The sequence below is a fragment of the Rhinoderma darwinii genome, unplaced genomic scaffold (genome assembly GCF_050947455.1).
Source record: "Rhinoderma darwinii isolate aRhiDar2 unplaced genomic scaffold, aRhiDar2.hap1 Scaffold_1994, whole genome shotgun sequence".
NCBI lineage: Eukaryota > Metazoa > Chordata > Amphibia > Anura > Rhinodermatidae > Rhinoderma > Rhinoderma darwinii.
Genome location: NW_027462353.1, coordinates 1 through 58450, shown reverse-complemented (window position 1 = coordinate 58450; position 58450 = coordinate 1). Strand labels below are relative to the sequence as shown.

Here is a 58450-nt window from a genome sequence, read left to right as displayed (position 1 = left end):
CAAGGAGAAGTTGTCTGTAAAGTTGGTGGATGCCTATTTTCCATTTTGCAGTCCCTTGTCTCCCTCTTGTGGCCTCCTGGAGGCAACTAGCTGTGCAAAAAAAAGACAGCCTGGCGGCCGGCTGTTGCAGTGTTGCCCTCTCAGGCAACACTGAGTGACTGACTGAGCCTCACCGTCTTATATAAAGTTCAGACGGAACTTTGCACGTGTCATAGTGGAGCCCTCAGGATTCCAGAGCCAGCTTTCTGACATCATAATGGGGCCTCAGAGATAAAAGCCTGGGCCCAGGCAGTGTTGGTCAGTGCTGCTCAGCAGGCAGCACTGGACTGGACTGGATTACAGCTGATACAAGGTGTGAAGGAACAAGGGGTGGCTGTGGGCATGCACTTGCTGCCGCTGCCAGTGTTTATCTGCATGGCAGCAGGGCATTTGGGCGTTGCCAGGAAGGCGTTTTTATGTAGATTCCTCCTCTTTCAGCACTGCATTGTGGTGCAAGCAAAAGAAGCAAATCCTGTCTGGCTTCCTCTCTGGCCTTTATTCACCTCCCGTGTAGCTGTGAGTGTGTGAGCCTGCAGGGCCCCATGGAATTGCCTAGAAGTAGGCTGAATCGCTGCAAGGGCTGAACAGCAGTATCGGGCAGGCTCGGGCAACGCGCGGCCCGTTCGGGTTATCGCTTCTCGGCCTTTTGGCTAAGATCAAGTGTAGTAACTGTTCTTATCAGTTTAATATCTGATACGTCCCCTATCTGGGGACCATATATTAAATGGATTTTTAGAACAGGGAGATGGAAATAGAGCTTGCTCTGTCCACTCCACGCATTGACCTGGTATTGCAGTATTTCCAGGACCGGTGCACCCTTTCCTTATGTGTTGACTAAAAGCAGATTCCAAAAGTGTTTTTTGTCTTTGCTATTGTTTCTGTCTTTCTGAAGGGATCTCCCCTTTTAATCCCATTATTTCAACACCTGTTGGACAATGCATGAGTGATAATGAGCTCATTGATTAAATGCAATTAATGAATAGATTGCCACCTCTTGTTGTGTGTCGTCTGTGTTTCTGTGTTTCCGGCATTTCACATTGGAACACCTCATTCACCTTCCTTGTCTTCTCTCCGCCCTCCCTTTTAGGTAAGTTAAAGAGCTGCACCTGAGCCAGCCACTGATTGATTGATTGATTGATTGATTGATTGATTGATTGATTGATTGATTGATGCAGCACAACAGTCAAATAGTGGAGTGGAGTAGGGGAACAGCAAACAGCCAATAAAGCAGCCCGCCCGCTCGCCTGCCCGCCACAATGGACCTACCTGTGTACACTAGATGGATGTGATGGAATGTACTGTCGTCCCTACATTTCAAGAAGAAGTAAGAATTGCAGTTGCAACAAAGCCTTGCTTGCCTACAAAGAGAGCAGCAATTTGGATTTGTTACTATGTTACCTAGAAGAATAACAAACTGTGCAAGGATGGAGGTTGTAGGAGCAAGGAGAAGTTGTCTGTAAAGTTGGTGGATGCCTATTTTCCATTTTGCAGTCCCTTGTCTCCCTCTTGTGGCCTCCTGGAGGCAACTAGCTGTGCAAAAAAAAGACAGCCTGGCGGCCGGCTGTTGCAGTGTTGCCCTCTCAGGCAACACTGAGTGACTGACTGAGCCTCACCGTCTTATATAAAGTTCAGACGGAACTTTGCACGTGTCATAGTGGAGCCCTCAGGATTCCAGAGCCAGCTTTCTGACATCATAATGGGGCCTCAGAGATAAAAGCCTGGGCCCAGGCAGTGTTGGTCAGTGCTGCTCAGCAGGCAGCACTGGACTGGACTGGATTACAGCTGATACAAGGTGTGAAGGAACAAGGGGTGGCTGTGGGCATGCACTTGCTGCCGCTGCCAGTGTTTATCTGCATGGCAGCAGGGCATTTGGGCGTTGCCAGGAAGGCGTTTTTATGTAGATTCCTCCTCTTTCAGCACTGCATTGTGGTGCAAGCAAAAGAAGCAAATCCTGTCTGGCTTCCTCTCCGGCCTTTATTCACCTCCCGTGTAGCTGTGAGTGTGTGAGCCTGCAGGGCCCCATGGAATTGCCTAGAAGTAGGCTGAATCGCTGCAAGGGCTGAACAGCAGTATCGGGCAGGCTCGGGCAACGCGCGGCCCGTTCGGGTTATCGCTTCTCAGCCTTTTGGCTAAGATCAAGTGTAGTATCTGTTCTTATCAGTTTAATATCTGATACGTCCCCTATCTGGGGACCATATATTAAATGGATTTTTAGAACAGGGAGATGGAAATAGAGCTTGCTCTGTCCACTCCACGCATTGACCTGGTATTGCAGTATTTCCAGGACCGGTGCACCCTTTCCTTATGTGTTGACTAAAAGCAGATTCCAAAAGTGTTTTTTGTCTTTGCTATTGTTTCTGTCTTTCTGAAGGGATCTCCCCTTTTAATCCCATTATTTCAACACCTGTTGGACAATGCATGAGTGATAATGAGCTCATTGATTAAATGCAATTAATGAATAGATTGCCACCTCTTGTTGTGTGTCGTCTGTGTTTCTGTGTTTCCGGCATTTCACATTGGAACACCTCATTCACCTTCCTTGTCTTCTCTCCGCCCTCCCTTTTAGGTAAGTTAAAGAGCTGCACCTGAGCCAGCCACTGATTGATTGATTGATTGATTGATTGATTGATTGATTGATTGATTGATTGATTGATTGATTGATGCAGCACAACAGTCAAATAGTGGAGTGGAGTAGGGGAACAGCAAACAGCCAATAAAGCAGCCCGCCCGCTCGCCTGCCCGCCACAATGGACCTACCTGTGTACACTAGATGGATGTGATGGAATGTACTGTCGTCCCTACATTTCAAGAAGAAGTAAGAATTGCAGTTGCAACAAAGCCTTGCTTGCCTACAAAGAGAGCAGCAATTTGGATTTGTTACTATGTTACCTAGAAGAATAACAAACTGTGCAAGGATGGAGGTTGTAGGAGCAAGGAGAAGTTGTCTGTAAAGTTGGTGGATGCCTATTTTCCATTTTGCAGTCCCTTGTCTCCCTCTTGTGGCCTCCTGGAGGCAACTAGCTGTGCAAAAAAAAGACAGCCTGGCGGCCGGCTGTTGCAGTGTTGCCCTCTCAGGCAACACTGAGTGACTGACTGAGCCTCACCGTCTTATATAAAGTTCAGACGGAACTTTGCACGTGTCATAGTGGAGCCCTCAGGATTCCAGAGCCAGCTTTCTGACATCATAATGGGGCCTCAGAGATAAAAGCCTGGGCCCAGGCAGTGTTGGTCAGTGCTGCTCAGCAGGCAGCACTGGACTGGACTGGATTACAGCTGATACAAGGTGTGAAGGAACAAGGGGTGGCTGTGGGCATGCACTTGCTGCCGCTGCCAGTGTTTATCTGCATGGCAGCAGGGCATTTGGGCGTTGCCAGGAAGGCGTTTTTATGTAGATTCCTCCTCTTTCAGCACTGCATTGTGGTGCAAGCAAAAGAAGCAAATCCTGTCTGGCTTCCTCTCCGGCCTTTATTCACCTCCCGTGTAGCTGTGAGTGTGTGAGCCTGCAGGGCCCCATGGAATTGCCTAGAAGTAGGCTGAATCGCTGCAAGGGCTGAACAGCAGTATCGGGCAGGCTCGGGCAACGCGCGGCCCGTTCGGGTTATCGCTTCTCGGCCTTTTGGCTAAGATCAAGTGTAGTATCTGTTCTTATCAGTTTAATATCTGATACGTCCCCTATCTGGGGACCATATATTAAATGGATTTTTAGAACAGGGAGATGGAAATAGAGCTTGCTCTGTCCACTCCACGCATTGACCTGGTATTGCAGTATTTCCAGGACCGGTGCACCCTTTCCTTATGTGTTGACTAAAAGCAGATTCCAAAAGTGTTTTTTGTCTTTGCTATTGTTTCTGTCTTTCTGAAGGGATCTCCCCTTTTAATCCCATTATTTCAACACCTGTTGGACAATGCATGAGTGATAATGAGCTCATTGATTAAATGCAATTAATGAATAGATTGCCACCTCTTGTTGTGTGTCGTCTGTGTTTCTGTGTTTCCGGCATTTCACATTGGAACACCTCATTCACCTTCCTTGTCTTCTCTCCGCCCTCCCTTTTAGGTAAGTTAAAGAGCTGCACCTGAGCCAGCCACTGATTGATTGATTGATTGATTGATTGATTGATTGATTGATTGATTGATGCAGCACAACAGTCAAATAGTGGAGTGGAGTAGGGGAACAGCAAACAGCCAATAAAGCAGCCCGCCCGCTCGCCTGCCCGCCACAATGGACCTACCTGTGTACACTAGATGGATGTGATGGAATGTACTGTCGTCCCTACATTTCAAGAAGAAGTAAGAATTGCAGTTGCAACAAAGCCTTGCTTGCCTACAAAGAGAGCAGCAATTTGGATTTGTTACTATGTTACCTAGAAGAATAACAAACTGTGCAAGGATGGAGGTTGTAGGAGCAAGGAGAAGTTGTCTGTAAAGTTGGTGGATGCCTATTTTCCATTTTGCAGTCCCTTGTCTCCCTCTTGTGGCCTCCTGGAGGCAACTAGCTGTGCAAAAAAAAGACAGCCTGGCGGCCGGCTGTTGCAGTGTTGCCCTCTCAGGCAACACTGAGTGACTGACTGAGCCTCACCGTCTTATATAAAGTTCAGACGGAACTTTGCACGTGTCATAGTGGAGCCCTCAGGATTCCAGAGCCAGCTTTCTGACATCATAATGGGGCCTCAGAGATAAAAGCCTGGGCCCAGGCAGTGTTGGTCAGTGCTGCTCAGCAGGCAGCACTGGACTGGACTGGATTACAGCTGATACAAGGTGTGAAGGAACAAGGGGTGGCTGTGGGCATGCACTTGCTGCCGCTGCCAGTGTTTATCTGCATGGCAGCAGGGCATTTGGGCGTTGCCAGGAAGGCGTTTTTATGTAGATTCCTCCTCTTTCAGCACTGCATTGTGGTGCAAGCAAAAGAAGCAAATCCTGTCTGGCTTCCTCTCTGGCCTTTATTCACCTCCCGTGTAGCTGTGAGTGTGTGAGCCTGCAGGGCCCCATGGAATTGCCTAGAAGTAGGCTGAATCGCTGCAAGGGCTGAACAGCAGTATCGGGCAGGCTCGGGCAACGCGCGGCCCGTTCGGGTTATCGCTTCTCGGCCTTTTGGCTAAGATCAAGTGTAGTAACTGTTCTTATCAGTTTAATATCTGATACGTCCCCTATCTGGGGACCATATATTAAATGGATTTTTAGAACAGGGAGATGGAAATAGAGCTTGCTCTGTCCACTCCACGCATTGACCTGGTATTGCAGTATTTCCAGGACCGGTGCACCCTTTCCTTATGTGTTGACTAAAAGCAGATTCCAAAAGTGTTTTTTGTCTTTGCTATTGTTTCTGTCTTTCTGAAGGGATCTCCCCTTTTAATCCCATTATTTCAACACCTGTTGGACAATGCATGAGTGATAATGAGCTCATTGATTAAATGCAATTAATGAATAGATTGCCACCTCTTGTTGTGTGTCGTCTGTGTTTCTGTGTTTCCGGCATTTCACATTGGAACACCTCATTCACCTTCCTTGTCTTCTCTCCGCCCTCCCTTTTAGGTAAGTTAAAGAGCTGCACCTGAGCCAGCCACTGATTGATTGATTGATTGATTGATTGATTGATTGATTGATTGATGCAGCACAACAGTCAAATAGTGGAGTGGAGTAGGGGAACAGCAAACAGCCAATAAAGCAGCCCGCCCGCTCGCCTGCCCGCCACAATGGACCTACCTGTGTACACTAGATGGATGTGATGGAATGTACTGTCGTCCCTACATTTCAAGAAGAAGTAAGAATTGCAGTTGCAACAAAGCCTTGCTTGCCTACAAAGAGAGCAGCAATTTGGATTTGTTACTATGTTACCTAGAAGAATAACAAACTGTGCAAGGATGGAGGTTGTAGGAGCAAGGAGAAGTTGTCTGTAAAGTTGGTGGATGCCTATTTTCCATTTTGCAGTCCCTTGTCTCCCTCTTGTGGCCTCCTGGAGGCAACTAGCTGTGCAAAAAAAAGACAGCCTGGCGGCCGGCTGTTGCAGTGTTGCCCTCTCAGGCAACACTGAGTGACTGACTGAGCCTCACCGTCTTATATAAAGTTCAGACGGAACTTTGCACGTGTCATAGTGGAGCCCTCAGGATTCCAGAGCCAGCTTTCTGACATCATAATGGGGCCTCAGAGATAAAAGCCTGGGCCCAGGCAGTGTTGGTCAGTGCTGCTCAGCAGGCAGCACTGGACTGGACTGGATTACAGCTGATACAAGGTGTGAAGGAACAAGGGGTGGCTGTGGGCATGCACTTGCTGCCGCTGCCAGTGTTTATCTGCATGGCAGCAGGGCATTTGGGCGTTGCCAGGAAGGCGTTTTTATGTAGATTCCTCCTCTTTCAGCACTGCATTGTGGTGCAAGCAAAAGAAGCAAATCCTGTCTGGCTTCCTCTCCGGCCTTTATTCACCTCCCGTGTAGCTGTGAGTGTGTGAGCCTGCAGGGCCCCATGGAATTGCCTAGAAGTAGGCTGAATCGCTGCAAGGGCTGAACAGCAGTATCGGGCAGGCTCGGGCAACGCGCGGCCCGTTCGGGTTATCGCTTCTCGGCCTTTTGGCTAAGATCAAGTGTAGTATCTGTTCTTATCAGTTTAATATCTGATACGTCCCCTATCTGGGGACCATATATTAAATGGATTTTTAGAACAGGGAGATGGAAATAGAGCTTGCTCTGTCCACTCCACGCATTGACCTGGTATTGCAGTATTTCCAGGACCGGTGCACCCTTTCCTTATGTGTTGACTAAAAGCAGATTCCAAAAGTGTTTTTTGTCTTTGCTATTGTTTCTGTCTTTCTGAAGGGATCTCCCCTTTTAATCCCATTATTTCAACACCTGTTGGACAATGCATGAGTGATAATGAGCTCATTGATTAAATGCAATTAATGAATAGATTGCCACCTCTTGTTGTGTGTCGTCTGTGTTTCTGTGTTTCCGGCATTTCACATTGGAACACCTCATTCACCTTCCTTGTCTTCTCTCCGCCCTCCCTTTTAGGTAAGTTAAAGAGCTGCACCTGAGCCAGCCACTGATTGATTGATTGATTGATTGATTGATTGATTGATTGATTGATTGATTGATTGATTGATTGATGCAGCACAACAGTCAAATAGTGGAGTGGAGTAGGGGAACAGCAAACAGCCAATAAAGCAGCCCGCCCGCTCGCCTGCCCGCCACAATGGACCTACCTGTGTACACTAGATGGATGTGATGGAATGTACTGTCGTCCCTACATTTCAAGAAGAAGTAAGAATTGCAGTTGCAACAAAGCCTTGCTTGCCTACAAAGAGAGCAGCAATTTGGATTTGTTACTATGTTACCTAGAAGAATAACAAACTGTGCAAGGATGGAGGTTGTAGGAGCAAGGAGAAGTTGTCTGTAAAGTTGGTGGATGCCTATTTTCCATTTTGCAGTCCCTTGTCTCCCTCTTGTGGCCTCCTGGAGGCAACTAGCTGTGCAAAAAAAAGACAGCCTGGCGGCCGGCTGTTGCAGTGTTGCCCTCTCAGGCAACACTGAGTGACTGACTGAGCCTCACCGTCTTATATAAAGTTCAGACGGAACTTTGCACGTGTCATAGTGGAGCCCTCAGGATTCCAGAGCCAGCTTTCTGACATCATAATGGGGCCTCAGAGATAAAAGCCTGGGCCCAGGCAGTGTTGGTCAGTGCTGCTCAGCAGGCAGCACTGGACTGGACTGGATTACAGCTGATACAAGGTGTGAAGGAACAAGGGGTGGCTGTGGGCATGCACTTGCTGCCGCTGCCAGTGTTTATCTGCATGGCAGCAGGGCATTTGGGCGTTGCCAGGAAGGCGTTTTTATGTAGATTCCTCCTCTTTCAGCACTGCATTGTGGTGCAAGCAAAAGAAGCAAATCCTGTCTGGCTTCCTCTCTGGCCTTTATTCACCTCCCGTGTAGCTGTGAGTGTGTGAGCCTGCAGGGCCCCATGGAATTGCCTAGAAGTAGGCTGAATCGCTGCAAGGGCTGAACAGCAGTATCGGGCAGGCTCGGGCAACGCGCGGCCCGTTCGGGTTATCGCTTCTCGGCCTTTTGGCTAAGATCAAGTGTAGTAACTGTTCTTATCAGTTTAATATCTGATACGTCCCCTATCTGGGGACCATATATTAAATGGATTTTTAGAACAGGGAGATGGAAATAGAGCTTGCTCTGTCCACTCCACGCATTGACCTGGTATTGCAGTATTTCCAGGACCGGTGCACCCTTTCCTTATGTGTTGACTAAAAGCAGATTCCAAAAGTGTTTTTTGTCTTTGCTATTGTTTCTGTCTTTCTGAAGGGATCTCCCCTTTTAATCCCATTATTTCAACACCTGTTGGACAATGCATGAGTGATAATGAGCTCATTGATTAAATGCAATTAATGAATAGATTGCCACCTCTTGTTGTGTGTCGTCTGTGTTTCTGTGTTTCCGGCATTTCACATTGGAACACCTCATTCACCTTCCTTGTCTTCTCTCCGCCCTCCCTTTTAGGTAAGTTAAAGAGCTGCACCTGAGCCAGCCACTGATTGATTGATTGATTGATTGATTGATTGATTGATTGATTGATTGATTGATTGATTGATTGATGCAGCACAACAGTCAAATAGTGGAGTGGAGTAGGGGAACAGCAAACAGCCAATAAAGCAGCCCGCCCGCTCGCCTGCCCGCCACAATGGACCTACCTGTGTACACTAGATGGATGTGATGGAATGTACTGTCGTCCCTACATTTCAAGAAGAAGTAAGAATTGCAGTTGCAACAAAGCCTTGCTTGCCTACAAAGAGAGCAGCAATTTGGATTTGTTACTATGTTACCTAGAAGAATAACAAACTGTGCAAGGATGGAGGTTGTAGGAGCAAGGAGAAGTTGTCTGTAAAGTTGGTGGATGCCTATTTTCCATTTTGCAGTCCCTTGTCTCCCTCTTGTGGCCTCCTGGAGGCAACTAGCTGTGCAAAAAAAAGACAGCCTGGCGGCCGGCTGTTGCAGTGTTGCCCTCTCAGGCAACACTGAGTGACTGACTGAGCCTCACCGTCTTATATAAAGTTCAGACGGAACTTTGCACGTGTCATAGTGGAGCCCTCAGGATTCCAGAGCCAGCTTTCTGACATCATAATGGGGCCTCAGAGATAAAAGCCTGGGCCCAGGCAGTGTTGGTCAGTGCTGCTCAGCAGGCAGCACTGGACTGGACTGGATTACAGCTGATACAAGGTGTGAAGGAACAAGGGGTGGCTGTGGGCATGCACTTGCTGCCGCTGCCAGTGTTTATCTGCATGGCAGCAGGGCATTTGGGCGTTGCCAGGAAGGCGTTTTTATGTAGATTCCTCCTCTTTCAGCACTGCATTGTGGTGCAAGCAAAAGAAGCAAATCCTGTCTGGCTTCCTCTCCGGCCTTTATTCACCTCCCGTGTAGCTGTGAGTGTGTGAGCCTGCAGGGCCCCATGGAATTGCCTAGAAGTAGGCTGAATCGCTGCAAGGGCTGAACAGCAGTATCGGGCAGGCTCGGGCAACGCGCGGCCCGTTCGGGTTATCGCTTCTCGGCCTTTTGGCTAAGATCAAGTGTAGTATCTGTTCTTATCAGTTTAATATCTGATACGTCCCCTATCTGGGGACCATATATTAAATGGATTTTTAGAACAGGGAGATGGAAATAGAGCTTGCTCTGTCCACTCCACGCATTGACCTGGTATTGCAGTATTTCCAGGACCGGTGCACCCTTTCCTTATGTGTTGACTAAAAGCAGATTCCAAAAGTGTTTTTTGTCTTTGCTATTGTTTCTGTCTTTCTGAAGGGATCTCCCCTTTTAATCCCATTATTTCAACACCTGTTGGACAATGCATGAGTGATAATGAGCTCATTGATTAAATGCAATTAATGAATAGATTGCCACCTCTTGTTGTGTGTCGTCTGTGTTTCTGTGTTTCCGGCATTTCACATTGGAACACCTCATTCACCTTCCTTGTCTTCTCTCCGCCCTCCCTTTTAGGTAAGTTAAAGAGCTGCACCTGAGCCAGCCACTGATTGATTGATTGATTGATTGATTGATTGATTGATTGATTGATTGATTGATTGATGCAGCACAACAGTCAAATAGTGGAGTGGAGTAGGGGAACAGCAAACAGCCAATAAAGCAGCCCGCCCGCTCGCCTGCCCGCCACAATGGACCTACCTGTGTACACTAGATGGATGTGATGGAATGTACTGTCGTCCCTACATTTCAAGAAGAAGTAAGAATTGCAGTTGCAACAAAGCCTTGCTTGCCTACAAAGAGAGCAGCAATTTGGATTTGTTACTATGTTACCTAGAAGAATAACAAACTGTGCAAGGATGGAGGTTGTAGGAGCAAGGAGAAGTTGTCTGTAAAGTTGGTGGATGCCTATTTTCCATTTTGCAGTCCCTTGTCTCCCTCTTGTGGCCTCCTGGAGGCAACTAGCTGTGCAAAAAAAAGACAGCCTGGCGGCCGGCTGTTGCAGTGTTGCCCTCTCAGGCAACACTGAGTGACTGACTGAGCCTCACCGTCTTATATAAAGTTCAGACGGAACTTTGCACGTGTCATAGTGGAGCCCTCAGGATTCCAGAGCCAGCTTTCTGACATCATAATGGGGCCTCAGAGATAAAAGCCTGGGCCCAGGCAGTGTTGGTCAGTGCTGCTCAGCAGGCAGCACTGGACTGGACTGGATTACAGCTGATACAAGGTGTGAAGGAACAAGGGGTGGCTGTGGGCATGCACTTGCTGCCGCTGCCAGTGTTTATCTGCATGGCAGCAGGGCATTTGGGCGTTGCCATGAAGGCGTTTTTATGTAGATTCCTCCTCTTTCAGCACTGCATTGTGGTGCAAGCAAAAGAAGCAAATCCTGTCTGGCTTCCTCTCCGGCCTTTATTCACCTCCCGTGTAGCTGTGAGTGTGTGAGCCTGCAGGGCCCCATGGAATTGCCTAGAAGTAGGCTGAATCGCTGCAAGGGCTGAACAGCAGTATCGGGCAGGCTCGGGCAACGCGCGGCCCGTTCGGGTTATCGCTTCTCGGCCTTTTGGCTAAGATCAAGTGTAGTATCTGTTCTTATCAGTTTAATATCTGATACGTCCCCTATCTGGGGACCATATATTAAATGGATTTTTAGAACAGGGAGATGGAAATAGAGCTTGCTCTGTCCACTCCACGCATTGACCTGGTATTGCAGTATTTCCAGGACCGGTGCACCCTTTCCTTATGTGTTGACTAAAAGCAGATTCCAAAAGTGTTTTTTGTCTTTGCTATTGTTTCTGTCTTTCTGAAGGGATCTCCCCTTTTAATCCCATTATTTCAACACCTGTTGGACAATGCATGAGTGATAATGAGCTCATTGATTAAATGCAATTAATGAATAGATTGCCACCTCTTGTTGTGTGTCGTCTGTGTTTCTGTGTTTCCGGCATTTCACATTGGAACACCTCATTCACCTTGCTTGTCTTCTCTCCGCCCTCCCTTTTAGGTAAGTTAAAGAGCTGCACCTGAGCCAGCCACTGATTGATTGATTGATTGATTGATTGATTGATTGATTGATTGATTGATTGATTGATTGATGCAGCACAACAGTCAAATAGTGGAGTGGAGTAGGGGAACAGCAAACAGCCAATAAAGCAGCCCGCCCGCTCGCCTGCCCGCCACAATGGACCTACCTGTGTACACTAGATGGATGTGATGGAATGTACTGTCGTCCCTACATTTCAAGAAGAAGTAAGAATTGCAGTTGCAACAAAGCCTTGCTTGCCTACAAAGAGAGCAGCAATTTGGATTTGTTACTATGTTACCTAGAAGAATAACAAACTGTGCAAGGATGGAGGTTGTAGGAGCAAGGAGAAGTTGTCTGTAAAGTTGGTGGATGCCTATTTTCCATTTTGCAGTCCCTTGTCTCCCTCTTGTGGCCTCCTGGAGGCAACTAGCTGTGCAAAAAAAAGACAGCCTGGCGGCCGGCTGTTGCAGTGTTGCCCTCTCAGGCAACACTGAGTGACTGACTGAGCCTCACCGTCTTATATAAAGTTCAGACGGAACTTTGCACGTGTCATAGTGGAGCCCTCAGGATTCCAGAGCCAGCTTTCTGACATCATAATGGGGCCTCAGAGATAAAAGCCTGGGCCCAGGCAGTGTTGGTCAGTGCTGCTCAGCAGGCAGCACTGGACTGGACTGGATTACAGCTGATACAAGGTGTGAAGGAACAAGGGGTGGCTGTGGGCATGCACTTGCTGCCGCTGCCAGTGTTTATCTGCATGGCAGCAGGGCATTTGGGCGTTGCCAGGAAGGCGTTTTTATGTAGATTCCTCCTCTTTCAGCACTGCATTGTGGTGCAAGCAAAAGAAGCAAATCCTGTCTGGCTTCCTCTCCGGCCTTTATTCACCTCCCGTGTAGCTGTGAGTGTGTGAGCCTGCAGGGCCCCATGGAATTGCCTAGAAGTAGGCTGAATCGCTGCAAGGGCTGAACAGCAGTATCGGGCAGGCTCGGGCAACGCGCGGCCCGTTCGGGTTATCGCTTCTCGGCCTTTTGGCTAAGCTCAAGTGGCTTGTCAGAGGGTCTCCTAGCCTGTCATACCCTTGGCCTTAGAGCATTGGCAGTTTACTGTCTGAAGCTCTATGCTGCTATAAGGGGAAGACCACGGAGAACAAGAAGGCGATCGACTGAGTTCCCAGACAGGGATACAGATAATATGGCTTCTTATGGCCGAATCCGATTCCTGGAGCGTGGACAAAATTTTGTGAAGAACGGCATCCGAATTGATATTGGAGAAAATTATCGTGAGGAGTTCGGATTGAAACATCTGGCTACAGAGATCCTGTTTGGACTTCTTCTGGTGGAAAAGAATGACATTCTCTGCCTACAACATCCGGCAAAAGACTATTACATCCTGGTCTTGGAGACAACAGCTGCCTGCCAGAACTTCTACCAGACTCTGAAATTGAAAGAGGGGAGTCCAGAGCTGGAGGGACTTAAATTCACGTTGCTCTACTCCTATGGTGAAGCGTATGTGACTGTCTTCATGTACAATCAGTATGTCACCATGGACAATATTGCTCGGTTCCTGCTGCGGTATTGTACGGACATTAAAAATGGGCAGAAGGTGATGGACGAAGTTGGCCTATGGACAGGCAAATACAAATTTTTGGTGAAGTTTGGAGCAGACCCAGATGGGATTGGGGGAGTTCACCACCCGCCTTCCAATTTCACCATTGGCCGTGACAGAGGCTATCTGTTCTACAACAATATGCCCTCCTATTGTAGGAAATGTAGGAAGTTTGGGCACAAGCCAGATGGATGTAAAGCAGAGGCGGCTGACACACGCTTCTGCAGTCACTGTGGGAAGCTTGGCCACAATAGAGACGAGTGTCAGGAGGAGATCACATGTAATCTGTGTGGTGGGAAGAGACACACATTCAAAGATTGCCCAGATAGGGTAAAGACTTGGGCGCAGGTTGCAGCGAAAGCTCAACAACAACCTGGACTGACTATTCTATCCAAGGAGCCTGCTGCTGGGCCATCTGTTGCTGGCCTCATACGGAAGGTGGCCCCAGTATCAGAGGGAAAAAAGAACCTATCCATTATCCTGAGTCCTTCCGTAATGGTGGCCGGTCCTGTAGCAGTTACAGAGTCCGATGTCCCATCCGAGGCCGAGGGTCTGCCATCTAGCGGTTCTCGTGTGACTGATGTCCGCTCTCCCAGTCTTCCTGATGGCCAAGAGGATGACTGGGGTGAAGTGATGGAGCTGGAGGAGAAAAGAAAAAGGAAAAAGGTTGAGTCGGCTGAGTCTAGTAGTGTCAAGTCGAAAAAGGCTATGAAGGCAAAATTAAAAGACGTACAGCCAGTGCTGGCAATGGAGACACCGCAGCCAGTATCGGCAATTGAAATGTCCCAACCTATCCAGCCCACCATGGATATCCAGGAGTTCGCAACTCCAAGCCTGGGGGATATACTTCCTGAACTTTCTGATTCTGATGGGTCATCATGAAGTCTGAATGATGTCCTGTCTGAAGTTGCTCTCGCTGAATGTGAGGAGTGTGAGGAGCTCTGCCAGAAGGGCTGCCTTTTTTTTCGTTTTTGAGCACATTGAACTTTGATATTGTTTTTCTGCAAGAATGTGATATAGATCACAGTATGGACTATAAAGAGCTGAGAGACAGTTGGCCTCACGGACAATCGGTTTGGTCAGGCGAAAATTCAAATAAGTCAACAGGAGTAGGCGTTTTATTGAAAGGGCAGAATTGCCGAATTATTTCCTTTGTTGAACTTATCCCCGGGAGGGCGCTTTTAGTTATTGTTGACTATAATGGGAGTGAAGTGAAACTCCTCAATGTGTATGCCTCACCTGATACTAATGAAAGGTCAGAATTGATTGAAGATATCCAGCCATTTATTGCCGGCTCAACATCGCTTGTAGTAGCAGGTGATCTCAATTGTGCACTCGAAAGTGAAGATCGAACTGGAGGTGCTGCAAGAAGAGTAGATAAAACCGTACAACAGTGGAAAAATTTCATTTGCGATTTTGAATTGTCTGATGTATGGAGGAGTCTGAAGAGGTCTGAACCAGGTTATACCTGGGAGAACGTTACAGTCAAGTCCAGACTGGATTATGTACTCACATCCAAAAATATGAAGCCAGTGGATATTAAGATTGAAGACAATATCTTCTCTGACCATAAAATGCTCAGTGCAACTATTCATATCCCTGCAAATGAAAGAGGAAGAGGAGTATGGAGATTAAATACCAGCTTTCTGGAAGACAAAGTGATGCAGGAGGAATTCATTGTAGCCTATAAAAAATGGGCAACTGCTAAAGGAAAATTTCCATCAATCCTAGAATGGTGGGACAATACTAAAGAGAAGATCAAGAACTTCTTCCTAGATTATGGGATTAAAAGAGCCCGAGAGAAGAAAAGGTGGTACAAGAGACTCAACACAAAATTACAGACTTACCTGAGTTTGAAGAACGCTGGTGTTGATATCGCTGACCTGGTGGGAAAAATTAAGAAAGAAATTAAAGAGGTCATCCATCAAAAAGGACAAGAAGTGATCTTTAATACTAAAGTGCAACAGTTGGAAAATAACGAGAAATGTTCACGCTTCTTTTTCAAAAAAAGTATGGAACAGAAAAATATCATGACCAATATCGCTGGTCAAACCAGCAAAGAAGGTATGCTTCAAGAGGCCAAGAAATTCTATCAGTCTCTCTTTGACAAAAAGAAGATAGATATGTCTTTTGTCTCACACGCCCTAGAAGCGCTAGAACTTAAGCTTGGCCAAGCTGAGAAAGAAGACTTATGCAAGGAACTTACCTTGGGAGAACTCCTGAGTGTAATCAAGAGTTTCGCAAGAGGGAAGGCTCCAGGATCAGATGGTCTATCAGTGGAGTTCTTTTCAACATTCTGGAACACTCTGAAGGAAGACCTGCTGGAGATCTTCAAAGCAGCAATGAAGAGCGAGCTGTTACCTGAGTCATGGAGGAGAGGAATAGTTACTTTGCTGTTTAAGAAAGGAGACAAGACCAGTCTTGAAAATTGGAGGCCAATAACCCTCCTCAATGTCGATTACAAGGTGTTATCCAAAATCTTGGTTAATAGAATTAAGAAACACATCGACAAGGTCATCCACCAAGACCAAGTTTGTGGGGTACCGGGTAGAAGTATTGCAGATAACCTAAATACCATCAGGGACTGCATCTGGTACTCCAAAGACAGAAAGCAAGATTTGGCCGTGTTGTCACTGGACTTTCAGAAGGCCTATGACCGAGTCTCGCACGAGTTCCTGTGGCTTGTGCTGAAGAAAATGAATTTTCCTGAGACAGTGATCAAACAAGTCGCATTACTGTACAAAGAATCCTATAGCCAAGTTACCATTAATGGCTTCTTGTCTGGAAAAGTGGATCTGATGTCTGGGGTAAAACAAGGATGCCCCCTGTCGCCCATCCTCTTCATCTGTGTCCTCGAACCCCTGCTCACGCTGTTGAGGAAAGATAAGATCATTAGAGGGGTGCCGATTCCAGGAGGAGGTGGGCAGTCAGTGAAAGTAAGTGCCTATATGGACGATGTCAATATTCTATGCTCCAATAAACAATCTGTGAGGAGGGCGCTACTGCTAACAGACTTCTTCTGTCAAGCATCAGGATTCAGATTGAATAAGAATAAGTGCGACTGCTTCACACTGAAGGAATGGAGGGATTTCGACTTACCTGAGGTCAATACCCAGTGCGACAGAATCAAAATTCTTGGTGTCATATTCACGCCCCAGAATGATGGAAAAGAAAGCTGGGAGCTGATAAGTGAAAAGGTGAAGAAGAAGATTGAGTTTTGGAAACTCAGACAGCTAACAATTGAAGGGAAGAACTTGGTCATCAAGGCACTAGTACTACCTCTGCTGTTGTACTTGAGCCAGGTTTTTCTACCAAGCGAAAATCGTCTTAAGGAACTCCAAAGGATATGTTTCCATTTCATCTGGAATTCAAAAATGGAGAAAGTTAGACGAGAGATAATGTACAAGCAGAAGAAGAATGGAGGAAAGGAGATTATCTTCTTTAAACGCTTTCTATATCTGCAGTATTTCTCCTTGTGTTTCAAGAACATCAAGACGAATAAAACCTGGGCCTATTTTCTAAGGTATGCTGCTGGACACGTGTTCAGAAAGAGAAAGTGGATAGAGCTGCCCCTTACAAAGCCTACCCTGCTGCTACCACCTGTGCAGTATGTATGTTTGGAAAGAACCATCCATGTCTACCAACTGGAAGGTATGGAACAGGAACATCTTAAGAATGCCAGAAAGCTGAGAATGTTGCTGGACAGTCACCAAGAGACAACAAATGTGAGTAACTTCACTACATCAAAGTCTATGGAGCTATGGAGAAACACCAATGCTCCTTACCTATCCAATGTTCTTAAAGACTTGTCTTGGATGATTCTACACGAAAGTCTCCCTACCAGGGCATTTCAGTATAGAAGAGGGCTCGTCTCCACTCCAAGATGCCCAAGAGCTGGGTGTCCTGGAGAAGAAAGCGTCATGCACTTAATGTGGAACTGTGCCTATGCTCAGAAGGTATGGAAAACTGTTGGCATTCTATTGAAATTTACCTGTGAATTAAGGTTCCTGAACCATGAAGTGGTGCTGTATGGAGACTTCAAGCATCCTGTGGGAGAGAAGAAGAGAGTGTTGTGGATTATCTTGAACTGTTTAAAAAATGCCCTATGGAAGGTGCGCAACATCTTACTGTTCAGAAGAGACACCATTTCCGAGAAAGACTGTATAAAGCTGGCCCTAAGTGAAATTTACGTCTTCTATTTGTTGGACAGGAAGAGAGTGGGTCCAAAAGCCTCAAGCTGGTGGAATTTAAGAAGTTGGAACGTCCTGTTGGAAGATGTTTGAACTGAAGCTTTTTTCTGTTTCGCAGATTTTATAAGAAATAGCTGAATAAGAACTAAAAAAATTAAAATGTAAAAATCTGTTCTTATCAGTTTAATATCTGATACGTCCCCTATCTGGGGACCATATATTAAATGGATTTTTAGAACAGGGAGATGGAAATAGAGCTTGCTCTGTCCACTCCACGCATTGACCTGGTATTGCAGTATTTCCAGGACCGGTGCACCCTTTCCTTATGTGTTGACTAAAAGCAGATTCCAAAAGTGTTTTTTGTCTTTGCTATTGTTTCTGTCTTTCTGAAGGGATCTCCCCTTTTAATCCCATTATTTCAACACCTGTTGGACAATGCATGAGTGATAATGAGCTCATTGATTAAATGCAATTAATGAATAGATTGCCACCTCTTGTTGTGTGTCGTCTGTGTTTCTGTGTTTCCGGCATTTCACATTGGAACACCTCATTCACCTTCCTTGTCTTCTCTCCGCCCTCCCTTTTAGGTAAGTTAAAGAGCTGCACCTGAGCCAGCCACTGATTGATTGATTGATTGATTGATTGATTGATTGATTGATTGATGCAGCACAACAGTCAAATAGTGGAGTGGAGTAGGGGAACAGCAAACAGCCAATAAAGCAGCCCGCCCGCTCGCCTGCCCGCCACAATGGACCTACCTGTGTACACTAGATGGATGTGATGGAATGTACTGTCGTCCCTACATTTCAAGAAGAAGTAAGAATTGCAGTTGCAACAAAGCCTTGCTTGCCTACAAAGAGAGCAGCAATTTGGATTTGTTACTATGTTACCTAGAAGAATAACAAACTGTGCAAGGATGGAGGTTGTAGGAGCAAGGAGAAGTTGTCTGTAAAGTTGGTGGATGCCTATTTTCCATTTTGCAGTCCCTTGTCTCCCTCTTGTGGCCTCCTGGAGGCAACTAGCTGTGCAAAAAAAAGACAGCCTGGCGGCCGGCTGTTGCAGTGTTGCCCTCTCAGGCAACACTGAGTGACTGACTGAGCCTCACCGTCTTATATAAAGTTCAGACGGAACTTTGCACGTGTCATAGTGGAGCCCTCAGGATTCCAGAGCCAGCTTTCTGACATCATAATGGGGCCTCAGAGATAAAAGCCTGGGCCCAGGCAGTGTTGGTCAGTGCTGCTCAGCAGGCAGCACTGGACTGGACTGGATTACAGCTGATACAAGGTGTGAAGGAACAAGGGGTGGCTGTGGGCATGCACTTGCTGCCGCTGCCAGTGTTTATCTGCATGGCAGCAGGGCATTTGGGCGTTGCCAGGAAGGCGTTTTTATGTAGATTCCTCCTCTTTCAGCACTGCATTGTGGTGCAAGCAAAAGAAGCAAATCCTGTCTGGCTTCCTCTCCGGCCTTTATTCACCTCCCGTGTAGCTGTGAGTGTGTGAGCCTGCAGGGCCCCATGGAATTGCCTAGAAGTAGGCTGAATCGCTGCAAGGGCTGAACAGCAGTATCGGGCAGGCTCGGGCAACGCGCGGCCCGTTCGGGTTATCGCTTCTCGGCCTTTTGGCTAAGATCAAGTGTAGTATCTGTTCTTATCAGTTTAATATCTGATACGTCCCCTATCTGGGGACCATATATTAAATGGATTTTTAGAACAGGGAGATGGAAATAGAGCTTGCTCTGTCCACTCCACGCATTGACCTGGTATTGCAGTATTTCCAGGACCGGTGCACCCTTTCCTTATGTGTTGACTAAAAGCAGATTCCAAAAGTGTTTTTTGTCTTTGCTATTGTTTCTGTCTTTCTGAAGGGATCTCCCCTTTTAATCCCATTATTTCAACACCTGTTGGACAATGCATGAGTGATAATGAGCTCATTGATTAAATGCAATTAATGAATAGATTGCCACCTCTTGTTGTGTGTCGTCTGTGTTTCTGTGTTTCCGGCATTTCACATTGGAACACCTCATTCACCTTCCTTGTCTTCTCTCCGCCCTCCCTTTTAGGTAAGTTAAAGAGCTGCACCTGAGCCAGCCACTGATTGATTGATTGATTGATTGATTGATTGATTGATTGATTGATTGATTGATTGATGCAGCACAACAGTCAAATAGTGGAGTGGAGTAGGGGAACAGCAAACAGCCAATAAAGCAGCCCGCCCGCTCGCCTGCCCGCCACAATGGACCTACCTGTGTACACTAGATGGATGTGATGGAATGTACTGTCGTCCCTACATTTCAAGAAGAAGTAAGAATTGCAGTTGCAACAAAGCCTTGCTTGCCTACAAAGAGAGCAGCAATTTGGATTTGTTACTATGTTACCTAGAAGAATAACAAACTGTGCAAGGATGGAGGTTGTAGGAGCAAGGAGAAGTTGTCTGTAAAGTTGGTGGATGCCTATTTTCCATTTTGCAGTCCCTTGTCTCCCTCTTGTGGCCTCCTGGAGGCAACTAGCTGTGCAAAAAAAAGACAGCCTGGCGGCCGGCTGTTGCAGTGTTGCCCTCTCAGGCAACACTGAGTGACTGACTGAGCCTCACCGTCTTATATAAAGTTCAGACGGAACTTTGCACGTGTCATAGTGGAGCCCTCAGGATTCCAGAGCCAGCTTTCTGACATCATAATGGGGCCTCAGAGATAAAAGCCTGGGCCCAGGCAGTGTTGGTCAGTGCTGCTCAGCAGGCAGCACTGGACTGGACTGGATTACAGCTGATACAAGGTGTGAAGGAACAAGGGGTGGCTGTGGGCATGCACTTGCTGCCGCTGCCAGTGTTTATCTGCATGGCAGCAGGGCATTTGGGCGTTGCCAGGAAGGCGTTTTTATGTAGATTCCTCCTCTTTCAGCACTGCATTGTGGTGCAAGCAAAAGAAGCAAATCCTGTCTGGCTTCCTCTCCGGCCTTTATTCACCTCCCGTGTAGCTGTGAGTGTGTGAGCCTGCAGGGCCCCATGGAATTGCCTAGAAGTAGGCTGAATCGCTGCAAGGGCTGAACAGCAGTATCGGGCAGGCTCGGGCAACGCGCGGCCCGTTCGGGTTATCGCTTCTCGGCCTTTTGGCTAAGATCAAGTGTAGTATCTGTTCTTATCAGTTTAATATCTGATACGTCCCCTATCTGGGGACCATATATTAAATGGATTTTTAGAACAGGGAGATGGAAATAGAGCTTGCTCTGTCCACTCCACGCATTGACCTGGTATTGCAGTATTTCCAGGACCGGTGCACCCTTTCCTTATGTGTTGACTAAAAGCAGATTCCAAAAGTGTTTTTTGTCTTTGCTATTGTTTCTGTCTTTCTGAAGGGATCTCCCCTTTTAATCCCATTATTTCAACACCTGTTGGACAATGCATGAGTGATAATGAGCTCATTGATTAAATGCAATTAATGAATAGATTGCCACCTCTTGTTGTGTGTCGTCTGTGTTTCTGTGTTTCCGGCATTTCACATTGGAACACCTCATTCACCTTCCTTGTCTTCTCTCCGCCCTCCCTTTTAGGTAAGTTAAAGAGCTGCACCTGAGCCAGCCACTGATTGATTGATTGATTGATTGATTGATTGATTGATTGATTGATTGATTGATTGATGCAGCACAACAGTCAAATAGTGGAGTGGAGTAGGGGAACAGCAAACAGCCAATAAAGCAGCCCGCCCGCTCGCCTGCCCGCCACAATGGACCTACCTGTGTACACTAGATGGATGTGATGGAATGTACTGTCGTCCCTACATTTCAAGAAGAAGTAAGAATTGCAGTTGCAACAAAGCCTTGCTTGCCTACAAAGAGAGCAGCAATTTGGATTTGTTACTATGTTACCTAGAAGAATAACAAACTGTGCAAGGATGGAGGTTGTAGGAGCAAGGAGAAGTTGTCTGTAAAGTTGGTGGATGCCTATTTTCCATTTTGCAGTCCCTTGTCTCCCTCTTGTGGCCTCCTGGAGGCAACTAGCTGTGCAAAAAAAAGACAGCCTGGCGGCCGGCTGTTGCAGTGTTGCCCTCTCAGGCAACACTGAGTGACTGACTGAGCCTCACCGTCTTATATAAAGTTCAGACGGAACTTTGCACGTGTCATAGTGGAGCCCTCAGGATTCCAGAGCCAGCTTTCTGACATCATAATGGGGCCTCAGAGATAAAAGCCTGGGCCCAGGCAGTGTTGGTCAGTGCTGCTCAGCAGGCAGCACTGGACTGGACTGGATTACAGCTGATACAAGGTGTGAAGGAACAAGGGGTGGCTGTGGGCATGCACTTGCTGCCGCTGCCAGTGTTTATCTGCATGGCAGCAGGGCATTTGGGCGTTGCCAGGAAGGCGTTTTTATGTAGATTCCTCCTCTTTCAGCACTGCATTGTGGTGCAAGCAAAAGAAGCAAATCCTGTCTGGCTTCCTCTCCGGCCTTTATTCACCTCCCGTGTAGCTGTGAGTGTGTGAGCCTGCAGGGCCCCATGGAATTGCCTAGAAGTAGGCTGAATCGCTGCAAGGGCTGAACAGCAGTATCGGGCAGGCTCGGGCAACGCGCGGCCCGTTCGGGTTATCGCTTCTCGGCCTTTTGGCTAAGATCAAGTGTAGTATCTGTTCTTATCAGTTTAATATCTGATACGTCCCCTATCTGGGGACCATATATTAAATGGATTTTTAGAACAGGGAGATGGAAATAGAGCTTGCTCTGTCCACTCCACGCATTGACCTGGTATTGCAGTATTTCCAGGACCGGTGCACCCTTTCCTTATGTGTTGACTAAAAGCAGATTCCAAAAGTGTTTTTTGTCTTTGCTATTGTTTCTGTCTTTCTGAAGGGATCTCCCCTTTTAATCCCATTATTTCAACACCTGTTGGACAATGCATGAGTGATAATGAGCTCATTGATTAAATGCAATTAATGAATAGATTGCCACCTCTTGTTGTGTGTCGTCTGTGTTTCTGTGTTTCCGGCATTTCACATTGGAACACCTCATTCACCTTCCTTGTCTTCTCTCCGCCCTCCCTTTTAGGTAAGTTAAAGAGCTGCACCTGAGCCAGCCACTGATTGATTGATTGATTGATTGATTGATTGATTGATTGATTGATTGATTGATTGATTGATTGATGCAGCACAACAGTCAAATAGTGGAGTGGAGTAGGGGAACAGCAAACAGCCAATAAAGCAGCCCGCCCGCTCGCCTGCCCGCCACAATGGACCTACCTGTGTACACTAGATGGATGTGATGGAATGTACTGCCGTCCCTACATTTCAAGAAGAAGTAAGAATTGCAGTTGCAACAAAGCCTTGCTTGCCTACAAAGAGAGCAGCAATTTGGATTTGTTACTATGTTACCTAGAAGAATAACAAACTGTGCAAGGATGGAGGTTGTAGGAGCAAGGAGAAGTTGTCTGTAAAGTTGGTGGATGCCTATTTTCCATTTTGCAGTCCCTTGTCTCCCTCTTGTGGCCTCCTGGAGGCAACTAGCTGTGCAAAAAAAAGACAGCCTGGCGGCCGGCTGTTGCAGTGTTGCCCTCTCAGGCAACACTGAGTGACTGACTGAGCCTCACCGTCTTATATAAAGTTCAGACGGAACTTTGCACGTGTCATAGTGGAGCCCTCAGGATTCCAGAGCCAGCTTTCTGACATCATAATGGGGCCTCAGAGATAAAAGCCTGGGCCCAGGCAGTGTTGGTCAGTGCTGCTCAGCAGGCAGCACTGGACTGGACTGGATTACAGCTGATACAAGGTGTGAAGGAACAAGGGGTGGCTGTGGGCATGCACTTGCTGCCGCTGCCAGTGTTTATCTGCATGGCAGCAGGGCATTTGGGCGTTGCCAGGAAGGCGTTTTTATGTAGATTCCTCCTCTTTCAGCACTGCATTGTGGTGCAAGCAAAAGAAGCAAATCCTGTCTGGCTTCCTCTCCGGCCTTTATTCACCTCCCGTGTAGCTGTGAGTGTGTGAGCCTGCAGGGCCCCATGGAATTGCCTAGAAGTAGGCTGAATCGCTGCAAGGGCTGAACAGCAGTATCGGGCAGGCTCGGGCAACACGCGGCCCGTTCGGGTTATCGCTTCTCGGCCTTTTGGCTAAGATCAAGTGTAGTATCTGTTCTTATCAGTTTAATATCTGATACGTCCCCTATCTGGGGACCATATATTAAATGGATTTTTAGAACAGGGAGATGGAAATAGAGCTTGCTCTGTCCACTCCACGCATTGACCTGGTATTGCAGTATTTCCAGGACCGGTGCACCCTTTCCTTATGTGTTGACTAAAAGCAGATTCCAAAAGTGTTTTTTGTCTTTGCTATTGTTTCTGTCTTTCTGAAGGGATCTCCCCTTTTAATCCCATTATTTCAACACCTGTTGGACAATGCATGAGTGATAATGAGCTCATTGATTAAATGCAATTAATGAATAGATTGCCACCTCTTGTTGTGTGTCGTCTGTGTTTCTGTGTTTCCGGCATTTCACATTGGAACACCTCATTCACCTTCCTTGTCTTCTCTCCGCCCTCCCTTTTAGGTAAGTTAAAGAGCTGCACCTGAGCCAGCCACTGATTGATTGATTGATTGATTGATTGATTGATTGATTGATTGATTGATTGATTGATTGATTGATTGATGCAGCACAACAGTCAAATAGTGGAGTGGAGTAGGGGAACAGCAAACAGCCAATAAAGCAGCCCGCCCGCTCGCCTGCCCGCCACAATGGACCTACCTGTGTACACTAGATGGATGTGATGGAATGTACTGTCGTCCCTACATTTCAAGAAGAAGTAAGAATTGCAGTTGCAACAAAGCCTTGCTTGCCTACAAAGAGAGCAGCAATTTGGATTTGTTACTATGTTACCTAGAAGAATAACAAACTGTGCAAGGATGGAGGTTGTAGGAGCAAGGAGAAGTTGTCTGTAAAGTTGGTGGATGCCTATTTTCCATTTTGCAGTCCCTTGTCTCCCTCTTGTGGCCTCCTGGAGGCAACTAGCTGTGCAAAAAAAAGACAGCCTGGCGGCCGGCTGTTGCAGTGTTGCCCTCTCAGGCAACACTGAGTGACTGACTGAGCCTCACCGTCTTATATAAAGTTCAGACGGAACTTTGCACGTGTCATAGTGGAGCCCTCAGGATTCCAGAGCCAGCTTTCTGACATCATAATGGGGCCTCAGAGATAAAAGCCTGGGCCCAGGCAGTGTTGGTCAGTGCTGCTCAGCAGGCAGCACTGGACTGGACTGGATTACAGCTGATACAAGGTGTGAAGGAACAAGGGGTGGCTGTGGGCATGCACTTGCTGCCGCTGCCAGTGTTTATCTGCATGGCAGCAGGGCATTTGGGCGTTGCCAGGAAGGCGTTTTTATGTAGATTCCTCCTCTTTCAGCACTGCATTGTGGTGCAAGCAAAAGAAGCAAATCCTGTCTGGCTTCCTCTCCGGCCTTTATTCACCTCCCGTGTAGCTGTGAGTGTGTGAGCCTGCAGGGCCCCATGGAATTGCCTAGAAGTAGGCTGAATCGCTGCAAGGGCTGAACAGCAGTATCGGGCAGGCTCGGGCAACGCGCGGCCCGTTCGGGTTATCGCTTCTCGGCCTTTTGGCTAAGATCAAGTGTAGTATCTGTTCTTATCAGTTTAATATCTGATACGTCCCCTATCTGGGGACCATATATTAAATGGATTTTTAGAACAGGGAGATGGAAATAGAGCTTGCTCTGTCCACTCCACGCATTGACCTGGTATTGCAGTATTTCCAGGACCGGTGCACCCTTTCCTTATGTGTTGACTAAAAGCAGATTCCAAAAGTGTTTTTTGTCTTTGCTATTGTTTCTGTCTTTCTGAAGGGATCTCCCCTTTTAATCCCATTATTTCAACACCTGTTGGACAATGCATGAGTGATAATGAGCTCATTGATTAAATGCAATTAATGAATAGATTGCCACCTCTTGTTGTGTGTCGTCTGTGTTTCTGTGTTTCCGGCATTTCACATTGGAACACCTCATTCACCTTCCTTGTCTTCTCTCCGCCCTCCCTTTTAGGTAAGTTAAAGAGCTGCACCTGAGCCAGCCACTGATTGATTGATTGATTGATTGATTGATTGATTGATTGATTGATTGATGCAGCACAACAGTCAAATAGTGGAGTGGAGTAGGGGAACAGCAAACAGCCAATAAAGCAGCCCGCCCGCTCGCCTGCCCGCCACAATGGACCTACCTGTGTACACTAGATGGATGTGATGGAATGTACTGCCGTCCCTACATTTCAAGAAGAAGTAAGAATTGCAGTTGCAACAAAGCCTTGCTTGCCTACAAAGAGAGCAGCAATTTGGATTTGTTACTATGTTACCTAGAAGAATAACAAACTGTGCAAGGATGGAGGTTGTAGGAGCAAGGAGAAGTTGTCTGTAAAGTTGGTGGATGCCTATTTTCCATTTTGCAGTCCCTTGTCTCCCTCTTGTGGCCTCCTGGAGGCAACTAGCTGTGCAAAAAAAAGACAGCCTGGCGGCCGGCTGTTGCAGTGTTGCCCTCTCAGGCAACACTGAGTGACTGACTGAGCCTCACCGTCTTATATAAAGTTCAGACGGAACTTTGCACGTGTCATAGTGGAGCCCTCAGGATTCCAGAGCCAGCTTTCTGACATCATAATGGGGCCTCAGAGATAAAAGCCTGGGCCCAGGCAGTGTTGGTCAGTGCTGCTCAGCAGGCAGCACTGGACTGGACTGGATTACAGCTGATACAAGGTGTGAAGGAACAAGGGGTGGCTGTGGGCATGCACTTGCTGCCGCTGCCAGTGTTTATCTGCATGGCAGCAGGGCATTTGGGCGTTGCCAGGAAGGCGTTTTTATGTAGATTCCTCCTCTTTCAGCACTGCATTGTGGTGCAAGCAAAAGAAGCAAATCCTGTCTGGCTTCCTCTCCGGCCTTTATTCACCTCCCGTGTAGCTGTGAGTGTGTGAGCCTGCAGGGCCCCATGGAATTGCCTAGAAGTAGGCTGAATCGCTGCAAGGGCTGAACAGCAGTATCGGGCAGGCTCGGGCAACACGCGGCCCGTTCGGGTTATCGCTTCTCGGCCTTTTGGCTAAGATCAAGTGTAGTATCTGTTCTTATCAGTTTAATATCTGATACGTCCCCTATCTGGGGACCATATATTAAATGGATTTTTAGAACAGGGAGATGGAAATAGAGCTTGCTCTGTCCACTCCACGCATTGACCTGGTATTGCAGTATTTCCAGGACCGGTGCACCCTTTCCTTATGTGTTGACTAAAAGCAGATTCCAAAAGTGTTTTTTGTCTTTGCTATTGTTTCTGTCTTTCTGAAGGGATCTCCCCTTTTAATCCCATTATTTCAACACCTGTTGGACAATGCATGAGTGATAATGAGCTCATTGATTAAATGCAATTAATGAATAGATTGCCACCTCTTGTTGTGTGTCGTCTGTGTTTCTGTGTTTCCGGCATTTCACATTGGAACACCTCATTCACCTTCCTTGTCTTCTCTCCGCCCTCCCTTTTAGGTAAGTTAAAGAGCTGCACCTGAGCCAGCCACTGATTGATTGATTGATTGATTGATTGATTGATTGATTGATTGATTGATTGATGCAGCACAACAGTCAAATAGTGGAGTGGAGTAGGGGAACAGCAAACAGCCAATAAAGCAGCCCGCCCGCTCGCCTGCCCGCCACAATGGACCTACCTGTGTACACTAGATGGATGTGATGGAATGTACTGTCGTCCCTACATTTCAAGAAGAAGTAAGAATTGCAGTTGCAACAAAGCCTTGCTTGCCTACAAAGAGAGCAGCAATTTGGATTTGTTACTATGTTACCTAGAAGAATAACAAACTGTGCAAGGATGGAGGTTGTAGGAGCAAGGAGAAGTTGTCTGTAAAGTTGGTGGATGCCTATTTTCCATTTTGCAGTCCCTTGTCTCCCTCTTGTGGCCTCCTGGAGGCAACTAGCTGTGCAAAAAAAAGACAGCCTGGCGGCCGGCTGTTGCAGTGTTGCCCTCTCAGGCAACACTGAGTGACTGACTGAGCCTCACCGTCTTATATAAAGTTCAGACGGAACTTTGCACGTGTCATAGTGGAGCCCTCAGGATTCCAGAGCCAGCTTTCTGACATCATAATGGGGCCTCAGAGATAAAAGCCTGGGCCCAGGCAGTGTTGGTCAGTGCTGCTCAGCAGGCAGCACTGGACTGGACTGGATTACAGCTGATACAAGGTGTGAAGGAACAAGGGGTGGCTGTGGGCATGCACTTGCTGCCGCTGCCAGTGTTTATCTGCATGGCAGCAGGGCATTTGGGCGTTGCCAGGAAGGCGTTTTTATGTAGATTCCTCCTCTTTCAGCACTGCATTGTGGTGCAAGCAAAAGAAGCAAATCCTGTCTGGCTTCCTCTCCGGCCTTTATTCACCTCCCGTGTAGCTGTGAGTGTGTGAGCCTGCAGGGCCCCATGGAATTGCCTAGAAGTAGGCTGAATCGCTGCAAGGGCTGAACAGCAGTATCGGGCAGGCTCGGGCAACGCGCGGCCCGTTCGGGTTATCGCTTCTCGGCCTTTTGGCTAAGATCAAGTGTAGTATCTGTTCTTATCAGTTTAATATCTGATACGTCCCCTATCTGGGGACCATATATTAAATGGATTTTTAGAACAGGGAGATGGAAATAGAGCTTGCTCTGTCCACTCCACGCATTGACCTGGTATTGCAGTATTTCCAGGACCGGTGCACCCTTTCCTTATGTGTTGACTAAAAGCAGATTCCAAAAGTGTTTTTTGTCTTTGCTATTGTTTCTGTCTTTCTGAAGGGATCTCCCCTTTTAATCCCATTATTTCAACACCTGTTGGACAATGCATGAGTGATAATGAGCTCATTGATTAAATGCAATTAATGAATAGATTGCCACCTCTTGTTGTGTGTCGTCTGTGTTTCTGTGTTTCCGGCATTTCACATTGGAACACCTCATTCACCTTCCTTGTCTTCTCTCCGCCCTCCCTTTTAGGTAAGTTAAAGAGCTGCACCTGAGCCAGCCACTGATTGATTGATTGATTGATTGATTGATTGATTGATGCAGCACAACAGTCAAATAGTGGAGTGGAGTAGGGGAACAGCAAACAGCCAATAAAGCAGCCCGCCCGCTCGCCTGCCCGCCACAATGGACCTACCTGTGTACACTAGATGGATGTGATGGAATCTACTGTCGTCCCTACATTTCAAGAAGAAGTAAGAATTGCAGTTGCAACAAAGCCTTGCTTGCCTACAAAGAGAGCAGCAATTTGGATTTGTTACTATGTTACCTAGAAGAATAACAAACTGTGCAAGGATGGAGGTTGTAGGAGCAAGGAGAAGTTGTCTGTAAAGTTGGTGGATGCCTATTTTCCATTTTGCAGTCCCTTGTCTCCCTCTTGTGGCCTCCTGGAGGCAACTAGCTGTGCAAAAAAAAGACAGCCTGGCGGCCGGCTGTTGCAGTGTTGCCCTCTCAGGCAACACTGAGTGACTGACTGAGCCTCACCGTCTTATATAAAGTTCAGACGGAACTTTGCACGTGTCATAGTGGAGCCCTCAGGATTCCAGAGCCAGCTTTCTGACATCATAATGGGGCCTCAGAGATAAAAGCCTGGGCCCAGGCAGTGTTGGTCAGTGCTGCTCAGCAGGCAGCACTGGACTGGACTGGATTACAGCTGATACAAGGTGTGAAGGAACAAGGGGTGGCTGTGGGCATGCACTTGCTGCCGCTGCCAGTGTTTATCTGCATGGCAGCAGGGCATTTGGGCGTTGCCAGGAAGGCGTTTTTATGTAGATTCCTCCTCTTTCAGCACTGCATTGTGGTGCAAGCAAAAGAAGCAAATCCTGTCTGGCTTCCTCTCCGGCCTTTATTCACCTCCCGTGTAGCTGTGAGTGTGTGAGCCTGCAGGGCCCCATGGAATTGCCTAGAAGTAGGCTGAATCGCTGCAAGGGCTGAACAGCAGTATCGGGCAGGCTCGGGCAACGCGCGGCCCGTTCGGGTTATCGCTTCTCGGCCTTTTGGCTAAGATCAAGTGTAGTATCTGTTCTTATCAGTTTAATATCTGATACGTCCCCTATCTGGGGACCATATATTAAATGGATTTTTAGAACAGGGAGATGGAAATAGAGCTTGCTCTGTCCACTCCACGCATTGACCTGGTATTGCAGTATTTCCAGGACCGGTGCACCCTTTCCTTATGTGTTGACTAAAAGCAGATTCCAAAAGTGTTTTTTGTCTTTGCTATTGTTTCTGTCTTTCTGAAGGGATCTCCCCTTTTAATCCCATTATTTCAACACCTGTTGGACAATGCATGAGTGATAATGAGCTCATTGATTAAATGCAATTAATGAATAGATTGCCACCTCTTGTTGTGTGTCGTCTGTGTTTCTGTGTTTCCGGCATTTCACATTGGAACACCTCATTCACCTTCCTTGTCTTCTCTCCGCCCTCCCTTTTAGGTAAGTTAAAGAGCTGCACCTGAGCCAGCCACTGATTGATTGATTGATTGATTGATTGATTGATTGATTGATTGATTGATTGATTGATTGATGCAGCACAACAGTCAAATAGTGGAGTGGAGTAGGGGAACAGCAAACAGCCAATAAAGCAGCCCGCCCGCTCGCCTGCCCGCCACAATGGACCTACCTGTGTACACTAGATGGATGTGATGGAATGTACTGTCGTCCCTACATTTCAAGAAGAAGTAAGAATTGCAGTTGCAACAAAGCCTTGCTTGCCTACAAAGAGAGCAGCAATTTGGATTTGTTACTATGTTACCTAGAAGAATAACAAACTGTGCAAGGATGGAGGTTGTAGGAGCAAGGAGAAGTTGTCTGTAAAGTTGGTGGATGCCTATTTTCCATTTTGCAGTCCCTTGTCTCCCTCTTGTGGCCTCCTGGAAGCAACTAGCTGTGCAAAAAAAAGACAGCCTGGCGGCCGGCTGTTGCAGTGTTGCCCTCTCAGGCAACACTGAGTGACTGACTGAGCCTCACCGTCTTATATAAAGTTCAGACGGAACTTTGCACGTGTCATAGTGGAGCCCTCAGGATTCCAGAGCCAGCTTTCTGACATCATAATGGGGCCTCAGAGATAAAAGCCTGGGCCCAGGCAGTGTTGGTCAGTGCTGCTCAGCAGGCAGCACTGGACTGGACTGGATTACAGCTGATACAAGGTGTGAAGGAACAAGGGGTGGCTGTGGGCATGCACTTGCTGCCGCTGCCAGTGTTTATCTGCATGGCAGCAGGGCATTTGGGCGTTGCCAGGAAGGCGTTTTTATGTAGATTCCTCCTCTTTCAGCACTGCATTGTGGTGCAAGCAAAAGAAGCAAATCCTGTCTGGCTTCCTCTCCGGCCTTTATTCACCTCCCGTGTAGCTGTGAGTGTGTGAGCCTGCAGGGCCCCATGGAATTGCCTAGAAGTAGGCTGAATCGCTGCAAGGGCTGAACAGCAGTATCGGGCAGGCTCGGGCAACGCGCGGCCCGTTCGGGTTATCGCTTCTCGGCCTTTTGGCTAAGATCAAGTGTAGTATCTGTTCTTATCAGTTTAATATCTGATACGTCCCCTATCTGGGGACCATATATTAAATGGATTTTTAGAACAGGGAGATGGAAATAGAGCTTGCTCTGTCCACTCCACACATTGACCTGGTATTGCAGTATTTCCAGGACCGGTGCACCCTTTCCTTATGTGTTGACTAAAAGCAGATTCCAAAAGTGTTTGTTGTCTTTGCTATTGTTTCTGTCTTTCTGAAGGGATCTCCCCTTTTAATCCCATTATTTCAACACCTGTTGGACAATGCATGAGTGATAATGAGCTCATTGATTAAATGCAATTAATGAATAGATTGCCACCTCTTGTTGTGTGTCGTCTGTGTTTCTGTGTTTCCGGCATTTCACATTGGAACACCTCATTCACCTTCCTTGTCTTCTCTCCGCCCTCCCTTTTAGGTAAGTTAAAGAGCTGCACCTGAGCCAGCCACTGATTGATTGATTGATTGATTGATTGATTGATTGATTGATTGATGCAGCACAACAGTCAAATAGTGGAGTGGAGTAGGGGAACAGCAAACAGCCAATAAAGCAGCCCGCCCGCTCGCCTGCCCGCCACAATGGACCTACCTGTGTACACTAGATGGATGTGATGGAATGTACTGTCGTCCCTACATTTCAAGAAGAAGTAAGAATTGCAGTTGCAACAAAGCCTTGCTTGCCTACAAAGAGAGCAGCAATTTGGATTTGTTACTATGTTACCTAGAAGAATAACAAACTGTGCAAGGATGGAGGTTGTAGGAGCAAGGAGAAGTTGTCTGTAAAGTTGGTGGATGCCTATTTTCCATTTTGCAGTCCCTTGTCTCCCTCTTGTGGCCTCCCGGAGGCAACTAGCTGTGCAAAAAAAAGACAGCCTGGCGGCCGGCTGTTGCAGTGTTGCCCTCTCAGGCAACACTGAGTGACTGACTGAGCCTCACCGTCTTATATAAAGTTCAGACGGAACTTTGCACGTGTCATAGTGGAGCCCTCAGGATTCCAGAGCCAGCTTTCTGACATCATAATGGGGCCTCAGAGATAAAAGCCTGGGCCCAGGCAGTGTTGGTCAGTGCTGCTCAGCAGGCAGCACTGGACTGAACTGGATTACAGCTGATACAAGGTGTGAAGGAACAAGGGGTGGCTGTGGGCATGCACTTGCTGCCGCTGCCAGTGTTTATCTGCATGGCAGCAGGGCATTTGGGCGTTGCCAGGAAGGCGTTTTTATGTAGATTCCTCCTCTTTCAGCACTGCATTGTGGTGCAAGCAAAAGAAGCAAATCTTGTCTGGCTTCCTCTCCGGCCTTTATTCACCTCCCGTGTAGCTGTGAGTGTGTGAGCCTGCAGGGCCCCATGGAATTGCCTAGAAGTAGGCTGAATCGCTGCAAGGGCTGAACAGCAGTATCGGGCAGGCTCGGGCAACGCGCGGCCCGTTCGGGTTATCGCTTCTCGGCCTTTTGGCTAAGATCAAGTGTAGTATCTGTTCTTATCAGTTTAATATCTGATACGTCCCTTATCTGGGGACCATATATTAAATGGATTTTTAGAACAGGGAGATGGAAATAGAGCTTGCTCTGTCCACTCCACGCATTGACCTGGTATTGCAGTATTTCCAGGACCGGTGCACCCTTTCCTTATGTGTTGACTAAAAGCAGATTCCAAAAGTGTTTTTTGTCTTTGCTATTGTTTCTGTCTTTCTGAAGGGATCTCCCCTTTTAATCCCATTATTTCAACACCTGTTGGACAATGCATGAGTGATAATGAGCTCATTGATTAAATGCAATTAATGAATAGATTGCCACCTCTTGTTGTGTGTCGTCTGTGTTTCTGTGTTTCCGGCATTTCACATTGGAACACCTCATTCACCTTCCTTGTCTTCTCTCCGCCCTCCCTTTTAGGTAAGTTAAAGAGCTGCACCTGAGCCAGCCACTGATTGATTGATTGATTGATTGATTGATTGATTGATGCAGCACAACAGTCAAATAGTGGAGTGGAGTAGGGGAACAGCAAACAGCCAATAAAGCAGCCCGCCCGCTCGCCTGCCCGCCACAATGGACCTACCTGTGTACACTAGATGGATGTGATGGAATGTACTGTCGTCCCTACATTTCAAGAAGAAGTAAGAATTGCAGTTGCAACAAAGCCTTGCTTGCCTACAAAGAGAGCAGCAATTTGGATTTGTTACTATGTTACCTAGAAGAATAACAAACTGTGCAAGGATGGAGGTTGTAGGAGCAAGGAGAAGTTGTCTGTAAAGTTGGTGGATGCCTATTTTCCATTTTGCAGTCCCTTGTCTCCCTCTTGTGGCCTCCTGGAGGCAACTAGCTGTGCAAAAAAAAGACAGCCTGGCGGCCGGCTGTTGCAGTGTTGCCCTCTCAGGCAACACTGAGTGACTGACTGAGCCTCACCGTCTTATATAAAGTTCAGACGGAACTTTGCACGTGTCATAGTGGAGCCCTCAGGATTCCAGAGCCAGCTTTCTGACATCATAATGGGGCCTCAGAGATAAAAGCCTGGGCCCAGGCAGTGTTGGTCAGTGCTGCTCAGCAGGCAGCACTGGACTGGACTGGATTACAGCTGATACAAGGTGTGAAGGAACAAGGGGTGGCTGTGGGCATGCACTTGCTGCCGCTGCCAGTGTTTATCTGCATGGCAGCAGGGCATTTGGGCGTTGCCAGGAAGGCGTTTTTATGTAGATTCCTCCTCTTTCAGCACTGCATTGTGGTGCAAGCAAAAGAAGCAAATCCTGTCTGGCTTCCTCTCCGGCCTTTATTCACCTCCCGTGTAGCTGTGAGTGTGTGAGCCTGCAGGGCCCCATGGAATTGCCTAGAAGTAGGCTGAATCGCTGCAAGGGCTGAACAGCAGTATCGGGCAGGCTCGGGCAACGCGCGGCCCGTTCGGGTTATCGCTTCTCGGCCTTTTGGCTAAGATCAAGTGTAGTATCTGTTCTTATCAGTTTAATATCTGATACGTCCCCTATCTGGGGACCATATATTAAATGGATTTTTAGAACAGGGAGATGGAAATAGAGCTTGCTCTGTCCACTCCACGCATTGACCTGGTATTGCAGTATTTCCAGGACCGGTGCACCATTTCCTTATGTGTTGACTAAAAGCAGATTCCAAAAGTGTTTTTTGTCTTTGCTATTGTTTCTGTCTTTCTGAAGGGATCTCCCCTTTTAATCCCATTATTTCAACACCTGTTGGACAATGCATGAGTGATAATGAGCTCATTGATTAAATGCAATTAATGAATAGATTGCCACCTCTTGTTGTGTGTCGTCTGTGTTTCTGTGTTTCCGGCATTTCACATTGGAACACCTCATTCACCTTCCTTGTCTTCTCTCCGCCCTCCCTTTTAGGTAAGTTAAAGAGCTGCACCTGAGCCAGCCACTGATTGATTGATTGATTGATTGATGCAGCACAACAGTCAAATAGTGGAGTGGAGTAGGGGAACAGCAAACAGCCAATAAAGCAGCCCGCCCGCTCGCCTGCCCGCCACAATGGACCTACCTGTGTACACTAGATGGATGTGATGGAATGTACTGTCGTCCCTACATTTCAAGAAGAAGTAAGAATTGCAGTTGCAACAAAGCCTTGCTTGCCTACAAAGAGAGCAGCAATTTGGATTTGTTACTATGTTACCTAGAAGAATAACAAACTGTGCAAGGATGGAGGTTGTAGGAGCAAGGAGAAGTTGTCTGTAAAGTTGGTGGATGCCTATTTTCCATTTTGCAGTCCCTTGTCTCCCTCTTGTGGCCTCCTGGAGGCAACTAGCTGTGCAAAAAAAAGACAGCCTGGCGGCCGGCTGTTGCAGTGTTGCCCTCTCAGGCAACACTGAGTGACTGACTGAGCCTCACCGTCTTATATAAAGTTCAGACGGAACTTTGCACGTGTCATAGTGGAGCCCTCAGGATTCCAGAGCCAGCTTTCTGACATCATAATGGGGCCTCAGAGATAAAAGCCTGGGCCCAGGCAGTGTTGGTCAGTGCTGCTCAGCAGGCAGCACTGGACTGGACTGGATTACAGCTGATACAAGGTGTGAAGGAACAAGGGGTGGCTGTGGGCATGCACTTGCTGCCGCTGCCAGTGTTTATCTGCATGGCAGCAGGGCATTTGGGCGTTGCCAGGAAGGCGTTTTTATGTAGATTCCTCCTCTTTCAGCACTGCATTGTGGTGCAAGCAAAAGAAGCAAATCCTGTCTGGCTTCCTCTCCGGCCTTTATTCACCTCCCGTGTAGCTGTGAGTGTGTGAGCCTGCAGGGCCCCATGGAATTGCCTAGAAGTAGGCTGAATCGCTGCAAGGGCTGAACAGCAGTATCGGGCAGGCTCGGGCAACGCGCGGCCCGTTCGGGTTATCGCTTCTCGGCCTTTTGGCTAAGATCAAGTGTAGTATCTGTTCTTATCAGTTTAATATCTGATACGTCCCCTATCTGGGGACCATATATTAAATGGATTTTTAGAACAGGGAGATGGAAATAGAGCTTGCTCTGTCCACTCCACGCATTGACCTGGTATTGCAGTATTTCCAGGACCGGTGCACCCTTTCCTTATGTGTTGACTAAAAGCAGATTCCAAAAGTGTTTTTTGTCTTTGCTATTGTTTCTGTCTTTCTGAAGGGATCTCCCCTTTTAATCCCATTATTTCAACACCTGTTGGACAATGCATGAGTGATAATGAGCTCATTGATTAAATGCAATTAATGAATAGATTGCCACCTCTTGTTGTGTGTCGTCTGTGTTTCTGTGTTTCCGGCATTTCACATTGGAACACCTCATTCACCTTCCTTGTCTTCTCTCCGCCCTCCCTTTTAGGTAAGTTAAAGAGCTGCACCTGAGCCAGCCACTGATTGATTGATTGATTGATTGATTGATTGATTGATTGATTGATTGATTGATGCAGCACAACAGTCAAATAGTGGAGTGGAGTAGGGGAACAGCAAACAGCCAATAAAGCAGCCCGCCCGCTCGCCTGCCCGCCACAATGGACCTACCTGTGTACACTAGATGGATGTGATGGAATGTACTGTCGTCCCTACATTTCAAGAAGAAGTAAGAATTGCAGTTGCAACAAAGCCTTGCTTGCCTACAAAGAGAGCAGCAATTTGGATTTGTTACTATGTTACCTAGAAGAATAACAAACTGTGCAAGGATGGAGGTTGTAGGAGCAAGGAGAAGTTGTCTGTAAAGTTGGTGGATGCCTATTTTCCATTTTGCAGTCCCTTGTCTCCCTCTTGTGGCCTCCTGGAGGCAACTAGCTGTGCAAAAAAAAGACAGCCTGGCGGCCGGCTGTTGCAGTGTTGCCCTCTCAGGCAACACTGAGTGACTGACTGAGCCTCACCGTCTTATATAAAGTTCAGACGGAACTTTGCACGTGTCATAGTGGAGCCCTCAGGATTCCAGAGCCAGCTTTCTGACATCATAATGGGGCCTCAGAGATAAAAGCCTGGGCCCAGGCAGTGTTGGTCAGTGCTGCTCAGCAGGCAGCACTGGACTGGACTGGATTACAGCTGATACAAGGTGTGAAGGAACAAGGGGTGGCTGTGGGCATGCACTTGCTGCCGCTGCCAGTGTTTATCTGCATGGCAGCAGGGCATTTGGGCGTTGCCAGGAAGGCGTTTTTATGTAGATTCCTCCTCTTTCAGCACTGCATTGTGGTGCAAGCAAAAGAAGCAAATCCTGTCTGGCTTCCTCTCCGGCCTTTATTCACCTCCCGTGTAGCTGTGAGTGTGTGAGCCTGCAGGGCCCCATGGAATTGCCTAGAAGTAGGCTGAATCGCTGCAAGGGCTGAACAGCAGTATCGGGCAGGCTCGGGCAACGCGCGGCCCGTTCGGGTTATCGCTTCTCGGCCTTTTGGCTAAGATCAAGTGTAGTATCTGTTCTTATCAGTTTAATATCTGATACGTCCCCTATCTGGGGACCATATATTAAATGGATTTTTAGAACAGGGAGATGGAAATAGAGCTTGCTCTGTCCACTCCACGCATTGACCTGGTATTGCAGTATTTCCAGGACCGGTGCACCCTTTCCTTATGTGTTGACTAAAAGCAGATTCCAAAAGTGTTTTTTGTCTTTGCTATTGTTTCTGTCTTTCTGAAGGGATCTCCCCTTTTAATCCCATTATTTCAACACCTGTTGGACAATGCATGAGTGATAATGAGCTCATTGATTAAATGCAATTAATGAATAGATTGCCACCTCTTGTTGTGTGTCGTCTGTGTTTCTGTGTTTCCGGCATTTCACATTGGAACACCTCATTCACCTTCCTTGTCTTCTCTCCGCCCTCCCTTTTAGGTAAGTTAAAGAGCTGCACCTGAGCCAGCCACTGATTGATTGATTGATTGATTGATTGATTGATTGATTGATTGATGCAGCACAACAGTCAAATAGTGGAGTGGAGTAGGGGAACAGCAAACAGCCAATAAAGCAGCCCGCCCGCTCGCCTGCCCGCCACAATGGACCTACCTGTGTACACTAGATGGATGTGATGGAATGTACTGTCGTCCCTACATTTCAAGAAGAAGTAAGAATTGCAGTTGCAACAAAGCCTTGCTTGCCTACAAAGAGAGCAGCAATTTGGATTTGTTACTATGTTACCTAGAAGAATAACAAACTGTGCAAGGATGGAGGTTGTAGGAGCAAGGAGAAGTTGTCTGTAAAGTTGGTGGATGCCTATTTTCCATTTTGCAGTCCCTTGTCTCCCTCTTGTGGCCTCCTGGAGGCAACTAGCTGTGCAAAAAAAAGACAGCCTGGCGGCCGGCTGTTGCAGTGTTGCCCTCTCAGGCAACACTGAGTGACTGACTGAGCCTCACCGTCTTATATAAAGTTCAGACGGAACTTTGCACGTGTCATAGTGGAGCCCTCAGGATTCCAGAGCCAGCTTTCTGACATCATAATGGGGCCTCAGAGATAAAAGCCTGGGCCCAGGCAGTGTTGGTCAGTGCTGCTCAGCAGGCAGCACTGGACTGGACTGGATTACAGCTGATACAAGGTGTGAAGGAACAAGGGGTGGCTGTGGGCATGCACTTGCTGCCGCTGCCAGTGTTTATCTGCATGGCAGCAGGGCATTTGGGCGTTGCCAGGAAGGCGTTTTTATGTAGATTCCTCCTCTTTCAGCACTGCATTGTGGTGCAAGCAAAAGAAGCAAATCCTGTCTGGCTTCCTCTCCGGCCTTTATTCACCTCCCGTGTAGCTGTGAGTGTGTGAGCCTGCAGGGCCCCATGGAATTGCCTAGAAGTAGGCTGAATCGCTGCAAGGGCTGAACAGCAGTATCGGGCAGGCTCGGGCAACGCGCGGCCCGTTCGGGTTATCGTTTCTCGGCCTTTTGGCTAAGATCAAGTGTAGTATCTGTTCTTATCAGTTTAATATCTGATACGTCCCCTATCTGGGGACCATATATTAAATGGATTTTTAGAACAGGGAGATGGAAATAGAGCTTGCTCTGTCCACTCCACGCATTGACCTGGTATTGCAGTATTTCCAGGACCGGTGCACCCTTTCCTTATGTGTTGACTAAAAGCAGATTCCAAAAGTGTTTTTTGTCTTTGCTATTGTTTCTGTCTTTCTGAAGGGATCTCCCCTTTTAATCTCATTATTTCAACACCTGTTGGACAATGCATGAGTGATAATGAGCTCATTGATTAAATGCAATTAATGAATAGATTGCCACCTCTTGTTGTGTGTCGTCTGTGTTTCTGTGTTTCCGGCATTTCACATTGGAACACCTCATTCACCTTCCTTGTCTTCTCTCCGCCCTCCCTTTTAGGTAAGTTAAAGAGCTGCACCTGAGCCAGCCACTGATTGATTGATTGATTGATTGATTGATTGATTGATTGATTGATTGATTGATTGATTGATGCAGCACAACAGTCAAATAGTGGAGTGGAGTAGGGGAACAGCAAACAGCCAATAAAGCAGCCCGCCCGCTCGCCTGCCCGCCACAATGGACCTACCTGTGTACACTAGATGGATGTGATGGAATGTACTGTCGTCCCTACATTTCAAGAAGAAGTAAGAATTGCAGTTGCAACAAAGCCTTGCTTGCCTACAAAGAGAGCAGCAATTTGGATTTGTTACTATGTTACCTAGAAGAATAACAAACTGTGCAAGGATGGAGGTTGTAGGAGCAAGGAGAAGTTGTCTGTAAAGTTGGTGGATGCCTATTTTCCATTTTGCAGTCCCTTGTCTCCCTCTTGTGGCCTCCTGGAGGCAACTAGCTGTGCAAAAAAAAGACAGCCTGGCGGCCGGCTGTTGCAGTGTTGCCCTCTCAGGCAACACTGAGTGACTGACTGAGCCTCACCGTCTTATATAAAGTTCAGACGGAACTTTGCACGTGTCATAGTGGAGCCCTCAGGATTCCAGAGCCAGCTTTCTGACATCATAATGGGGCCTCAGAGATAAAAGCCTGGGCCCAGGCAGTGTTGGTCAGTGCTGCTCAGCAGGCAGCACTGGACTGGACTGGATTACAGCTGATACAAGGTGTGAAGGAACAAGGGGTGGCTGTGGGCATGCACTTGCTGCCGCTGCCAGTGTTTATCTGCATGGCAGCAGGGCATTTGGGCGTTGCCAGGAAGGCGTTTTTATGTAGATTCCTCCTCTTTCAGCACTGCATTGTGGTGCAAGCAAAAGAAGCAAATCCTGTCTGGCTTCCTCTCCGGCCTTTATTCACCTCCCGTGTAGCTGTGAGTGTGTGAGCCTGCAGGGCCCCATGGAATTGCCTAGAAGTAGGCTGAATCGCTGCAAGGGCTGAACAGCAGTATCGGGCAGGCTCGGGCAACGCGCGGCCCGTTCGGGTTATCGCTTCTCGGCCTTTTGGCTAAGATCAAGTGTAGTATCTGTTCTTATCAGTTTAATATCTGATACGTCCCCTATCTGGGGACCATATATTAAATGGATTTTTAGAACAGGGAGATGGAAATAGAGCTTGCTCTGTCCACTCCACGCATTGACCTGGTATTGCAGTATTTCCAGGACCGGTGCACCCTTTCCTTATGTGTTGACTAAAAGCAGATTCCAAAAGTGTTTTTTGTCTTTGCTATTGTTTCTGTCTTTCTGAAGGGATCTCCCCTTTTAATCCCATTATTTCAACACCTGTTGGACAATGCATGAGTGATAATGAGCTCATTGATTAAATGCAATTAATGAATAGATTGCCACCTCTTGTTGTGTGTCGTCTGTGTTTCTGTGTTTCCGGCATTTCACATTGGAACACCTCATTCACCTTCCTTGTCTTCTCTCCGCCCTCCCTTTTAGGTAAGTTAAAGAGCTGCACCTGAGCCAGCCACTGATTGATTGATTGATTGATTGATTGATTGATGCAGCACAACAGTCAAATAGTGGAGTGGAGTAGGGGAACAGCAAACAGCCAATAAAGCAGCCCGCCCGCTCGCCTGCCCGCCACAATGGACCTACCTGTGTACACTAGATGGATGTGATGGAATGTACTGTCGTCCCTACATTTCAAGAAGAAGTAAGAATTGCAGTTGCAACAAAGCCTTGCTTGCCTACAAAGAGAGCAGCAATTTGGATTTGTTACTATGTTACCTAGAAGAATAACAAACTGTGCAAGGATGGAGGTTGTAGGAGCAAGGAGAAGTTGTCTGTAAAGTTGGTGGATGCCTATTTTCCATTTTGCAGTCCCTTGTCTCCCTCTTGTGGCCTCCTGGAGGCAACTAGCTGTGCAAAAAAAAGACAGCCTGGCGGCCGGCTGTTGCAGTGTTGCCCTCTCAGGCAACACTGAGTGACTGACTGAGCCTCACCGTCTTATATAAAGTTCAGACGGAACTTTGCACGTGTCATAGTGGAGCCCTCAGGATTCCAGAGCCAGCTTTCTGACATCATAATGGGGCCTCAGAGATAAAAGCCTGGGCCCAGGCAGTGTTGGTCAGTGCTGCTCAGCAGGCAGCACTGGACTGGACTGGATTACAGCTGATACAAGGTGTGAAGGAACAAGGGGTGGCTGTGGGCATGCACTTGCTGCCGCTGCCAGTGTTTATCTGCATGGCAGCAGGGCATTTGGGCGTTGCCAGGAAGGCGTTTTTATGTAGATTCCTCCTCTTTCAGCACTGCATTGTGGTGCAAGCAAAAGAAGCAAATCCTGTCTGGCTTCCTCTCCGGCCTTTATTCACCTCCCGTGTAGCTGTGAGTGTGTGAGCCTGCAGGGCCCCATGGAATTGCCTAGAAGTAGGCTGAATCGCTGCAAGGGCTGAACAGCAGTATCGGGCAGGCTCGGGCAACGCGCGGCCCGTTCGGGTTATCGCTTCTCGGCCTTTTGGCTAAGATCAAGTGTAGTATCTGTTCTTATCAGTTTAATATCTGATACGTCCCCTATCTGGGGACCATATATTAAATGGATTTTTAGAACAGGGAGATGGAAATAGAGCTTGCTCTGTCCACTCCACGCATTGACCTGGTATTGCAGTATTTCCAGGACCGGTGCACCCTTTCCTTATGTGTTGACTAAAAGCAGATTCCAAAAGTGTTTTTTGTCTTTGCTATTGTTTCTGTCTTTCTGAAGGGATCTCCCCTTTTAATCCCATTATTTCAACACCTGTTGGACAATGCATGAGTGATAATGAGCTCATTGATTAAATGCAATTAATGAATAGATTGCCACCTCTTGTTGTGTGTCGTCTGTGTTTCTGTGTTTCCGGCATTTCACATTGGAACACCTCATTCACCTTCCTTGTCTTCTCTCCGCCCTCCCTTTTAGGTAAGTTAAAGAGCTGCACCTGAGCCAGCCACTGATTGATTGATTGATTGATTGATTGATTGATTGATTGATTGATTGATTGATGCAGCACAACAGTCAAATAGTGGAGTGGAGTAGGGGAACAGCAAACAGCCAATAAAGCAGCCCGCCCGCTCGCCTGCCCGCCACAATGGACCTACCTGTGTACACTAGATGGATGTGATGGAATGTACTGTCGTCCCTACATTTCAAGAAGAAGTAAGAATTGCAGTTGCAACAAAGCCTTGCTTGCCTACAAAGAGAGCAGCAATTTGGATTTGTTACTATGTTACCTAGAAGAATAACAAACTGTGCAAGGATGGAGGTTGTAGGAGCAAGGAGAAGTTGTCTGTAAAGTTGGTGGATGCCTATTTTCCATTTTGCAGTCCCTTGTCTCCCTCTTGTGGCCTCCTGGAGGCAACTAGCTGTGCAAAAAAAAGACAGCCTGGCGGCCGGCTGTTGCAGTGTTGCCCTCTCAGGCAACACTGAGTGACTGACTGAGCCTCACCGTCTTATATAAAGTTCAGACGGAACTTTGCACGTGTCATAGTGGAGCCCTCAGGATTCCAGAGCCAGCTTTCTGACATCATAATGGGGCCTCAGAGATAAAAGCCTGGGCCCAGGCAGTGTTGGTCAGTGCTGCTCAGCAGGCAGCACTGGACTGGACTGGATTACAGCTGATACAAGGTGTGAAGGAACAAGGGGTGGCTGTGGGCATGCACTTGCTGCCGCTGCCAGTGTTTATCTGCATGGCAGCAGGGCATTTGGGCGTTGCCAGGAAGGCGTTTTTATGTAGATTCCTCCTCTTTCAGCACTGCATTGTGGTGCAAGCAAAAGAAGCAAATCCTGTCTGGCTTCCTCTCCGGCCTTTATTCACCTCCCGTGTAGCTGTGAGTGTGTGAGCCTGCGGGGCCCCATGGAATTGCCTAGAAGTAGGCTGAATCGCTGCAAGGGCTGAACAGCAGTATCGGGCAGGCTCGGGCAACGCGCGGCCCGTTCGGGTTATCGCTTCTCGGCCTTTTGGCTAAGATCAAGTGTAGTATCTGTTCTTATCAGTTTAATATCTGATACGTCCCCTATCTGGGGACCATATATTAAATGGATTTTTAGAACAGGGAGATGGAAATAGAGCTTGCTCTGTCCACTCCACGCATTGACCTGGTATTGCAGTATTTCCAGGACCGGTGCACCCTTTCCTTATGTGTTGACTAAAAGCAGATTCCAAAAGTGTTTTTTGTCTTTGCTATTGTTTCTGTCTTTCTGAAGGGATCTCCCCTTTTAATCCCATTATTTCAACACCTGTTGGACAATGCATGAGTGATAATGAGCTCATTGATTAAATGCAATTAATGAATAGATTGCCACCTCTTGTTGTGTGTCGTCTGTGTTTCTGTGTTTCCGGCATTTCACATTGGAACACCTCATTCACCTTCCTTGTCTTCTCTCCGCCCTCCCTTTTAGGTAAGTTAAAGAGCTGCACCTGAGCCAGCCACTGATTGATTGATTGATTGATTGATTGATTGATTGATTGATTGATTGATTGATTGATTGATTGATTGATTGATTGATTGATTGATGCAGCACAACAGTCAAATAGTGGAGTGGAGTAGGGGAACAGCAAACAGCCAATAAAGCAGCCCGCCCGCTCGCCTGCCCGCCACAATGGACCTACCTGTGTACACTAGATGGATGTGATGGAATGTACTGTCGTCCCTACATTTCAAGAAGAAGTAAGAATTGCAGTTGCAACAAAGCCTTGCTTGCCTACAAAGAGAGCAGCAATTTGGATTTGTTACTATGTTACCTAGAAGAATAACAAACTGTGCAAGGATGGAGGTTGTAGGAGCAAGGAGAAGTTGTCTGTAAAGTTGGTGGATGCCTATTTTCCATTTTGCAGTCCCTTGTCTCCCTCTTGTGGCCTCCTGGAGGCAACTAGCTGTGCAAAAAAAAGACAGCCTGGCGGCCGGCTGTTGCAGTGTTGCCCTCTCAGGCAACACTGAGTGACTGACTGAGCCTCACCGTCTTATATAAAGTTCAGACGGAACTTTGCACGTGTCATAGTGGAGCCCTCAGGATTCCAGAGCCAGCTTTCTGACATCATAATGGGGCCTCAGAGATAAAAGCCTGGGCCCAGGCAGTGTTGGTCAGTGCTGCTCAGCAGGCAGCACTGGACTGGACTGGATTACAGCTGATACAAGGTGTGAAGGAACAAGGGGTGGCTGTGGGCATGCACTTGCTGCCGCTGCCAGTGTTTATCTGCATGGCAGCAGGGCATTTGGGCGTTGCCAGGAAGGCGTTTTTATGTAGATTCCTCCTCTTTCAGCACTGCATTGTGGTGCAAGCAAAAGAAGCAAATCCTGTCTGGCTTCCTCTCCGGCCTTTATTCACCTCCCGTGTAGCTGTGAGTGTGTGAGCCTGCAGGGCCCCATGGAATTGCCTAGAAGTAGGCTGAATCGCTGCAAGGGCTGAACAGCAGTATCGGGCAGGCTCGGGCAACGCGCGGCCCGTTCGGGTTATCGCTTCTCGGCCTTTTGGCTAAGATCAAGTGTAGTATCTGTTCTTATCAGTTTAATATCTGATACGTCCCCTATCTGGGGACCATATATTAAATGGATTTTTAGAACAGGGAGATGGAAATAGAGCTTGCTCTGTCCACTCCACGCATTGACCTGGTATTGCAGTATTTCCAGGACCGGTGCACCCTTTCCTTATGTGTTGACTAAAAGCAGATTCCAAAAGTGTTTTTTGTCTTTGCTATTGTTTCTGTCTTTCTGAAGGGATCTCCCCTTTTAATCCCATTATTTCAACACCTGTTGGACAATGCATGAGTGATAATGAGCTCATTGATTAAATGCAATTAATGAATAGATTGCCACCTCTTGTTGTGTGTCGTCTGTGTTTCTGTGTTTCCGGCATTTCACATTGGAACACCTCATTCACCTTCCTTGTCTTCTCTCCGCCCTCCCTTTTAGGTAAGTTAAAGAGCTGCACCTGAGCCAGCCACTGATTGATTGATTGATTGATTGATTGATTGATTGATTGATTGATTGATTGATTGATTGATTGATGCAGCACAACAGTCAAATAGTGGAGTGGAGTAGGGGAACAGCAAACAGCCAATAAAGCAGCCCGCCCGCTCGCCTGCCCGCCACAATGGACCTACCTGTGTACACTAGATGGATGTGATGGAATGTACTGTCGTCCCTACATTTCAAGAAGAAGTAAGAATTGCAGTTGCAACAAAGCCTTGCTTGCCTACAAAGAGAGCAGCAATTTGGATTTGTTACTATGTTACCTAGAAGAATAACAAACTGTGCAAGGATGGAGGTTGTAGGAGCAAGGAGAAGTTGTCTGTAAAGTTGGTGGATGCCTATTTTCCATTTTGCAGTCCCTTGTCTCCCTCTTGTGGCCTCCTGGAGGCAACTAGCTGTGCAAAAAAAAGACAGCCTGGCGGCCGGCTGTTGCAGTGTTGCCCTCTCAGGCAACACTGAGTGACTGACTGAGCCTCACCGTCTTATATAAAGTTCAGACGGAACTTTGCACGTGTCATAGTGGAGCCCTCAGGATTCCAGAGCCAGCTTTCTGACATCATAATGGGGCCTCAGAGATAAAAGCCTGGGCCCAGGCAGTGTTGGTCAGTGCTGCTCAGCAGGCAGCACTGGACTGGACTGGATTACAGCTGATACAAGGTGTGAAGGAACAAGGGGTGGCTGTGGGCATGCACTTGCTGCCGCTGCCAGTGTTTATCTGCATGGCAGCAGGGCATTTGGGCGTTGCCAGGAAGGCGTTTTTATGTAGATTCCTCCTCTTTCAGCACTGCATTGTGGTGCAAGCAAAAGAAGCAAATCCTGTCTGGCTTCCTCTCCGGCCTTTATTCACCTCCCGTGTAGCTGTGAGTGTGTGAGCCTGCAGGGCCCCATGGAATTGCCTAGAAGTAGGCTGAATCGCTGCAAGGGCTGAACAGCAGTATCGGGCAGGCTCGGGCAACGCGCGGCCCGTTCGGGTTATCGCTTCTCGGCCTTTTGGCTAAGATCAAGTGTAGTATCTGTTCTTATCAGTTTAATATCTGATACGTCCCCTATCTGGGGACCATATATTAAATGGATTTTTAGAACAGGGAGATGGAAATAGAGCTTGCTCTGTCCACTCCACGCATTGACCTGGTATTGCAGTATTTCCAGGACCGGTGCACCCTTTCCTTATGTGTTGACTAAAAGCAGATTCCAAAAGTGTTTTTTGTCTTTGCTATTGTTTCTGTCTTTCTGAAGGGATCTCCCCTTTTAATCCCATTATTTCAACACCTGTTGGACAATGCATGAGTGATAATGAGCTCATTGATTAAATGCAATTAATGAATAGATTGCCACCTCTTGTTGTGTGTCGTCTGTGTTTCTGTGTTTCCGGCATTTCACATTGGAACACCTCATTCACCTTCCTTGTCTTCTCTCCGCCCTCCCTTTTAGGTAAGTTAAAGAGCTGCACCTGAGCCAGCCACTGATTGATTGATTGATTGATTGATTGATTGATTGATTGATTGATTGATGCAGCACAACAGTCAAATAGTGGAGTGGAGTAGGGGAACAGCAAACAGCCAATAAAGCAGCCCGCCCGCTCGCCTGCCCGCCACAATGGACCTACCTGTGTACACTAGATGGATGTGATGGAATGTACTGTCGTCCCTACATTTCAAGAAGAAGTAAGAATTGCAGTTGCAACAAAGCCTTGCTTGCCTACAAAGAGAGCAGCAATTTGGATTTGTTACTATGTTACCTAGAAGAATAACAAACTGTGCAAGGATGGAGGTTGTAGGAGCAAGGAGAAGTTGTCTGTAAAGTTGGTGGATGCCTATTTTCCATTTTGCAGTCCCTTGTCTCCCTCTTGTGGCCTCCTGGAGGCAACTAGCTGTGCAAAAAAAAGACAGCCTGGCGGCCGGCTGTTGCAGTGTTGCCCTCTCAGGCAACACTGAGTGACTGACTGAGCCTCACCGTCTTATATAAAGTTCAGACGGAACTTTGCACGTGTCATAGTGGAGCCCTCAGGATTCCAGAGCCAGCTTTCTGACATCATAATGGGGCCTCAGAGATAAAAGCCTGGGCCCAGGCAGTGTTGGTCAGTGCTGCTCAGCAGGCAGCACTGGACTGGACTGGATTACAGCTGATACAAGGTGTGAAGGAACAAGGGGTGGCTGTGGGCATGCACTTGCTGCCGCTGCCAGTGTTTATCTGCATGGCAGCAGGGCATTTGGGCGTTGCCAGGAAGGCGTTTTTATGTAGATTCCTCCTCTTTCAGCACTGCATTGTGGTGCAAGCAAAAGAAGCAAATCCTGTCTGGCTTCCTCTCCGGCCTTTATTCACCTCCCGTGTAGCTGTGAGTGTGTGAGCCTGCAGGGCCCCATGGAATTGCCTAGAAGTAGGCTGAATCGCTGCAAGGGCTGAACAGCAGTATCGGGCAGGCTCGGGCAACGCGCGGCCCGTTCGGGTTATCGCTTCTCGGCCTTTTGGCTAAGATCAAGTGTAGTATCTGTTCTTATCAGTTTAATATCTGATACGTCCCCTATCTGGGGACCATATATTAAATGGATTTTTAGAACAGGGAGATGGAAATAGAGCTTGCTCTGTCCACTCCACGCATTGACCTGGTATTGCAGTATTTCCAGGACCGGTGCACCCTTTCCTTATGTGTTGACTAAAAGCAGATTCCAAAAGTGTTTTTTGTCTTTGCTATTGTTTCTGTCTTTCTGAAGGGATCTCCCCTTTTAATCCCATTATTTCAACACCTGTTGGACAATGCATGAGTGATAATGAGCTCATTGATTAAATGCAATTAATGAATAGATTGCCACCTCTTGTTGTGTGTCGTCTGTGTTTCTGTGTTTCCGGCATTTCACATTGGAACACCTCATTCACCTTCCTTGTCTTCTCTCCGCCCTCCCTTTTAGGTAAGTTAAAGAGCTGCACCTGAGCCAGCCACTGATTGATTGATTGATTGATTGATTGATTGATTGATTGATTGATTGATTGATGCAGCACAACAGTCAAATAGTGGAGTGGAGTAGGGGAACAGCAAACAGCCAATAAAGCAGCCCGCCCGCTCGCCTGCCCGCCACAATGGACCTACCTGTGTACACTAGATGGATGTGATGGAATGTACTGTCGTCCCTACATTTCAAGAAGAAGTAAGAATTGCAGTTGCAACAAAGCCTTGCTTGCCTACAAAGAGAGCAGCAATTTGGATTTGTTACTATGTTACCTAGAAGAATAACAAACTGTGCAAGGATGGAGGTTGTAGGAGCAAGGAGAAGTTGTCTGTAAAGTTGGTGGATGCCTATTTTCCATTTTGCAGTCCCTTGTCTCCCTCTTGTGGCCTCCTGGAGGCAACTAGCTGTGCAAAAAAAAGACAGCCTGGCGGCCGGCTGTTGCAGTGTTGCCCTCTCAGGCAACACTGAGTGACTGACTGAGCCTCACCGTCTTATATAAAGTTCAGACGGAACTTTGCACGTGTCATAGTGGAGCCCTCAGGATTCCAGAGCCAGCTTTCTGACATCATAATGGGGCCTCAGAGATAAAAGCCTGGGCCCAGGCAGTGTTGGTCAGTGCTGCTCAGCAGGCAGCACTGGACTGGACTGGATTACAGCTGATACAAGGTGTGAAGGAACAAGGGGTGGCTGTGGGCATGCACTTGCTGCCGCTGCCAGTGTTTATCTGCATGGCAGCAGGGCATTTGGGCGTTGCCAGGAAGGCGTTTTTATGTAGATTCCTCCTCTTTCAGCACTGCATTGTGGTGCAAGCAAAAGAAGCAAATCCTGTCTGGCTTCCTCTCCGGCCTTTATTCACCTCCCGTGTAGCTGTGAGTGTGTGAGCCTGCAGGGCCCCATGGAATTGCCTAGAAGTAGGCTGAATCGCTGCAAGGGCTGAACAGCAGTATCGGGCAGGCTCGGGCAACGCGCGGCCCGTTCGGGTTATCGCTTCTCGGCCTTTTGGCTAAGATCAAGTGTAGTATCTGTTCTTATCAGTTTAATATCTGATACGTCCCCTATCTGGGGACCATATATTAAATGGATTTTTAGAACAGGGAGATGGAAATAGAGCTTGCTCTGTCCACTCCACGCATTGACCTGGTATTGCAGTATTTCCAGGACCGGTGCACCCTTTCCTTATGTGTTGACTAAAAGCAGATTCCAAAAGTGTTTTTTGTCTTTGCTATTGTTTCTGTCTTTCTGAAGGGATCTCCCCTTTTAATCCCATTATTTCAACACCTGTTGGACAATGCATGAGTGATAATGAGCTCATTGATTAAATGCAATTAATGAATAGATTGCCACCTCTTGTTGTGTGTCGTCTGTGTTTCTGTGTTTCCGGCATTTCACATTGGAACACCTCATTCACCTTCCTTGTCTTCTCTCCGCCCTCCCTTTTAGGTAAGTTAAAGAGCTGCACCTGAGCCAGCCACTGATTGATTGATTGATTGATTGATTGATTGATTGATTGATTGATTGATTGATTGATTGATGCAGCACAACAGTCAAATAGTGGAGTGGAGTAGGGGAACAGCAAACAGCCAATAAAGCAGCCCGCCCGCTCGCCTGCCCGCCACAATGGACCTACCTGTGTACACTAGATGGATGTGATGGAATGTACTGTCGTCCCTACATTTCAAGAAGAAGTAAGAATTGCAGTTGCAACAAAGCCTTGCTTGCCTACAAAGAGAGCAGCAATTTGGATTTGTTACTATGTTACCTAGAAGAATAACAAACTGTGCAAGGATGGAGGTTGTAGGAGCAAGGAGAAGTTGTCTGTAAAGTTGGTGGATGCCTATTTTCCATTTTGCAGTCCCTTGTCTCCCTCTTGTGGCCTCCTGGAGGCAACTAGCTGTGCAAAAAAAAGACAGCCTGGCGGCCGGCTGTTGCAGTGTTGCCCTCTCAGGCAACACTGAGTGACTGACTGAGCCTCACCGTCTTATATAAAGTTCAGACGGAACTTTGCACGTGTCATAGTGGAGCCCTCAGGATTCCAGAGCCAGCTTTCTGACATCATAATGGGGCCTCAGAGATAAAAGCCTGGGCCCAGGCAGTGTTGGTCAGTGCTGCTCAGCAGGCAGCACTGGACTGGACTGGATTACAGCTGATACAAGGTGTGAAGGAACAAGGGGTGGCTGTGGGCATGCACTTGCTGCCGCTGCCAGTGTTTATCTGCATGGCAGCAGGGCATTTGGGCGTTGCCAGGAAGGCGTTTTTATGTAGATTCCTCCTCTTTCAGCACTGCATTGTGGTGCAAGCAAAAGAAGCAAATCCTGTCTGGCTTCCTCTCCGGCCTTTATTCACCTCCCGTGTAGCTGTGAGTGTGTGAGCCTGCAGGGCCCCATGGAATTGCCTAGAAGTAGGCTGAATCGCTGCAAGGGCTGAACAGCAGTATCGGGCAGGCTCGGGCAACGCGCGGCCCGTTCGGGTTATCGCTTCTCGGCCTTTTGGCTAAGATCAAGTGTAGTATCTGTTCTTATCAGTTTAATATCTGATACGTCCCCTATCTGGGGACCATATATTAAATGGATTTTTAGAACAGGGAGATGGAAATAGAGCTTGCTCTGTCCACTCCACGCATTGACCTGGTATTGCAGTATTTCCAGGACCGGTGCACCCTTTCCTTATGTGTTGACTAAAAGCAGATTCCAAAAGTGTTTTTTGTCTTTGCTATTGTTTCTGTCTTTCTGAAGGGATCTCCCCTTTTAATCCCATTATTTCAACACCTGTTGGACAATGCATGAGTGATAATGAGCTCATTGATTAAATGCAATTAATGAATAGATTGCCACCTCTTGTTGTGTGTCGTCTGTGTTTCTGTGTTTCCGGCATTTCACATTGGAACACCTCATTCACCTTCCTTGTCTTCTCTCCGCCCTCCCTTTTAGGTAAGTTAAAGAGCTGCACCTGAGCCAGCCACTGATTGATTGATTGATTGATTGATTGATTGATTGATTGATTGATGCAGCACAACAGTCAAATAGTGGAGTGGAGTAGGGGAACAGCAAACAGCCAATAAAGCAGCCCGCCCGCTCGCCTGTCCGCCACAATGGACCTACCTGTGTACACTAGATGGATGTGATGGAATGTACTGTCGTCCCTACATTTCAAGAAGAAGTAAGAATTGCAGTTGCAACAAAGCCTTGCTTGCCTACAAAGAGAGCAGCAATTTGGATTTGTTACTATGTTACCTAGAAGAATAACAAACTGTGCAAGGATGGAGGTTGTAGGAGCAAGGAGAAGTTGTCTGTAAAGTTGGTGGATGCCTATTTTCCATTTTGCAGTCCCTTGTCTCCCTCTTGTGGCCTCCTGGAGGCAACTAGCTGTGCAAAAAAAAGACAGCCTGGCGGCCGGCTGTTGCAGTGTTGCCCTCTCAGGCAACACTGAGTGACTGACTGAGCCTCACCGTCTTATATAAAGTTCAGACGGAACTTTGCACGTGTCATAGTGGAGCCCTCAGGATTCCAGAGCCAGCTTTCTGACATCATAATGGGGCCTCAGAGATAAAAGCCTGGGCCCAGGCAGTGTTGGTCAGTGCTGCTCAGCAGGCAGCACTGGACTGGACTGGATTACAGCTGATACAAGGTGTGAAGGAACAAGGGGTGGCTGTGGGCATGCACTTGCTGCCGCTGCCAGTGTTTATCTGCATGGCAGCAGGGCATTTGGGCGTTGCCAGGAAGGCGTTTTTATGTAGATTCCTCCTCTTTCAGCACTGCATTGTGGTGCAAGCAAAAGAAGCAAATCCTGTCTGGCTTCCTCTCCGGCCTTTATTCACCTCCCGTGTAGCTGTGAGTGTGTGAGCCTGCAGGGCCCCATGGAATTGCCTAGAAGTAGGCTGAATCGCTGCAAGGGCTGAACAGCAGTATCGGGCAGGCTCGGGCAACGCGCGGCCCGTTCGGGTTATCGCTTCTCGGCCTTTTGGCTAAGATCAAGTGTAGTATCTGTTCTTATCAGTTTAATATCTGATACGTCCCCTATCTGGGGACCATATATTAAATGGATTTTTAGAACAGGGAGATGGAAATAGAGCTTGCTCTGTCCACTCCACGCATTGACCTGGTATTGCAGTATTTCCAGGACCGGTGCACCCTTTCCTTATGTGTTGACTAAAAGCAGATTCCAAAAGTGTTTTTTGTCTTTGCTATTGTTTCTGTCTTTCTGAAGGGATCTCCCCTTTTAATCCCATTATTTCAACACCTGTTGGACAATGCATGAGTGATAATGAGCTCATTGATTAAATGCAATTAATGAATAGATTGCCACCTCTTGTTGTGTGTCGTTTGTGTTTCTGTGTTTCCGGCATTTCACATTGGAACACCTCATTCACCTTCCTTGTCTTCTCTCCGCCCTCCCTTTTAGGTAAGTTAAAGAGCTGCACCTGAGCCAGCCACTGATTGATTGATTGATTGATTTATTGATTGATTGATTGATTGATTGATTGATTGATTGATTGATTGATGCAGCACAACAGTCAAATAGTGGAGTGGAGTAGGGGAACAGCAAACAGCCAATAAAGCAGCCCGCCCGCTCGCCTGCCCGCCACAATGGACCTACCTGTGTACACTAGATGGATGTGATGGAATGTACTGTCGTCCCTACATTTCAAGAAGAAGTAAGAATTGCAGTTGCAACAAAGCCTTGCTTGCCTACAAAGAGAGCAGCAATTTGGATTTGTTACTATGTTACCTAGAAGAATAACAAACTGTGCAAGGATGGAGGTTGTAGGAGCAAGGAGAAGTTGTCTGTAAAGTTGGTGGATGCCTATTTTCCATTTTGCAGTCCCTTGTCTCCCTCTTGTGGCCTCCTGGAGGCAACTAGCTGTGCAAAAAAAAGACAGCCTGGCGGCCGGCTGTTGCAGTGTTGCCCTCTCAGGCAACACTGAGTGACTGACTGAGCCTCACCGTCTTATATAAAGTTCAGACGGAACTTTGCACGTGTCATAGTGGAGCCCTCAGGATTCCAGAGCCAGCTTTCTGACATCATAATGGGGCCTCAGAGATAAAAGCCTGGGCCCAGGCAGTGTTGGTCAGTGCTGCTCAGCAGGCAGCACTGGACTGGACTGGATTACAGCTGATACAAGGTGTGAAGGAACAAGGGGTGGCTGTGGGCATGCACTTGCTGCCGCTGCCAGTGTTTATCTGCATGGCAGCAGGGCATTTGGGCGTTGCCAGGAAGGCGTTTTTATGTAGATTCCTCCTCTTTCAGCACTGCATTGTGGTGCAAGCAAAAGAAGCAAATCCTGTCTGGCTTCCTCTCCGGCCTTTATTCACCTCCCGTGTAGCTGTGAGTGTGTGAGCCTGCAGGGCCCCATGGAATTGCCTAGAAGTAGGCTGAATCGCTGCAAGGGCTGAACAGCAGTATCGGGCAGGCTCGGGCAACGCGCGGCCCGTTCGGGTTATCGCTTCTCGGCCTTTTGGCTAAGATCAAGTGTAGTATCTGTTCTTATCAGTTTAATATCTGATACGTCCCCTATCTGGGGACCATATATTAAATGGATTTTTAGAACAGGGAGATGGAAATAGAGCTTGCTCTGTCCACTCCACGCATTGACCTGGTATTGCAGTATTTCCAGGACCGGTGCACCCTTTCCTTATGTGTTGACTAAAAGCAGATTCCAAAAGTGTTTTTTGTCTTTGCTATTGTTTCTGTCTTTCTGAAGGGATCTCCCCTTTTAATCCCATTATTTCAACACCTGTTGGACAATGCATGAGTGATAATGAGCTCATTGATTAAATGCAATTAATGAATAGATTGCCACCTCTTGTTGTGTGTCGTTTGTGTTTCTGTGTTTCCGGCATTTCACATTGGAACACCTCATTCACCTTCCTTGTCTTCTCTCCGCCCTCCCTTTTAGGTAAGTTAAAGAGCTGCACCTGAGCCAGCCACTGATTGATTGATTGATTGATTTATTGATTGATTGATTGATTGATTGATTGATTGATTGATGCAGCACAACAGTCAAATAGTGGAGTGGAGTAGGGGAACAGCAAACAGCCAATAAAGCAGCCCGCCCGCTCGCCTGCCCGCCACAATGGACCTACCTGTGTACACTAGATGGATGTGATGGAATGTACTGTCGTCCCTACATTTCAAGAAGAAGTAAGAATTGCAGTTGCAACAAAGCCTTGCTTGCCTACAAAGAGAGCAGCAATTTGGATTTGTTACTATGTTACCTAGAAGAATAACAAACTGTGCAAGGATGGAGGTTGTAGGAGCAAGGAGAAGTTGTCTGTAAAGTTGGTGGATGCCTATTTTCCATTTTGCAGTCCCTTGTCTCCCTCTTGTGGCCTCCTGGAGGCAACTAGCTGTGCAAAAAAAAGACAGCCTGGCGGCCGGCTGTTGCAGTGTTGCCCTCTCAGGCAACACTGAGTGACTGACTGAGCCTCACCGTCTTATATAAAGTTCAGACGGAACTTTGCACGTGTCATAGTGGAGCCCTCAGGATTCCAGAGCCAGCTTTCTGACATCATAATGGGGCCTCAGAGATAAAAGCCTGGGCCCAGGCAGTGTTGGTCAGTGCTGCTCAGCAGGCAGCACTGGACTGGACTGGATTACAGCTGATACAAGGTGTGAAGGAACAAGGGGTGGCTGTGGGCATGCACTTGCTGCCGCTGCCAGTGTTTATCTGCATGGCAGCAGGGCATTTGGGCGTTGCCAGGAAGGCGTTTTTATGTAGATTCCTCCTCTTTCAGCACTGCATTGTGGTGCAAGCAAAAGAAGCAAATCCTGTCTGGCTTCCTCTCCGGCCTTTATTCACCTCCCGTGTAGCTGTGAGTGTGTGAGCCTGCAGGGCCCCATGGAATTGCCTAGAAGTAGGCTGAATCGCTGCAAGGGCTGAACAGCAGTATCGGGCAGGCTCGGGCAACGCGCGGCCCGTTCGGGTTATCGCTTCTCGGCCTTTTGGCTAAGATCAAGTGTAGTATCTGTTCTTATCAGTTTAATATCTGATACGTCCCCTATCTGGGGACCATATATTAAATGGATTTTTAGAACAGGGAGATGGAAATAGAGCTTGCTCTGTCCACTCCACGCATTGACCTGGTATTGCAGTATTTCCAGGACCGGTGCACCCTTTCCTTATGTGTTGACTAAAAGCAGATTCCAAAAGTGTTTTTTGTCTTTGCTATTGTTTCTGTCTTTCTGAAGGGATCTCCCCTTTTAATCCCATTATTTCAACACCTGTTGGACAATGCATGAGTGATAATGAGCTCATTGATTAAATGCAATTAATGAATAGATTGCCACCTCTTGTTGTGTGTCGTCTGTGTTTCTGTGTTTCCGGCATTTCACATTGGAACACCTCATTCACCTTCCTTGTCTTCTCTCCGCCCTCCCTTTTAGGTAAGTTAAAGAGCTGCACCTGAGCCAGCCACTGATTGATTGATTGATTGATTGATTGATTGATTGATTGATGCAGCACAACAGTCAAATAGTGGAGTGGAGTAGGGGAACAGCAAACAGCCAATAAAGCAGCCCGCCCGCTCGCCTGCCCGCCACAATGGACCTACCTGTGTACACTAGATGGATGTGATGGAATGTACTGTCGTCCCTACATTTCAAGAAGAAGTAAGAATTGCAGTTGCAACAAAGCCTTGCTTGCCTACAAAGAGAGCAGCAATTTGGATTTGTTACTATGTTACCTAGAAGAATAACAAACTGTGCAAGGATGGAGGTTGTAGGAGCAAGGAGAAGTTGTCTGTAAAGTTGGTGGATGCCTATTTTCCATTTTGCAGTCCCTTGTCTCCCTCTTGTGGCCTCCTGGAGGCAACTAGCTGTGCAAAAAAAAGACAGCCTGGCGGCCGGCTGTTGCAGTGTTGCCCTCTCAGGCAACACTGAGTGACTGACTGAGCCTCACCGTCTTATATAAAGTTCAGACGGAACTTTGCACGTGTCATAGTGGAGCCCTCAGGATTCCAGAGCCAGCTTTCTGACATCATAATGGGGCCTCAGAGATAAAAGCCTGGGCCCAGGCAGTGTTGGTCAGTGCTGCTCAGCAGGCAGCACTGGACTGGACTGGATTACAGCTGATACAAGGTGTGAAGGAACAAGGGGTGGCTGTGGGCATGCACTTGCTGCCGCTGCCAGTGTTTATCTGCATGGCAGCAGGGCATTTGGGCGTTGCCAGGAAGGCGTTTTTATGTAGATTCCTCCTCTTTCAGCACTGCATTGTGGTGCAAGCAAAAGAAGCAAATCCTGTCTGGCTTCCTCTCCGGCCTTTATTCACCTCCCGTGTAGCTGTGAGTGTGTGAGCCTGCAGGGCCCCATGGAATTGCCTAGAAGTAGGCTGAATCGCTGCAAGGGCTGAACAGCAGTATCGGGCAGGCTCGGGCAACGCGCGGCCCGTTCGGGTTATCGCTTCTCGGCCTTTTGGCTAAGATCAAGTGTAGTATCTGTTCTTATCAGTTTAATATCTGATACGTCCCCTATCTGGGGACCATATATTAAATGGATTTTTAGAACAGGGAGATGGAAATAGAGCTTGCTCTGTCCACTCCACGCATTGACCTGGTATTGCAGTATTTCCAGGACCGGTGCACCCTTTCCTTATGTGTTGACTAAAAGCAGATTCCAAAAGTGTTTTTTGTCTTTGCTATTGTTTCTGTCTTTCTGAAGGGATCTCCCCTTTTAATCCCATTATTTCAACACCTGTTGGACAATGCATGAGTGATAATGAGCTCATTGATTAAATGCAATTAATGAATAGATTGCCACCTCTTGTTGTGTGTCGTCTGTGTTTCTGTGTTTCCGGCATTTCACATTGGAACACCTCATTCACCTTCCTTGTCTTCTCTCCGCCCTCCCTTTTAGGTAAGTTAAAGAGCTGCACCTGAGCCAGCCACTGATTGATTGATTGATTGATTGATTGATTGATTGATTGATTGATTGATTGATTGATGCAGCACAACAGTCAAATAGTGGAGTGGAGTAGGGGAACAGCAAACAGCCAATAAAGCAGCCCGCCCGCTCGCCTGCCCGCCACAATGGACCTACCTGTGTACACTAGATGGATGTGATGGAATGTACTGTCGTCCCTACATTTCAAGAAGAAGTAAGAATTGCAGTTGCAACAAAGCCTTGCTTGCCTACAAAGAGAGCAGCAATTTGGATTTGTTACTATGTTACCTAGAAGAATAACAAACTGTGCAAGGATGGAGGTTGTAGGAGCAAGGAGAAGTTGTCTGTAAAGTTGGTGGATGCCTATTTTCCATTTTGCAGTCCCTTGTCTCCCTCTTGTGGCCTCCTGGAGGCAACTAGCTGTGCAAAAAAAAGACAGCCTGGCGGCCGGCTGTTGCAGTGTTGCCCTCTCAGGCAACACTGAGTGACTGACTGAGCCTCACCGTCTTATATAAAGTTCAGACGGAACTTTGCACGTGTCATAGTGGAGCCCTCAGGATTCCAGAGCCAGCTTTCTGACATCATAATGGGGCCTCAGAGATAAAAGCCTGGGCCCAGGCAGTGTTGGTCAGTGCTGCTCAGCAGGCAGCACTGGACTGGACTGGATTACAGCTGATACAAGGTGTGAAGGAACAAGGGGTGGCTGTGGGCATGCACTTGCTGCCGCTGCCAGTGTTTATCTGCATGGCAGCAGGGCATTTGGGCGTTGCCAGGAAGGCGTTTTTATGTAGATTCCTCCTCTTTCAGCACTGCATTGTGGTGCAAGCAAAAGAAGCAAATCCTGTCTGGCTTCCTCTCCGGCCTTTATTCACCTCCCGTGTAGCTGTGAGTGTGTGAGCCTGCAGGGCCCCATGGAATTGCCTAGAAGTAGGCTGAATCGCTGCAAGGGCTGAACAGCAGTATCGGGCAGGCTCGGGCAACGCGCGGCCCGTTCGGGTTATCGCTTCTCGGCCTTTTGGCTAAGATCAAGTGTAGTATCTGTTCTTATCAGTTTAATATCTGATACGTCCCCTATCTGGGGACCATATATTAAATGGATTTTTAGAACAGGGAGATGGAAATAGAGCTTGCTCTGTCCACTCCACGCATTGACCTGGTATTGCAGTATTTCCAGGACCGGTGCACCCTTTCCTTATGTGTTGACTAAAAGCAGATTCCAAAAGTGTTTTTTGTCTTTGCTATTGTTTCTGTCTTTCTGAAGGGATCTCCCCTTTTAATCCCATTATTTCAACACCTGTTGGACAATGCATGAGTGATAATGAGCTCATTGATTAAATGCAATTAATGAATAGATTGCCACCTCTTGTTGTGTGTCGTCTGTGTTTCTGTGTTTCCGGCATTTCACATTGGAACACCTCATTCACCTTCCTTGTCTTCTCTCCGCCCTCCCTTTTAGGTAAGTTAAAGAGCTGCACCTGAGCCAGCCACTGATTGATTGATTGATTGATTGATTGATTGATTGATTGATTGATTGATGCAGCACAACAGTCAAATAGTGGAGTGGAGTAGGGGAACAGCAAACAGCCAATAAAGCAGCCCGCCCGCTCGCCTGCCCGCCACAATGGACCTACCTGTGTACACTAGATGGATGTGATGGAATGTACTGTCGTCCCTACATTTCAAGAAGAAGTAAGAATTGCAGTTGCAACAAAGCCTTGCTTGCCTACAAAGAGAGCAGCAATTTGGATTTGTTACTATGTTACCTAGAAGAATAACAAACTGTGCAAGGATGGAGGTTGTAGGAGCAAGGAGAAGTTGTCTGTAAAGTTGGTGGATGCCTATTTTCCATTTTGCAGTCCCTTGTCTCCCTCTTGTGGCCTCCTGGAGGCAACTAGCTGTGCAAAAAAAAGACAGCCTGGCGGCCGGCTGTTGCAGTGTTGCCCTCTCAGGCAACACTGAGTGACTGACTGAGCCTCACCGTCTTATATAAAGTTCAGACGGAACTTTGCACGTGTCATAGTGGAGCCCTCAGGATTCCAGAGCCAGCTTTCTGACATCATAATGGG

General features: G+C 47.4%; 1 long non-coding RNA gene and 36 other non-coding genes across 37 annotated transcripts; 36 read left to right on the top strand and 1 right to left on the bottom strand.

Moving 5' to 3' along the window:
• Positions 1–669: 669 nt before the first annotated feature.
• LOC142701101 (U2 spliceosomal RNA) lies at positions 670–860 on the top strand. Its single transcript, XR_012866829.1, has one exon. It is a non-coding gene; the product is annotated as a U2 spliceosomal RNA (small nuclear RNA).
• A 1288-nt stretch (positions 861–2148) lies between these two features.
• Positions 2149–2339, top strand: LOC142701095 (U2 spliceosomal RNA). Its single transcript, XR_012866824.1, has one exon. It is a non-coding gene; the product is annotated as a U2 spliceosomal RNA (small nuclear RNA).
• Positions 2340–3639: 1300 nt separating this feature from the next.
• LOC142701093 (U2 spliceosomal RNA) lies at positions 3640–3830 on the top strand. The gene has a single exon (XR_012866822.1). It is a non-coding gene; the product is annotated as a U2 spliceosomal RNA (small nuclear RNA).
• A 1284-nt stretch (positions 3831–5114) lies between these two features.
• LOC142701100 (U2 spliceosomal RNA) lies at positions 5115–5305 on the top strand. The gene has a single exon (XR_012866828.1). It is a non-coding gene; the product is annotated as a U2 spliceosomal RNA (small nuclear RNA).
• Positions 5306–6585: 1280 nt separating this feature from the next.
• Positions 6586–6776, top strand: LOC142701092 (U2 spliceosomal RNA). Its single transcript, XR_012866821.1, has one exon. It is a non-coding gene; the product is annotated as a U2 spliceosomal RNA (small nuclear RNA).
• Positions 6777–8076: 1300 nt separating this feature from the next.
• On the top strand, positions 8077–8267 carry LOC142701099 (U2 spliceosomal RNA). The gene has a single exon (XR_012866827.1). It is a non-coding gene; the product is annotated as a U2 spliceosomal RNA (small nuclear RNA).
• A 1300-nt stretch (positions 8268–9567) lies between these two features.
• Positions 9568–9758, top strand: LOC142701090 (U2 spliceosomal RNA). The gene has a single exon (XR_012866819.1). It is a non-coding gene; the product is annotated as a U2 spliceosomal RNA (small nuclear RNA).
• A 1292-nt stretch (positions 9759–11050) lies between these two features.
• Positions 11051–11241, top strand: LOC142701089 (U2 spliceosomal RNA). Its single transcript, XR_012866818.1, has one exon. It is a non-coding gene; the product is annotated as a U2 spliceosomal RNA (small nuclear RNA).
• A 4654-nt stretch (positions 11242–15895) lies between these two features.
• Positions 15896–17023, bottom strand: LOC142701066 (uncharacterized). The gene is made up of 4 exons (XR_012866797.1): positions 16916–17023; positions 16410–16491; positions 16230–16312; positions 15896–16000 (listed from the first exon to the last, which is right to left on the bottom strand). It is a non-coding gene; the product is annotated as an uncharacterized LOC142701066 (long non-coding RNA).
• A 427-nt stretch (positions 17024–17450) lies between these two features.
• LOC142701104 (U2 spliceosomal RNA) lies at positions 17451–17641 on the top strand. Its single transcript, XR_012866832.1, has one exon. It is a non-coding gene; the product is annotated as a U2 spliceosomal RNA (small nuclear RNA).
• A 1280-nt stretch (positions 17642–18921) lies between these two features.
• On the top strand, positions 18922–19112 carry LOC142701088 (U2 spliceosomal RNA). The gene has a single exon (XR_012866817.1). It is a non-coding gene; the product is annotated as a U2 spliceosomal RNA (small nuclear RNA).
• A 1292-nt stretch (positions 19113–20404) lies between these two features.
• Positions 20405–20595, top strand: LOC142701086 (U2 spliceosomal RNA). Its single transcript, XR_012866816.1, has one exon. It is a non-coding gene; the product is annotated as a U2 spliceosomal RNA (small nuclear RNA).
• Positions 20596–21887: 1292 nt separating this feature from the next.
• LOC142701085 (U2 spliceosomal RNA) lies at positions 21888–22078 on the top strand. Its single transcript, XR_012866815.1, has one exon. It is a non-coding gene; the product is annotated as a U2 spliceosomal RNA (small nuclear RNA).
• Positions 22079–23378: 1300 nt separating this feature from the next.
• On the top strand, positions 23379–23569 carry LOC142701084 (U2 spliceosomal RNA). The gene has a single exon (XR_012866814.1). It is a non-coding gene; the product is annotated as a U2 spliceosomal RNA (small nuclear RNA).
• A 1304-nt stretch (positions 23570–24873) lies between these two features.
• On the top strand, positions 24874–25064 carry LOC142701083 (U2 spliceosomal RNA). Its single transcript, XR_012866813.1, has one exon. It is a non-coding gene; the product is annotated as a U2 spliceosomal RNA (small nuclear RNA).
• A 1284-nt stretch (positions 25065–26348) lies between these two features.
• On the top strand, positions 26349–26539 carry LOC142701082 (U2 spliceosomal RNA). The gene has a single exon (XR_012866812.1). It is a non-coding gene; the product is annotated as a U2 spliceosomal RNA (small nuclear RNA).
• Positions 26540–27827: 1288 nt separating this feature from the next.
• Positions 27828–28018, top strand: LOC142701081 (U2 spliceosomal RNA). Its single transcript, XR_012866811.1, has one exon. It is a non-coding gene; the product is annotated as a U2 spliceosomal RNA (small nuclear RNA).
• A 1272-nt stretch (positions 28019–29290) lies between these two features.
• Positions 29291–29481, top strand: LOC142701080 (U2 spliceosomal RNA). Its single transcript, XR_012866810.1, has one exon. It is a non-coding gene; the product is annotated as a U2 spliceosomal RNA (small nuclear RNA).
• A 1296-nt stretch (positions 29482–30777) lies between these two features.
• Positions 30778–30968, top strand: LOC142701102 (U2 spliceosomal RNA). Its single transcript, XR_012866830.1, has one exon. It is a non-coding gene; the product is annotated as a U2 spliceosomal RNA (small nuclear RNA).
• A 1280-nt stretch (positions 30969–32248) lies between these two features.
• LOC142701097 (U2 spliceosomal RNA) lies at positions 32249–32439 on the top strand. The gene has a single exon (XR_012866826.1). It is a non-coding gene; the product is annotated as a U2 spliceosomal RNA (small nuclear RNA).
• A 1272-nt stretch (positions 32440–33711) lies between these two features.
• On the top strand, positions 33712–33902 carry LOC142701094 (U2 spliceosomal RNA). Its single transcript, XR_012866823.1, has one exon. It is a non-coding gene; the product is annotated as a U2 spliceosomal RNA (small nuclear RNA).
• Positions 33903–35162: 1260 nt separating this feature from the next.
• On the top strand, positions 35163–35353 carry LOC142701078 (U2 spliceosomal RNA). The gene has a single exon (XR_012866808.1). It is a non-coding gene; the product is annotated as a U2 spliceosomal RNA (small nuclear RNA).
• Positions 35354–36641: 1288 nt separating this feature from the next.
• LOC142701077 (U2 spliceosomal RNA) lies at positions 36642–36832 on the top strand. Its single transcript, XR_012866807.1, has one exon. It is a non-coding gene; the product is annotated as a U2 spliceosomal RNA (small nuclear RNA).
• Positions 36833–38112: 1280 nt separating this feature from the next.
• Positions 38113–38303, top strand: LOC142701096 (U2 spliceosomal RNA). Its single transcript, XR_012866825.1, has one exon. It is a non-coding gene; the product is annotated as a U2 spliceosomal RNA (small nuclear RNA).
• Positions 38304–39599: 1296 nt separating this feature from the next.
• On the top strand, positions 39600–39790 carry LOC142701075 (U2 spliceosomal RNA). Its single transcript, XR_012866806.1, has one exon. It is a non-coding gene; the product is annotated as a U2 spliceosomal RNA (small nuclear RNA).
• A 1268-nt stretch (positions 39791–41058) lies between these two features.
• Positions 41059–41249, top strand: LOC142701074 (U2 spliceosomal RNA). Its single transcript, XR_012866805.1, has one exon. It is a non-coding gene; the product is annotated as a U2 spliceosomal RNA (small nuclear RNA).
• Positions 41250–42537: 1288 nt separating this feature from the next.
• LOC142701073 (U2 spliceosomal RNA) lies at positions 42538–42728 on the top strand. The gene has a single exon (XR_012866804.1). It is a non-coding gene; the product is annotated as a U2 spliceosomal RNA (small nuclear RNA).
• A 1320-nt stretch (positions 42729–44048) lies between these two features.
• On the top strand, positions 44049–44239 carry LOC142701072 (U2 spliceosomal RNA). Its single transcript, XR_012866803.1, has one exon. It is a non-coding gene; the product is annotated as a U2 spliceosomal RNA (small nuclear RNA).
• Positions 44240–45539: 1300 nt separating this feature from the next.
• On the top strand, positions 45540–45730 carry LOC142701071 (U2 spliceosomal RNA). The gene has a single exon (XR_012866802.1). It is a non-coding gene; the product is annotated as a U2 spliceosomal RNA (small nuclear RNA).
• Positions 45731–47014: 1284 nt separating this feature from the next.
• LOC142701070 (U2 spliceosomal RNA) lies at positions 47015–47205 on the top strand. The gene has a single exon (XR_012866801.1). It is a non-coding gene; the product is annotated as a U2 spliceosomal RNA (small nuclear RNA).
• Positions 47206–48493: 1288 nt separating this feature from the next.
• Positions 48494–48684, top strand: LOC142701069 (U2 spliceosomal RNA). Its single transcript, XR_012866800.1, has one exon. It is a non-coding gene; the product is annotated as a U2 spliceosomal RNA (small nuclear RNA).
• Positions 48685–49980: 1296 nt separating this feature from the next.
• On the top strand, positions 49981–50171 carry LOC142701068 (U2 spliceosomal RNA). Its single transcript, XR_012866799.1, has one exon. It is a non-coding gene; the product is annotated as a U2 spliceosomal RNA (small nuclear RNA).
• Positions 50172–51451: 1280 nt separating this feature from the next.
• LOC142701105 (U2 spliceosomal RNA) lies at positions 51452–51642 on the top strand. The gene has a single exon (XR_012866833.1). It is a non-coding gene; the product is annotated as a U2 spliceosomal RNA (small nuclear RNA).
• A 1304-nt stretch (positions 51643–52946) lies between these two features.
• On the top strand, positions 52947–53137 carry LOC142701103 (U2 spliceosomal RNA). The gene has a single exon (XR_012866831.1). It is a non-coding gene; the product is annotated as a U2 spliceosomal RNA (small nuclear RNA).
• Positions 53138–54433: 1296 nt separating this feature from the next.
• Positions 54434–54624, top strand: LOC142701091 (U2 spliceosomal RNA). Its single transcript, XR_012866820.1, has one exon. It is a non-coding gene; the product is annotated as a U2 spliceosomal RNA (small nuclear RNA).
• A 1276-nt stretch (positions 54625–55900) lies between these two features.
• On the top strand, positions 55901–56091 carry LOC142701079 (U2 spliceosomal RNA). Its single transcript, XR_012866809.1, has one exon. It is a non-coding gene; the product is annotated as a U2 spliceosomal RNA (small nuclear RNA).
• Positions 56092–57383: 1292 nt separating this feature from the next.
• On the top strand, positions 57384–57574 carry LOC142701067 (U2 spliceosomal RNA). Its single transcript, XR_012866798.1, has one exon. It is a non-coding gene; the product is annotated as a U2 spliceosomal RNA (small nuclear RNA).
• Positions 57575–58450: the final 876 nt, after the last annotated feature.